The following is a 60948-nucleotide window of genomic DNA, read 5'->3' as shown; positions in this document are numbered from 1 at the left end:
TATTAGGAAGAATGACTGAGTCAAATATGCTAAAAGTTGCATATTAATCACCAGTTTCAAAACCAATGTGTGATAAAATCTTTTTTACTTTTTCCCACTGAAATATGCTATTACAATTTTTTGAGATTCCTCATTGTTATAATATACACGCCATTTATTAGCCTCCTAACAAGTACAAGATTTTAATTTGCAGCCTTCAAGCAAAATTGATAAAACTTAGCAAGTCCTGCTAGCTCAAAGCCACATAAATGAATCCCAACATAACACTAATCCAATGGAAGATGAAGGCTTAAAGTAGCCTAGTTTATATCCAGTTACCCTTCCTGCTGTAGTGAATAAACTTCAAGGTCTCAACAGAACTCCTAGAGTATTTTCCTGGCCACTGTTGCTTGTAGGGCCTTGAACTCAATGTTCAGCCCCACCATCTATGAATCTAACAAAAATTCTGCTTAGCTTCTCAGCTATCACCTCTGGAATTAGTAATTACCTGGAGGGAAAAAGTAGTCCCTTTTTGGCTTCCTTTCTCTCTCAGCTTGTAGTAATACAATTACTCACTACTTCAATGCCTTAAAATAAAACTTGTAAAGTGTATCTCTTTTCCCTCTTTTTCCTAGTGGTGTCAGTGGAAGATTTAGTTTGAAAATACTAGTGCAATATTGCCAACAATAGACACTCTAGATAGATATTTTTAGCCTAATTTCGAATGAGGTAACGGATGCTAGATAGAATAATTTGTTTCAGTTCAGTTCAGTTGCTCAGCTGTGTCCAACTCTTCGTGACTAAGTCCAGGCTGAAGAGAAGAGAGAGAGAAGAGAGAGTCCAGACTGAAGGAAGCCTGCAGAGTCCAAGCTTTCCTGCCCATCACCAACTCCTGGAGCTTGCTCAAACTCATGTCCATCAAGTCAGTGATGCCATCCAACCACATTATACTTTGTCGTCCCCTTCTACTGCCTTCAATATTTCCCAGCATCAGGGTCTTTTCCAATTAATTCAGTTCTTCGCATCAGGTGGCCAAAGTGTTGGAGCTTCAGCTTCGCATCAGTCCTTCCAATGAATATTCAGGGTTGACTGGTTTGATCTCCTTGCAGTCCAAGGGACGCTCAAGAGTGTTCTCCAACACCACAGTTCAAAAGCATCAATCCTTCAGTGTTCAGCTTTCTTTATGGTCCAGCTCTGACATCCATACATAACTGCTAGAAAAACAATAGCTTTGATGAGAGAGACTTTTGTCAGCAAAGTAAAATCTCTGCTTTTTAATATGCTGTCTAGGTTGGTCATAGCTTTTCTTCCAAGGATCAAGCATCTTTTAATTTCATGGCTGCAGTCACCATCTGCAGTGATTTTGGAGCCCAAGAAAATAAAATCTGTCACTGTTTGCATTGGTTCCCCATCTATTTGCCATGAAGTGATAGGACTGGATGCCATGATCTTAGTTTTCTGAATGCTGAGTTTTAGGTCAGCTTTTTCACTCTCCTATTTCACTTCCATCAAGAAGCTCTTTAGTTCCTCTTCACTTTCTGCCATAAGGGTGGTTCAGTTCAGTTCAGTTCAGTCGCTCAGTCATGTCTGACCCTTTGTGATCTCATGAACCGCAGCACGCCAGGCCTCCCTGTCCATCACCAACTCCTGGAGTCCACCCAAACCCATGTCCATTGAGTCAGTGATGCCATCCAGCCATCTCATCCTCTGTTGTCCCCTTCCTCTCCTGCCCTCAATCTTTCCCAGCATCAGAGTCTTTTCCAATGAGTCAGCTCTTTGCATGAGGTGGCCAAAGTATTGGAGTTTCAGCTTCAACGTCAGTCCTTCCAATGAACACCCAAGACTGATCTCCTTTAGGATGGACTGGTTGGATCTCCTTGCAGTCCAAGGGACTTTCAAGTGTCTTCTCCAACACCACAGTTCAAAAGCATCAATTCTTCTGCGCTCAGCTTTCTTTATAGTCCAACTCTCACATCCATACATGACCACTGGAAAAACCATAGCCTTGACTAGATGGACTTTTGTTGGCAAAGTAATGTCTCTGCTTTTTAATATGCTGTCTAGGTTGGTCAAAACTTTCCTTCCAAGGAGTAAGCATCTTTTAATTTCATGGCTGCAATCGCCATCAGCAGTGATTTTGGAGCTCAGAAAAATAAAGTTAGCCACTGTTCCCACTGTTTCCCCATCTATTTGCAATGAAGTGATGGGACTGGATATCCTCTGCATATCTGAGGTTATTGATATTTCTCCTGGCAATCTTGATTCCAGCTTGTGCTTATGCAGCCCAGAATTTCACATGATGTACTCTGCATGTAAGTTAAATAAGAAGGATGACAATATACAGCCTTGATGCACTCCTTTCCCAATTTGGAACCAGTCCATTGTTCCATATCTGGTTCTAACCGTTGCTTCTTGACTTGCATACAGATTTTTCAAGTCATTCATTAAGTAGAGAAACAGAATTTGAATCTAGAATTATCTGAAATGGAAATAGATTTATGTTTGTTTCACCCCCCAAACCTGTCTTACAGCAAGACTGAAAATAGAAGGACTTGCAGCTTCATCTCATACATAAAAAGAGATTGGAAGTCATCACTCCCATCCTCACAAGAAAAAACTGGGCAAACTGAGTTATCTAACAACTTTTCCTGGGCTCATCAGAAGAAGAATGTATAAAATAACTGACATCATAAAATCAGTCCATAAGTTAACAAAAGTTTTTCTGCCCAACATTCCAGGATGCTATAGACTCTGACACATCTTCTCCTCTAAAGGTGAATGGACTGCATTACACTGCGGAGGCAGAAGCTGGGTAACAGAAGAGGTGGCACCTGGGATCCTAGCCCCTTGGCGGCAATGGCTGCACCTGCAGCCCCAGAGAACATGGTTGAAGCAGGAGAGGTAATACCCACAACTCTGGCCTCCGGGCTACAGCAGGGCTCGCAGGGACGGCTCTCCAGCCGTGGAGTCACCTGCAACGTTGCCACCACCACTTGCAGTGGCAGCACCTGCAAACCCAGCAACCTCCGATGCAGCAGAAGCACCCCCTTCTCCTGACGTCCCTGCCCTACATGGAAGGAGAGCCCGAAACTCAACGACACTGGACATGGCAGACGTGCCCAGCTTCCCAGTGCCCGGGGACAATGCCAACAACAGCAGTAACACTGGCAGCAGCAAGGAACCAGCGACGCATAAAAAGTGACAAAGGCACACTGAGCAGTAATACCTCTGGCAGAGGCTGTGGAGGATGCCAAGTGCTGATTCTCCAAGACAGCCGGGTAAGAGAAGCCAAAACTTGTACTATAGCACCACCTACTGAAAAACAAAAGAAAGTAATTACTAACCTGTTGACTTGCAATTTTATTCCTGAGCTCATTGAACTTGTTTCTGAGTTTTCTTGTAGCTCACTGTTTCATTGTGACAGCTATTTTAAATTCTCTATCAGTTAGATCACAGTATTCTGCTACTTTAACCTTGGTTTCTGTATAGCCATCGTTTTCTTTTGTGATAATATGCTAACTTGTTTTTTTTTTTATTGTGCTCCATATGTTGTTTCATTGTTGGCACATCTGAAGTATTGACCCTTGTCTTCTGTAGGTAAAGCTTTTAAAACATGATTCTAACAATTCAGCAGGTCCATAATCAGCCTCCAGAAATGAATCAAATTTTATTTTTAATATGCTTACCCGTTTATGGCTCTAGCAGCTTCTGTTCCATGTAAATCAGCCCCAATTGCTATATTTCTCTAGATGAATGTGTCTCTCCAGATTTTATGAATGGAGGAATGCTTTACTAAAAAGATTGAAACTCTAAAAATGAACCAAACAGCTCCAGCCTTTCTGGAGCTGAAGAACTCAATAAATAAGATAAAGAATGCATTAGAAAGCATTAGAAATAGAAGAGACAATATGGAAGACAGAATATGTGAGCTCAAAGATAAGAATCTAGAAGTAATACAGGTAGAAGAGAAGAGAGAAATAAGATCTAAAAAAATGAAGAAGTTCTGCAAGGACTACCTAACTGCCTTAGGCAAGGCAACATAAGGATAATGGTTATCCCAGAGGACAAAAGAAGGAAACCGAGTTTATTTAAAGAAATAATAGCTGACAACTTCCCATATATGGGAAAGAAACTGGATATACAACTCCATGAAGCTAGGAGAACACCTAATTACCTTAATGCAAAAAGACCTTCTTTAACACATGTTGTATTAAAACTGTCAAAAAATCAATGACAAAGAAAGAATTTTAAATGCTGTCTGGGAAGAAAAAATGGTAACCTGCAAAGGACTCCCCCATCATTCTATCAGCAGATTTCCCTGCAGAAACTCTATCGGCCAGGAAAGAGTAGAATGACACATTCAAAAAAATTTGTTGACACATTCAAAATTTTGAAAAATGGAAACTGTCAGCCAAGAATCCAGCAATTATCCTTCGGATATGTAGATGAAATAAAGGCTTTTCCCTATTAAACAAAAGCAGAGGGAATTCATCACCAGTAGACCTGCCTTATAATAACTGTTAAAAAGCACTCTTCTATCTAAAGAAAAAGAAAATATACAGAATTTTGAGTAGGGTGACAAATAGAATCAGAAGATTGCACCTCTATATCAGAATAAGTTGTTAAATAATTAAAGCATAAAGGTTAAAGGGAAAAATTTATATAATAACTATAATAGTTCTAGCTACTTCAATTTGGTAATAAACTCACAGCATAAAAAGAGATTTCTGCTTCTTGCTATGAGGAGTCAATGAGAACAGACTTACTCTTTCACTGTAAAATAAACAAACAAACAAAACCCAGCAAACTGGGCAAAATAAATCAAACGATTGTTTTTAGTAGTTTCTTTGGAGGATCAAAAGTGCAGGACTGTGATCCCTTTGAAAGGACATGGTGTCTTGCAACCAACCTGTCTCTTTGTATGGAGGAACAGTGGAGAAATCCATAGAGCAGGCAGAGTGGTCTCATTGAGTTGGAAACCAGGATACAGAGATCAGAGATCAGCATGGCCAAGGTGGCTAACATTTGCTGATTAGTCTGTCCTATTTTCCCATACATTTTTAGAAAAAAAAAAACGAGACTTGTATTTTCGATGACCTCATTCACAGTACATGTTCAATGCTGAGCGCTCAAATTATTTGAGCTGATCCATATCAATATAGGCAAATTATATTTCATAATTATCAATAATTTTATCAAACAATAAATAAAATAATGTAACATGGAAATTTTCATTTACCTTGGACTAAAAAAGGTACGTGTTTTAAGGTATCTAAAACTGGCAAGTAAGTATATTAAGATTTTTCTCTTTAGGTTCCAAAGCACATAGACCAGACAAACAAACCCCTGACTCCTATATTCCTCATGTACAGTGGGTCTTAGAATGCAATGGCTTTTCTCTTAATCTGAAGGGATCAGTATCACCTGGAAAGTATAAATTAGCTGAGCCTCTGAGAAGCCTTATAATAACCTCAGTCATTTTGTTCAGCAGTTCTTGAAGAACAGGCCAGGGACTCACTAGTGAGCATGCTTGCAATACTGATGTTGGTACTGTGGAAAATTTTCAGAAGGGAATTCTATTTCCCTGAGCAAGTTCCCAAGCACTAAACTCTCTTTCAAATAATAAAAGAGGTTAGAGACTAACTTAGGGAACAGATTCAATTTTTCAATGTGGCATTAATAGGAACAAAGCAAAGAGACAGATTGCATTGATAAGGAAACAAAAATGGATAATGGATTTAATGGCTTGAGTTCTAATGGAAAAACTAACATTCATATTGTCATATTTTTAAAAAATGGAATTTTTTAATCAATCTGGATTGTCATATTTTTAAAAAATGTGGCTACCCATTAATAATTCCTATATGGACCAAAAAAAAAAAAGTTTATATGGCATTATATAAATCATTAAAATTTTTCAGCAAAATTAAGGTGAAAAATATTTCTCTTTCCTTTTTTATTGTTTTCATTATTTATATTCTCAGGTATTTCTTATATACTCAATATCATTGATAGTAAGATTTGTTGTATTGAATTTTCACTTGTGATTTTTAATTTTTTAAAATAAAAATACCAATAAGAAGGTAATTTCCATGTCAGAATAATAATTTGTGGAATAATTTTGGTAGGTGTATATGATGAAAACTGGTAGAATCAGTGGATGATCAGATGGCTAATCAAGGTACATTTCAGGTCAAAATTTTGTTATTTGTCCCAGAACAAGTTTCTAAGCACTAAACTCTCTTTCAAATAATAAAAGAGGTTAGAGACTAACATAGGGAACAGATTCAATTTTTCATTGTGGAGTTAATAGAAACAAAGCAAAGAGACAAATTGCAGACCACTTTCCCTGCCTCCTGAGAAGCCTGTATGCAGGTCAAGAAGCAAGAGTTAAAACTGGACATGGAACAACGAACTGGTTCCAGATTGGGAAAGGAGTGTGTCAAGGTTGTATATTGTCACCCTGCTTATTTAACTTATTTGCAGAGTACATCTTGTGAAATGCCAGGCTGGATGAAGCTTAAACTGGGATCAAGATTGCCGGGAGAAATGTCAATAACCTCAGATACCCAGATGATACCACCCTTAATGGCAGAAAGCAAAGAGGAACTAAATAGACTCTTGACAAAAGTGAAAGAGGAGAGTGAAAAAATTGGCTTAAATCTCAGCATTCAAAAAATGAAGATCAATACACCTGGTCCCATAACTTCACGGCAAATAGATGGGGAATCAATGGAAACAGTGACAGACTTTATTTTTTGGGGCTGCAAAATCACTGTAGATGGTGACTGCAGCTATGAAATTAAAAGATGCTTGTTCCTTGGAAGAAAAGCTATGACAAACTTAGACAGTATATTAAAAATCACAGACATTACTTTGCCGACAAAGGTCCATCTAGTCAAAGCTTTGGTTTTTCAAGGTTGAGCACTGAAGGATTGATGCTGCTGAACTGTGGTGTTGGAGAACAAGAGTCCTTTGAACTGCAAGGAGATCAAACCAGTCAATCCTAAAGACAATCAACCCTGAATATTCGTTGGAAGGACTGATACTGAAGCTGAAGCTCCAACACTTTGGCCACCTGATGTGAAGAACTGACTCATTGGAAAAGACCCTGATGCTGGGAAAGTTTGAAGGCAGGAGGAGAAGGGGACAACAGAGGATGAGATGATTGGATGACATCACTGACTCAATGGACATGAGTTTGAGCAAGCTCTGGGAGATGGTGAAGGACAGGGAAGCCTGGTGTGCTGCAGTTCATGGGGTTGCAAAGAGTCAGACATGACCTAGTGACCTAACAAGACAAGTCCCTGTTATATAAGATATTCATCAAAGACCATAAAATCTTTGAAAATCCTATGATTCATGGACTCATATTAATGTATATATGATCATAAGCCCAAATTTTGTCTATAACTTAGGTGATAAAAGGAAATTTGAAAATATTTGATAAAAACACTTGATTTAAGCTACCATGTGATAAAGTAAATAGAGGGAATGATAACAATGAAATTATAGGTACAATTAATATTTTATTTGATCAAAATGCAAAGAGAACACATCTTAAGTGTGGCAATTGATCCTAGCAGAGAAAAAAACATGAGAACTCAAAAGGCTAGGATATAATAATAATTTGATATTTTGAAATAAGGGCTTTCCAGGTGGCTCAGTGGTAAAGAATCTGCTTGCCGATACAGGATAGGCAGGCTTGATCCCTGGGTCAGGAAGATTCTCTTGAGATGAAATGGCAACTCACTCTATTATTCTTGCCTGGGAAATCCCATTAACAAAAGATCCTGGGGGGTTACAGTCCATGGGGTCACAAAAGAATCAGACATGACTTAGCAACTAAGCAACAACAGCAAATTTGTAAATAAATTCAGTTTTGTCAAGGTATAAATGGAATTATGATTATTGTATGAGAGAGAGAAAGAGAGAGTGTTTGCTAAAGGGAAGGGAAACAAAAAGGTAATGTTAGAATGCCTAATAAGAGGAGACAGACAATGGAAAATTATAAAATAGAAAATTATTTTCAATCCTACTTCTTTCCAATTCTATTTCAATATTTGTTCAAGTGCCTGATGAGCTGTGTATTAGCTCTGTAGAGTGGTCTATCAGCTGGTTTCAATGAGTTTGCCACAGTGTTGCTGTCCTTCAAAAACAATTAGGCAAATTAATGAGTATATCAATGAAAATAATTAAATGTGACAAGTCAAAGATAAGGAAGGAGAGAAAAAACATCTCAGGTGTTAACTCTGTCTCAGTCTTAATAGGTCCGTGTTACTGAATCTAATTTGAATTTTCCATTATAACGGTTTATGTCAGTTTGTGATCCTTAGATATTAAACATCCCCTGAAGAGCTACATGATGCAAAGCACTAATCAAAGAAATGTGTTAAATATTTATGATCTTATTTTTAGAATACCATTTGGGAAACAAATAACAAATAGTGGATCTTCCCAAACCAGGAATTGAACCGAGGTCTCCTGCATTGCAGGCAGGTTCTTTACCAGCTGAGTTACCATGGAAGCCAAAACAAAGAAAGAACATTCTAAATTAGTCATAGAAATCTCTTACATCCTAATGTAACATATACTTCAGAGACAGAGATTTTTCAGGGATCTTGGAAAGGCATATGCTGTTTTTGATAACAGCTTACTAAAATAGGTAACTGTCTCCCTAAATATACCTCATAGCTGTTTCCAAACTTTGCTGAAAAACACTTTTTTACATGAAAGCAAGCAATAGCTGCATCTCTATAGAGGAGTAAATGTGCTAAGACTATTAAATGACTTTTTGAGAGTATAACTAAAACTTGTGGCAAGAAGCAAAAAAAAAAAACAACAGTAAATAGTATATAGCATATATACTATAGTGGAATATATGTATGTATAAAAATATGTGATAAATAAATTTATACACACACACACACACACACATATATATATATGTATATGTATATATAGTCAATCTGATTTTGGTGTTCACCAACTGGTGATGTCCCTGTGTACAGTCTTCTCTTGTGTTGTTGGAAGAGGGTGTCTGCTATGACTATTGTGTTCTCTTGGCAAACTCTATTAGCCTCTGCCCTGCTTCATTCTTCTTGAGAATCCCTTGGACTGCAAGAAGATCCAACCAGTCCATTGTAAAGGAGATCAGTCCTCAGTGTTCATTGGAAGGACTGATGTCGAAGCTAAAACTCTAATACTTTGGCCACCTCATGCGAAGAGTTGACTCATTGGAAAAGACCTTGAAGCTGGGGAGGATTGGGGGCAGGAGGAGAAGGGGACGACAGAGAATGAGATGGCTGGATGGCATCACCGACTCAACGGACATGAGTTTGGGTGGACTCTGGGAGTTGGTGATGGACAGGGAGGCCTGGCGTGCTGCAGTTCATGGGGTCGCAGAGTCGGACATGACTGAGTGACTGAACTGAACTGAACTGCTTCATTCTGTACTCCAAGGCCAAATTTGCCTGTTACACTAGGTGTTTCTTGACTTCCTACTTTTGCATTTCAGTCCCTTATAATGAAAAGGACATCATTTTGGGGTGCTAGTTCTAAAAGGTCTTGTAGGTCTTCATAGAACCATTCAACTTCAGCTTCTTCAGCGTTACTGCTTGGGGCATAGGCTTGAATTACTGTGATATTGAATGGTTTGCCTTGGAAATGAACAGAGATCATTCTGTCGTTTTTGAGATTGCATCCAAGTACTGCATTTCGGACTCTGTTGATGACTATGAAGGCTACTCCATTTCTTCTAAGGGATTTTTGCCCACAGGAGTAGATACAATGGTCATCGGAGTTAAATTCACCCATTCCAGTCCATTTTAGTTCACTGATTCCTAGAATGTCGACATTCACTCTTGCCATCTCCTGTTTGACCACTTCCAATTTACCTTGATTCGTGGACCTAACATTCCAGGATCCTATGCAATATTGCTCTTTACAACATTGGACCTTGCTTCTATCACCAATCACATCCCCAACTGGGTTTTGTTTTTGCTTTGGCTCCATCCCTTCCTTCTTTCTGGAGTTATTTCTCCACTGATCTCCATTAGCATATTGGGCACCTACCGATCTGGGGAGTTCCTCTTTCAGTATTCTATCATTTTGCCTTTCATACTGTTCATGGGGTCTAAAGGCAAGAATACTGAAGTGGTTTGCCATTCCCTTCTCCAGTGGACCACATTCTGTCAGACCTCTCCACCATGACCCGTCCGTCTTGGGTGGCCCCACACGGCATGGCTTAGTTTCACTGAGTTAGACAAGGCGGTGGTTCATGTGATCAGATTGGCTAGTTTTCTGTGATTATGGTTTCGTGTGTCCGCCCTCTGATGCCCTCTCGCAACACCTACTGTCTTACTTGGGTTTCTCTTACCTTGGACGTGGAGTATCTCTTCATGGCTGCTCCAGTATAATCAGTATTGATTATATTCTTTGCAGCCAAAGATGGAGACGCTCTATACAGTCAGCAAAAACAAGACCAGGAGCTGACTGTGGCTCAGATCATGAACTTCTTATTGCCAAATTCAGACTAAAATTGAACAAATTAGGGAAAAACCACTAGACCATTCAGGTATGATCTAAATCAAATCCCTTATGATTATACAGTGGAAGTGAGACATAGATTTAAGGGACTAGATCTGATAGACAGAGTGCCTGATGAACTATGGACAGAGGTTCATGACATTGTACAGGAGACAGGGATCAAGATCATCCCCATAGAAAAGAAATGCAAAAAAGCAAAATGGCTGTCTGAGGAGGCCTTACAAATAGCTGTGAAAAGAAGAGAAGGGAAAAGCAAAGGAGAAAAGGAAAGATATACCCATTGGAATGCAGAGTTCCAAAGAATAGCAAGGAGAGATAAGAAAGACTTCCTCAGTGATCAATGCAAAGAAAGGAAAACAACAGAATTGGAAAGACTAGAGATCTCTTCAAGAAAATTAAAGGGAACATTTCATGCAAAGGTGGGCTCGATAAAGGACAGAAATGGTATGGACCTAACAGAAGCAGAAGATATTAAGAAGAGGTGGCAAGAATACACAGAAGAACTGTACAAAAAAGATATTCATGATGCCAGATAATCATGATGGTGTGATCACTCACATAGAGCCAGACATCCTGGAATGTAAAGTCAAGTGGTCCTTAGGAAGCATCACTAAGAACAAAGCTAATGGAGGTGATGGAATTCCAGTTGAGCTATTTCAAATCCTGAAAGATGATGCTGTAAAAGTGCTGCACTCAATATGCCAGCAAATTTGGAAAACTGAGCAGTGGGCACAGGACTGGAAAAGGTCAGTTTTCATGTCAATCCCAAAGAAAGGCAATGCCAAAGAATGCTCAAACTACCACCCAATTGCACTCATCTCACACACTAGTAAAGTAATGCTCAAAATTCTCCAAGCCAGGCTTCAGCAATACGTGAAACCGTGAACTTCCAGATGTTCAAGCTGGTTTGAGAAAAGGCAGAGGAACCAGAGATCAAATTGCCAACATCCGCTGGATCATCGAAAAAGCACGAGAGTTCCAGAAAAACATCTATTTCTGCTTTATTGACTATGCCAAGCCTTTTTCTGTGTGGATCACAATAAACTGTGGAAAATTCTTCAGGAGAAGGAAATACCAGACCACCTGACCTGCCTATTGAGAAACCTTTATGTAGGTCAGGAAACAACAGCTAGAACTGGACATGGAACATCAGACTGGTTCCAAATAGGTAAAGGAGTACGTCAAGGCTGTGTATTGGCACCCTGCTTATTTAACTTATATGCAGAATGCATCATGAGGAATGCTGGGCTGGAAGAAGCACAAGCTGGAATCAAGAATGCCAGGAGAAATATCAATAACCTCAGATATGCAGATGACACCACCCTTATGGCAGAAAGTGAAGAAAAACTAAAAAGCCTCTTGATGAAAGTGAGGGAGGAGAGTGAAAAAGTTGGCTTAAAGCTAAACATTCAGAAAACTAAGATCATGGCATTTGGTCCCATCCCTTCATGGGAAATGGATGGGAAACAGCGGAAACTGTGTCAGACTTTATTTTTCTGGGCTCCAAAATCACTGCAGGTGGTGATTGCAGCCATGAAATTAAAAGACACTTACTCCTTGGAAGGAAAGTTAGACCAACATAGATAGCATATTAAAAAGCAGAGACGTTACTTTGCCAACAAAGGTCCATCTAGTCAAGGCTATGGTTTTTCCAGTGGTCATGTATGGATGTGAGAGTTGGACTGTGAAGAAAGCTGAGCGCTGAAGAATTGATGTAGTCCTACTAGTTTTTTCTTTTTCTTTTTTTTGCTTCCTGTGATTTTGCTGTTATATACAAAAATATAGTTGCCAAGACCAGTATTGAGGAGCCTCTTTTCTTTATTTTCTTCTAGGAGTTTTACAGTTTCAAGTCTTATGTTTAAACCTTTGATGCATTTCAAATTTATTTTTGATGGTGATATAAAAGTTCAGTTTTATTCTTTTGACAGTGCATATCCAGTTTTCCCAATACCATTTATTGAAGGCACTATTCTTTCCCTATTTTTCGTAGCACTTTTGTCAAAAATTTGTTGACCGTGTACATTTGAGTTTGTATCTGGGCTCTCTATTCTATTGGTCTATGTGTCTCTTTTTATGCCAGTCCCATACTGTTTTGGGTACTATAGATTTGTAATGTAGTTTGTATCCTGAAACTTTACTGAATTAATTTCTTAGTTTCAACAGTTTTGTGTGTGTGTGTGTGTGTGTGTGTGTGTGTGTGTGTGTGTGTGTGTGTGTTGAGGGGGGTCTTTGGTTTTTCTGTAAGATTATGTCATATGCAAACAGAGATAATTTTACTTCTTCCTTTCCAACTTGGATACCTTTTCTATTTCTTGCCTAACTTAGGAAAACTAAATAGACTTGCAGTACTATACTGAATATAAATGATGAAAGTGGGCATCTTTATTTTGTTCCTGATGTTAGTACAATGTTAGCTGTGGGCTTATTATATATGCCTTTATTATGTAGTGGAGAAGGGAAAGACTACCCACTCCAGTATTCTGGCCTGGAGAACTCCATGAACTGTATAGTCCTTGGGGTTGCAAAGAGTTGGACACAACTGAGTGACTTTCATTTTATTATATAGAGATACATTTCTTCTACACCCAATTTGAGAGTTTTTAAAATAAAATGATGCTGAATTCTATCAAATGTATTTCTGAATCCGTTGAGATAATCATGTGATTTTTGTTTTTTGTTCTATTAATGTGGTGTGCCTTATTCATTGATTTATATATATTAGCTGCCCTTGCATCTCAGGGATAAATCCTACTTGATAAATTTCACTTGATCATGGTGTATGATCATTTTACTATGCTGTCAAATTCTGTTTGCTAGCATTTAGTTACAGATATTTGTATCTGTGAATATATTCATTAGGGATATTGGCTTGTAATTTTAGTTTCTAGTAGTGTCTTTTTCTGACTTTGGTAAGGCTGGCTTCATAAAATGAATTTGGTATTATTTCCTTCTCTTCAAATTTTTGAAAACATTTAGAATGACTGGCTTTAATTCTTCTTTAAATGTTTGGTAGAATTTACCAGTAAGACATTCACATCCTAGACTTTTCTTTGTTGGGAAATTTGTGATTGCTGATTCAATCTCCTTATTCATTTTTGATCTGTTCAGGCTTTCTATTTTTTCATGATTCAGTCTTGGTAGATTTTAAGTTTCTAGCAGTTTATCCATTTCCTCCAAGTTATCCAATTTGTTCATAGTATTTTCTTATGATCCTTTGTGTTTTTGTTTTCAGTTATAATGTCTCCTCTTTAAAGTCTTATTTTATTCAGTCTTATTTTTATTAATTAGTCTAGTAAATGAGATTAATCTAGTAAAATTTTTTTTCAGTTTTTAAGAGGTATCTTCAGAAAGGCAGCTTTTAGTTTCACTGATCTTTTTTTTTCGGTTTTGTTTTTCTGGTCTCTATTTCATTTATTTCTATTCTGATATTTGTTATGTCCTTCCTTCTGCAATTGTTGGTCTTAGCTTCTTCTATTTTCCTCCTAGTTACTTCATATATAAAGTTAGGTTGTTTACTTGAGGTTTTTTTTTGTAATATGGATGTTTATTGCTATAAACTTCCTTTAGAACTGTTTTGCTGAGTCTCATTTAGTAGGTTTTAGTTTGTTGTGTTTTAATTTTCATTTGCATCAAGATGCTTTTAAATTTCTCTCATTTTTTTCTTTGACCCATTGGTTGTTCAGGAGGGTGTTATTTAATTTTTACCTATTTGTGAATTTTCCAATTTTTCTTCCGTTATTGATACGTGGTTTCCACATTATGTATATCATACATAACTTTTTGTGATATTAACCTTCCTAAATTTTCTAAGACTTGTTTGTGACCTAACATATAATCTTTCTTTAATGTTGTTCTGGGTGCACTTTAGAAGAATATGTATTCTGCTGGTGTTGAGTACAATGTTCTATACATTTCTGCTATGTCTGTTTGTACTAAAGTAGAGTTCAAGTCCAGTATTTTCTTACTGCTTTTTAGTCTCTATGATCTCTCCATTGTGATAAGTAGAATATTGACATCCCCTGTTACTATTGTATTACTGTCCATTTCTCCTGACATCTGTTAGTATTTAGTTGTTCCTGTGTTGAGTGCATACATATTTAAAATTGTTATGACCTCTGAATGGATTAACGTTCATCATTATGTATTGACTTTGTCTTTTGTTACAATTTTTGACCTAAAGCATTTTTTTTTGTCATATAACTATAGCTACTCCTGCTCTTTTTGTTTTGATTTGCATTAAATATCTTCTACCTTCCCTTCACTTTGAGCCAGTTTGCTTTAAGTCTCAAGTGGTTCTCTTACAGACAACGTTACTTGAGCCTTGTTTTTTTAAAATCCATTTCACTACTCTATGTCTTTTGATTGTAGAGTTTAACCTATTTATATTTAGAGTAACAAATTATTGATAGTGACTTCCTAATGCCACCTTGATTATTTTCTGGCTGTTTTTTAGTTTCTTTCTTCCTCTTTTGTTGTCTTCCCTTGTAAATTGATGATTTTCTGTGTGCTATGGCTTTGATTCCCTTTTTGTCCTTTTAATCTACTAAATCTTTCTTCTTTGTGGTTTCCATGATGCTTACATAAAGCATCTTACAGTAACAATAGTGTATTTTAAGCTGATAACTGAAATCACCTACAAAAATTCTACCCCTTTACTTCTTTGCCTATTTTTTTTGCTTTTGACATTATAACTTATATGTTTTTAGAATTGTTTACATTAGCAAATTATTTATAGCTATAGTTATGCTTTAATACATTTATCCTTTAAGATTTATATTAAACAATTAACATACCATCGTATTAAAATGAGAGAGTATTCTGAGTGAGACTACATCCTTAACCTTTGTCAGTATGTTTTATGTTTACATAAGCCTTTATGTTACTAAGTAGCTTCATTTCTTTTCAGCTTGGTGAATCACTTTCAGCATTTCTATTAATATGGATATAGTGGGGATGAACTCCTTCAGCTTTGCTTGTCTGGGAAAGTTGGTATCTCTTCTTCATTTCTGAATGACAGCCATGCTAATATATTCTTAGTTAACCTTTTTTCCCTTCAGCCTTTTGAATATGTCATCCTATTTTCTCCTGCCCTGGAGGATTAATAAACAATTACATGCTGGTAGTATGAGTGCATGACAAACCATACAGAATTGGGAATCAGGATAACTGTGGCTATAATGCTATAGGCACAAGTAATAGCAAGCATAGGATAATTACCTCTGTTGTGCAGTTTGCTCATATCTGTAAAATGGGAAGAATATGCCATTCAGTCTCTAAAACACACTTCAAAATTTTAATCAAATGTTTAGCCACATACATGGAAGTGTGGCTTGTTTTTTATTCATATCTAGATTATTCATAAATATAAATTACTTGAATTTCTAAGTGAAGTGAAGTGTGAAGTGTCAGTCTCTCAGTCATGTCTGACTATTTGTGACCCCATGGACTATATTCCACCAGGCTCCTCTGACCACAGAATTCTCTAGGCAAGAATACTGGAGTGGGTTGCCATGCCCTTCTCCAGGGAATCTTCCTGACCCAGGGATAAGGCCATTAATAATTGGTAGCTCCATAATGCCTCCATTTTGAACTGAATGTAAGAAACTATAAATAATGCCATGGAAATGAAATATGTCAAGAACGTGTAAAACAAAATTGCAACTGTCACTCATTTTTTTAAGAAAAAATCAAGTTCTAAAAGTTTCCTCTGTTTGGAAAAACTGCATCCTATTTATATAATCTGTAAACAATTTTTAGCATACATATTTTCATTTGAAACAAAATTTTTAAATTTAACATAAAATTAAACCTCATCCTTCACTTATCTGTACTCAGTTGTACCAAGAACTCTCCAGAAATTGATTATTCTGAGCTAAGTCACAATTATATTCAAATGTTACATATATTCATGTGAGAGGTGAAAATTAGTGAACTGACATAATTCTGGTTGAGCCACATTTACATTCTACAAACAAGCTTTTCTTTCTAATGGAATAGCTTGACAATTCTTGAAAACACCAACTGTTTCAGTGAAAATTCAATAAGTGAGTTAAGAATACCAAATGGTAACCAGGCCTTGGGGAAGCTATAGAATTGAAACACAACTCTTTTTTTTTTTTTTGACAGTTTGTAGTATAGCTCTGGTGGTCTGTTTCAAAATCTGTCAAAAAGATGATAACTGACTTAAGAGTTCAGTTTGATTTTTAAACCAAATAATCGGACAGCCTGTCTGGTATTACTGCCTTTGGCCATTTAGAAAAACAATCTGAGTTTTGAAAGAGCACAGACATTAAAATCACCAAATTGTTGCTGTTTATTGGCATTTTCTAAGTTTCAGTGCATGAACATCTAGTCAGGGCAACCAGATAATGAAGGCATCTTCACTGATGTCAATAGGACTCAACAGCAAACACACCCTCAAAGAAATGGTCTTTAACAATTACGTCATCTAAAGTGATGGCAGGATCATCAACCTCCATTTGTTTCAACGATGATTTTAGTTTCACTTACTCAGTCAATAAGACAGTCACCCCCAAATTTATTTTATTGGATACTCAAGTAAAAACAAAATTAAGAAAACTGCCACTAGAATTGCTTTTAAGTTCTACCAGGTTGCTGTTTAAACATCTAAAAAGTAAAAAAGGGACAGCTGAAAAGTACATTGATGATATGTATTTTAGAATTATGTATTACTGAACACATTAAAAAGTATAATTCATAGTTGTATGAGTCAGTTCATTAGACCCCAGGGTATAAAGATACTTTAAATATAATATATAGACTCTGCTACTTATGTATTCTGTAATGTTTGCTGCTGCTGCTGCTGCTGCTGCTGCTAAGTTGCTTCAGTCGTGTCCGACTCTGTGCGACCCCATAGACAGCAGCCCACCAGGCTCCCCCGTCCCTGGGATTCTCCAGGCAAGAATACTGGAGTGGGGTGCCATTGCCTTCTCCGATATAAAATTAAGCCAGTAAACCAATAGGATCCTAATTATTTTAATGATTACTTGGATAAATAATACCAATAATAGCAGATAATATTATTCAGTTCAGTTCAGTTCAGTCGCTCAGCCGTGTCCGACTCTTTGTGACCCCATGAATCGCAGCACTCCAGGCCTCCCTGTTCATCACCAACTCCCAGAGTTTACCCAAATCCATGTCTATGGAGTCGGTGATGCCATCCAACCATCTCATCCTCTGTCGCCCCTTCTCCTCCTGCCCCCAATCCTTCCCAGCATCAGGGTCTTTTCCAATGAGTCCACTCTTCGCATGAGGTGGCAAAAGTATGAGTTTCAGCTTCAACATCAGTCCTTCCAATGAACACCCAGGACTGATTTCCTTTAGGATGGACTGGTTGGATCTCCTTGCGGTCCAAGGGACTCTCAAGAGTCTTCTCCAACACCACAGTTCAAAAGCATCAATTCTTTGGTGCTCAGCTTTCTTTGTAGTCCAACTCTCACATGCATACATGACCACTGGAAAAACTATAGCCTTGAGTAGACAGACCTTTGTTGACAAAGAAATGTCTCTGCTTTTTAATATGCTGTCTAGGTTGGTCATAACTTTCCTTCCAAGGAGTAAGCGTCTTTTAATTTCATGGCTGCAATCACCATCAGCAGTGATTTTGGAGCCCAAAAAAATAAAGTCTGACACTGTTTCCACTGTCTCCCCATCCATTTCCCATGAAGGGATGGGACCAGATGCCATGATCTTACTTTTCTGAATGCTGAGCTTTAAGCCAACTTTTTCACTCTCCTCTTTCACTTTCATCAAGAGGCTCTTTAGTTCTTCTTCACTTTCTGCCATAGTGGTGGTGTCATCTGCATATCAGGTTATTGATATCTCTCCCGGCAATCTTGATTCCAGCTTGTGCTTCCTCCAGCCCAGCGTTTCTCATGATGCACTCTGCATATGAGTTAAATAAGCAGGGTGCCAATACACAGCCTTGACGCACTCCTTTTCCTGTTGGAGAGAATAGCATCAGATGCCTCTGTTTCCCTCCCTCTGCACTGAGTACTTTATGTGCATGTTTCTCATTTGACTCTCAAACTCATGTTTGAATTAACATTAATAGATACAATTAATATCTCCATTTTATGGTGAGGAGACTGAGACTTAAAGTGTCATCATGACCTTCCCAGAGCAGTCAGTAAATGATGTTCGTGGGTGATTCTGAATCTTAATCTACCTGGATTTAAATAGAGATGTTTGAGCAGGTGTTTAGATTCATTACCTAAATAAATAATTAGCTAGAGTATTTTAAGTTACCTACCCAGCCTTATTTAAGGCTTTGAAATGGTCTACCCATTGGGAGGGAAAAAAACCTCACTGTTGGCCTAGTGTAAATTTATGTTAATTAATTCAATAATACAAATCACCAAGAAATCCATCTGTATCTCATTGTGTCATCATCCATCATATACATGGCTATTATTTAGAAGACGTGGCATCAAAACATGGGTTTCAGGGGAATACATAAGGCTGTGACAAATTCTAGCTGAAAGAATTAGCATGTGGAAATGAAGCCAGAGAAAGAAATTTTGATATGGGATTTTGTGTAAGGAACAAAAGGAAGATTTCTGAAAGAGAAATGAGGGAGTGAACGAATAAGGGAAGGAGGGAGAAATGGAAACCCTCTGATGAGTATACGAAGCTTTATTTCCCCTTCTGTTTAGAATTGTCCTACTTATATATCTCCTCAGTCTCTAATGAGACTTGCCCATTTGTTTTTAGACAAAGTAAAGACATTTAAAAAAACGTATCAAATCTATAATGCTTATGATACATAGAGGTAATAATTGTCTCAAAATTAGACAACTATGATAAAACTGAAAATATCAGAACTATTTTAAGGAGAACTGCTCAATGTCCTAGCCTAGATGGTTAAACACCTCCAACATCTCCAGAAATGTAAAAGGATGAAGAAGGCTGTGTTTCCTAAAACTGTCTTCACGGGAAGTTCTGTAAATAATTGGAAGATAGAATACTTCCCCGATCTTCCTTGTCATGTGAAACACTTGACTTAGGAGATAACTGTCTAGTCTTCTGCAAAGTGGAAAATACATGTATGTTTGTAACTTGGAGTTTGGATATGAATTCCTCAAGGCAGCATGATATGGCCATCTGCAATTCTTTGTTTTCCCTTCTCCCCCTTAATAGATCCCAGCATCTCCTTGATTTTAAAAAATGTTGAATAGTAGTTTGACAATATTTGTTTGAAGAGATATCAAATTATGAGCCTTATTAGGGTGCTCATGTGTCTCAGACTAGCTAGCCCTCCTTACTGTAGACTCTGGACAGACTTTGAAAGAATATGCTATAGTTTCAGATAATTACTTATAGTAAGACCAGGCAGACAATGAAGCCCCAAACCAAAAATACAAAATCAGCAAGAAAAATGTATACCATATTTCCCCTTTCTGATATATATCATTTTATCCATCATTTAGTACTGGATAATCATTCCCTAAATAAGCCACAACTGACTGCAGGATAAAACTATAAAAAAGTTTGTTATCCTTTTCCTAAAACTATAAAAAGGTTGTTATCCTTTGTAACCACATGGCTGCAAGCTCCTCTGTTCATGAGGATTCTCCAGGCAGGAATACTGGAGTGGGTAGCCATCCCCTCCTCCCAGGAATCTTCCCAACCCAGAGATCTAACCCAGGTCTCCTGCATTGCAGGCGGATTCTTTACCACCTGAGCCACCAAGGAAGCCCCGTTATCCTTTCAGAGACAACTAAATATCTAAAAGACTAACTGCTGTTCAATTCATATGTGACTCTTCTGATTTTTTCTGGATAACGGTGGGAATACTTATATAGTAGTCTGGGGAATGATTTAGTAATATTTTTGCTGAGCACTACAAAGTAAATTAATTTGTACATTCACAATGTTAAAGAGTTCAAACACAAACCTATAAGTGACATTTGAACTCTTTTACAGAATCATTGTAGTCACCGGAAAGAATGCTGGTGATGCAACACAGACTGTAACTAATGGATTTCCAAGAGTTGAAAAAAGGTTCTTCCACAAATATCGTATATTAATACATATATGTTCAATCTAGAAAAATGGTATAGATGTCCTATTTGCAAAACAGAAATGGGATACACTGTTAGAGAACAAGTGTATAGATACCAAGAGAGAAAGGAGGTAGGAGAAGTTGGAAGATTGAGTATGCACATAATACACTCTTGATATTATGTATAGAATGGACAACTAATGAGAACCTACTGTGTAACACAGGGAACACTACTTAATGCACTGTGGTGATCTGAATGGGAAGGAAGTCCAAAAGGGAATGGAAATATGTATATATATGGCCGATTCATGTTGCTGTACAGTAGAAGCTAACACAAAATTGTAAAGCAACTATACTCCAATAAAAATTATTTAAAAAATAAAAGTTTTTCCAAATGACACCGACTGTAGTTGTTTACAACCCACCAGGTTGCATGGGGACATAAAACCCCAGTCGCCTGCACTAGACATCCTGAAACTTTGAACCTCTCAGAGGTGTTCAGTAGTGAGCAGAAATAGAAATAGCTGAGTTTTAAAAATAAAAATATTGTTTATAACAAATATTTTACTATAAAATTATCTTTAGGCATTTATAAACTTAGGAAGTTATCCTCTGCAAATTTATTTTACTGCTATTGTTACCAGTGAGGCATGCAGAATCACATAGTAGATGACTGGAAGTTGGAACAGCAAAATGTGAGGACCCAGCCCAGAATCAGAAAAGAGACACTCACCAGAACTACAATTGACTGATACATTTATAAATTTTTATGAAAAACATTCAGCAGTTATCACCAGAGAACCAGATCAATTCCATAGTTCATACATATTTATATATGTATTGTATGCATATAAGTTGCTTTCTCTATGCTCAAATTGACATATATTGAGAGTGTTGTATGTTGTAGTCAAATTTTTCATTAAGGGCCCAAATTAAAAAAAAAAACAAACACCTTTACAAATAAGTAAGGGAACATTCAGGTATATGAAACAATTATTTAAATAATGGTTAAAATCCAAGAAATGCTTTTCAATATAATGTAAAGTGAAAAAAATCAGTTTGCAAATCATATATGTAGTAAGACAGACATTGTTAAATACGTCTAAAATATGAGAAGATATCATGATACTGTTTATTTTGGAACAATATTATGATTAATTTCTTTTAATATTTTTTTCCAGTTTTTAGGTGAGTATACATTAGTGGCTCACTTGGTAAAGAATTTGCCTGCAGGGAGGGGGCTAAGATGGCGGAGGAATAGGACGGGGAGACCACTCTCTCCTCCAAAAATTTAGCGAAAGAACATCTGAACGCTGAGCAAACTTCACAAAGCTACTTCTGAACGCTGGCAGAGGACGTCAGGCATCCAGAAAGACAGCGCATTATCTTCGAAAGCAGGTAGGAGAAATTATAAAAGATAAAAAGAGAGACAAAAGAGTTAGGGACGGAGACCCGTCCCGGGGAGGGAGTCGAAAAAGAGGAGAAATTTCCAAGCACGAGGAAACCCTCTCACTGGCGGGTTTGGGGGAAGATTTTGAATCTCGGAGGGCAACATAACTGGGAGAAAAAATAAATAAAACCCACAGATTACGTGCCTAAAGGCAACTCCCAGCAAAGAACCCCAGACGCTCGCATCCGCCACCAGCAAGTGGGGGCTGAACGGAGAGGAGCGGGCGGCACTGCTTAGGGTAAGGACTGGGCCCGAACGCCCTGAGGGCAATCTGAGGGAGCTAACGTGAGATAGTAACCTAAACTGTGGGACAGCCAGAGAGAGAAAACTATCCCTCGAAAAGCCCAAATCTAAGGCAAAGCTGGCCCGCTCACAGAACAAAGGACTGAGCGATACCAGAGGAGAGCTAGCCGGCTGCGGACCGCCCCATCCCCCGCCGGACACAGCAGGCAGGCGGGGCCAGCCAGAGCCGGAAAGGGGCAAACTCGGCCCCAGAGAGGGCACCCCCTACCAAACTGCAAACAGGCTCCCAGTTTCTAAGCAAAGACTGCCTGAGATCCCGGAGGGTCGACAGCTGCCGGGAGGGTCGCAGCCAGAGACCAGCTCCCCAGAACAGACGCAAAGCACACTGGAGCCGGGCGCGCCTGTAAACTGAGGCAGGGACCACGGAGGTGATAAGCCGCACCGCCCCAACAGGGGAGAGTGCGCTTGCCAAACTCCTGGCTGCCTGAGCTGCTCCGACCGGGAACGGCACAAACCGTGGGCTCAACCGAGTCTGTGCCTTTGTGGAGTACCTGGGAACCTGAACCTGAGCGGCTTAGACCTGGTAAGTGCACGCATCTCAGGGCCCACTCCTCGGCCGAGTAACCTGAAGCCTGAGCAGGGTAGACGGGGAAAGCACACACGCCGTGAACGGGGGCAAACCCAGTGCGGCCGAGACACTGCGAGCTCACCACACACACGCCAGTGATACAGGTTTGCAGTGTTCCTTCCTCCCCACAGCACGACTGAACAAGCGAACCTAAAGAGACCGCCTCCGCCCCTTTGTGGCAGGGCGGAAATTAGATAGTGAAGAGACCTCCAAACAGAAGCCAAATATACAGAGGGAAGCGCGTTGGAAGTGACAGGCCAACAGATTAAAATCCCTGTAGTTAACACCGACTGCATTGAAAGGGGCCTACAGATCTTGAAAAGTATAAGCAGGAACAAGGATCTATCTGAAACTGAACAGACCCCACACTGCTCACAACAGCTCCAGAGAAAGTCCGGGATATATATTTTTACTATTATCATTTTTTTAAAAATTTTTTTTCTTTCTTTTTTCTTTAAGTCCTCTATTACACCTTTAATTTTCATTTTCATAACCCACTATTACCTTGCAAAAAAAAAAAAGCCCTATTTTTAAAGCAAACTGCATACATATATCTTATACCTTTTGTGTTTTCTTTTTTTACTGTTTTTTTCCTGTTTTACTTTTTTTTACTGTTTCTTTTTTTACTGTTTTACTGGTTTTTTTCTTTTTACACTGTTTTCTTTTTTTTTTATGTTGTATGTTTTATAAGAGTCTAACCTCTACTCTAGATTTTTAATCTTTGTTTTACATATTTGATATCAATTTTGTGCATTTAAGAACCCAATCTTTAGTACCCATTTTTACTCAGGAGTGTGATTACTGGCTTGATTACTCTCTCCCCCTATTGACGCTCTTTCTTCTCCCCCAGGGAACCTCTATCTCCCACCCTCCTCCTTCTCTTCTCAACCCAATTCTGTGAATCTCTGAGGGTGTTCTGGGTGCCGGAGAACACTTTGGGAAGAGAATACTGCCCAGATCTCTCTCTCCCCTCTTGATTCCTCCCTTTCTACTCATGCTCACCTCTGTTACCTTCCACCTCCCCCCTATGTATCTCTGTGAACCGCTCTGAGGGTTCCAGACTGTAGAAAGCACAAAGGGAAGTGCTTACTGGTTAGACTGCTCTCTCCACGTTTGAGTCCCCCTCTTCTCCTCCTGGTCACCTCAAACTGCCCCCCCCACTTCATCTCTCCATCTAACTCAGTGAACCTTTCTGGGTATCCCTCACTGTGGAGAATCTTTTCACCATTAACCTAAAAGTTTTATTATTGATGCTGTATGGATGGAGAAGTCTTGAGGCTACCACAAGAATAAGACTGAAAGACAGGGGAAACATTAATTAATAAGAGATCATCCAATAGCCTCCACATATACACTGAAACCAAGCTCCACCCAAGAGCCAATAAGTTCCAGAGCAAGACATACCACACAAATTCTCCAGCAACGCAGGAACATAGCCCTGAGCATCAATATACAGGCTGCCCAGAAGCACACCAAATCCATAGACATCTCAAAACTCAATACGGAACACTCCATTGCACTCTAGAGAGAAGAAATCCAGCTCCACCCACCAGAACACCGACACAAGCTCCCCCAATCAGGAAACCTTGACAAGCCACCTGTCCAACCCCACCCACAGTGAGGAACCCCCACAATAAAGAGGAAGTTCATACTACCAGAATACAGAAAGGCCACGCCTAACACAGCAATCTAAACAAGATGAAAAGGCAGAGAAATACTCAGCAAGTAAAGGAAAATGAGAAATGCCCACCAAACCAAACAAAAGAGGATGAGATAGGGAATCTATCTGAAAAAGAATTTAGAATAATGATAATAAAAATGATCCAAAATCTTGAAAGCAAAATGGAGTTACAGATAAATAGCCTGGAGACAAGGATTGAGAAGATGCAAGAAATGTTTATCAAGGACCTAGAAGAAATAAAAAGGAGTCAATATAGAATGAATAATGAAATAAAGGAGATAAAAGACACTCTGGAGGGAACCAACAGTAGAATAACGGAGGCAGAAGATAGGATAAGTGAGGTAGAAGATAGAATGATGGAAATAAACGAAGCAGAGAGGAAAAAAGAAAAAAGAATCAAAAGAAATAAGGAAAACCTCAGGGATCTCTGGGACAATATGAAACGCCCCAACATTCGAATCATAGGAGTCCCAGAAGAAGAAGATAAAAGGAAAGGCCATGAAAAAATACTTGAGGAGATAATAGTTGAAAATTTCCCTAAAATGAGGAAGGAAATAGTCACAGAAGTCCAAGAAACCCAGAGAGTCCCAAACAGGATAAACCCAAGGCGAAACACCCCAAGACACATATTAATCAAATTAACAAAGATCAAACACAAAGAACAAATATTAAAAGCAGCAAGGGAAAAACAACAAATAACACACAAGGGGATCCCCATAAGGATAACAGTTGATCTTTCAATAGAAACTCTTCAGGCTAGAAGGGAATGGCAGGACATACTTAAAGTAATGAAAGAGAATAATCTACAACCCAGATTACTGTACCCAGCAAGGATCTCATTCACATATGAAGGAGAATTCAAAAGCTTTACAGACAAGCAAGAGCTGAGGGAATTCAGCACCACCAAACCAGCTCTCCAACAAACGCTAAAGGATCTTCTCTAAACAGGAAACACAGAAAGGATGTTTCAACACGAACTCAAAACAACAAAGTAAATGGCAACGGGATCATACTTATCAATAATTACCTTAAATGTAAATTGGTTGAATGCCCCAACCAAAAGACAAAGGCTGGCTGAATGGATACAAAAACAAGACCCCTATATATGCTGTCTACAAGAGACCCACCTCAAAACTAGGGACACATACAGACTGAAAGTGAAGGGATGGAAAAACATATTTCATGCAAACGGAGACCAAAAGAAAGCAGGAGTGGCAATACTCATTTCAGATAAAATAGACTTTAAAATAAAGGCTGTGAAAAGGGACAAAGAAGGACACTACATAATGATCAAAGGGTCAATCCAGGAAGAAGATGTAACAATTATAAATATATATGCACCCAACATAGGAGCACCACAATATATAAGGCAAATACTAACAAGTATGAAAGGGGAAATTAACAATAACACAATAATAGTGGGAGACTTTAATACTCCACTCACACATATGGATAGATCAACTAAACAGAAAATTAACAAGGAAACACAAACTTTAAATGATACAATAGACAAATTAGATTTAATTGATATTTACAGGACTTTCCACCCCAAAACAACCAATTTCACCTTTTGCTCAAGTGCACACGGAACTTTCTCCAGGATAGATCACATCCTGGGCCATAAATCTAGCCTTGGTAAATTCCAAAAAATTGAAATCATCCCAGCCATCTTCTCTGACCACAATGCAGTAAGATTAGACCTCAATTACAGAAGAAAAACTATTAAATATTCCAACATATGGAGGCTAAACAACACGCTTCTGAATAACCAACAAATCACAGAAGAAATCAAAAAAGAAATCAAATTATGCATAGAAACGAATGAAAATGAAAACACAACAACCCAAAACCTATGGGACACTGTAAAAGCAATGCTAAGGGGAAGGTTCATAGCAATACAGGCGTACCTCAAGAAACAAGAAAAAAATCAAATAAATAACCTAACTCTACACCTAAAGCAACTAGAGAAGGAAGAAATGAAGAACCCCAGGGTCAGTAGAAGGAAAGAAATCTTAAAAATTAGGGTAGAAATAAATGCAAAAGAAACAAAAGAGACCATAGCAAAAATCAATAAAACTAAAAGCTGTTTTTTCAAGAAGGTAAATAAAATTGACAAGCCATTAGCCAGACTCATCAAGAAACAAAGGGAGAAGAATCAGATCAACAAAATTAGAAATGAAAATGGAGAGATCACAACAGACTACACAGACATACAAAGGATCATAAGAGACTACTACCAACAGCTATATGCCAATAAAATGGAAAACTTGGAAGAAATGGACAAATTCTTAGAAGAGTATAACTTTCCAAAACTGAACCAGGAAGAAATAGAAGATCTTAACAGACCCATCACAAGCACGGAAATCGAAACTGTAATCAGAAATCTTCCAGCAAACAAAAGCCCAGGACAAGACGGCTTCATAGCAGAATTCTACCAAAAATTTAGAGCAGAGCTAACACCTATCCTACTCAAACTCTTCCAGAAAATTGCAGAAGATGGTAAACTTCCAAACTCATTCTATGAGACCACCATCACCTTAATTCCAAAAACAGACAAAGATGCCACAAAAAAAGAAAACTACCGGCCAATATCACTGATGAACACAGATGCAAAAATCCTTAATAAAATTCTAGCAAACAGAATCCAACATCATATTAAAAAGATCATACATCATGACCAAGTGGGCTTTATCCCAGGAATGCAAGGTTTCTTTAACATCCGCAAATCAATCAATGTAATATACCACATTAACAAATTGAAAGATAAAAACCATATGATTATCTCAATAGATGCAGAAAAAGCCTTTGACAAAATTCAGCATCCATTTATGATAAAAACCCTCCAGAAAGCAGGAATAGAAGGAACATACCTCAAGATAATAAAAGCTATATATGACAAACCCACAGCAAACATTATCCTCAATGGTGAAAAATTGAAAGCATTTCCCCTAAAGTCAGGAACAAGGCAAGGATGCCCACTTTCACCACTACTATTCAACATAGTTTTGGAAGTTTTGTCCACAGCAATCAGAGCGGAAAAAGAAATAAAAGGAATCCAGATAGGAAAAGAAGAAATAAAACTCTCACTGTTTGCAGATGACATGATCCTCTACATAGAAAACCCTAAAGATTCTACCAGAAAATTACTAGAGCTAATCAATGAATATAGTAAAGTTGCAGGATATAAAATTAACACACAGAAATCCCTTGCATTCCTATACTCCAATAATGAGAAAACAGAAAGAGAAATGAAGGAAACAATACCATTCACCATTGCAACAAAAAGAATAAAATACTTAGGAATATATCTACATAAAGAAACAAAAGACTTATATATAGAAAACTATAAAACACTGATGAAAGAAATCAAAGAGAACACAAACAGATAGAGAAATATACCATGTTCCTGGATTGGAAGAATTAATATAGTGAAAATGAGTATACTACCCAAAGCAATCTATAGATTCAATGCAATCCCTATCAAGCTACCAACGGTATTTTTCACAGAACTAGAACAAATCATTTCACAATTTGTATGGAAATATAAGAAACGTCGAAGAGCCAAAGCAATCTTGAGAAAGAAAAATGGAACTGAAGGAATCAACCTGCCTGACTTCAGGCTCTACTACAAAGCCACAGTCATCAAGACAGTATGGTACTGGCACAAAGATAGAAATATAGATCAATGGAACAAAATAGAAAGCCCAGAGATAAACCCACGCGCCTGTGGACACCTTATCTTCAACAAAGGAGGCAAGAATATACAATGGAGAAAAGACAATCTCTTTAACAAGTGGTGCTGGGAAAACTGGTCAACCACTTGTAAAAGAATGAAACTAGAACACTTCCTAACACCATACACAAAAATAAACTCAAAATGGATTAAAGATCTAAACATAAGACCAGAAACTATAAAACTCCTTGAGGAAAACATAGGCAAAACACTCTCTGACATAAATCACAGCAGGATCCTCCATGACCCACCTCCCAGAATGTTGGAAATAAGGGCAAAAATAAACAAATGGGACCTAATTAAAATTAAAAGCTTTTGCACAACAAAGGAAACTATAAGCAAGGTGAAAAGACAGCCTTCAGAATGGGAGAAAATAATAGCAAACGAAGCAACAGACAAACAATTAATCTCAAAAATATACAAGCAACTCCTGCAGCTGAATTCCAGAAAAATAAACGACCCAATCAAAAAATGGGCCAAAGACCTAAACAGACATTTCTCCAAAGAAGACATACAGATGGCTAACAAACACATGAAAAGATGCTCAACATCGCTCATTATTAGAGAAACGCAAATCAAAACCACAATGAGGTATCATTTCACACCAGTCAGAATGGCTGCTATCCAAAAGTCTACAAGCAATAAATGCTGGAGAGGGTGTGGAGAAAAGGGAACCCTCTTACACTGCTGGTGGGCATGCAAACTAGTACAGCCACTATGGAGAACAGTGTGGAGATTCCTTAAAAAACTGGGAATAGAACTGCCATATGACCCAGCAATCCCACTGCTGGGCATACACACTGAGGAAACCAGAATTGAAAGAGACGCGTGTACCCCAATGTTCATCGCAGCACTGTTTACAATAGCCAGGACATGGAAGCAACCTAGATGTCCATCAGCAGACGAATGGATAAGGACGCTGTGGTGCATGTACACAATGGAATATTACTCAGCCATTAAAAAAATACATTTAATCGGTTCTATTGAGATGGATGAAACTGGAGCCCATTATACAGAGTGAAGTAAGCCAGAAAGAAAAACACCAATACAGTATACTAATACATATATATGGAATTTGAAAAATGGCAATGATAACCCTATATGTGAGACAGAATGAGAGACACAAATGCATAGAATAGTCTTATGGACTCTGAGGGAGAAGGTGAGGATGGGACGTTCTGGGAGAATAGCATTGAAACATGTATATTATCATATGTGAAACAGAACACCATTCCATGTTCGATGCATGAGACAAATGCTCAGGGCTGGGGCAATGGGATGACCCAGAGGGATAGGATGGGGAAGGAGGTAGGAGGGGGGTCCAGGAGGGGGAACACATGTAAACCTATGGCTGATTCATGTCAATGTATGGCAAAAACCACTACAATATTGTAAAGTAATTAGCCCCCAACTAAAATAAATAAATTTATTAAAAAAAAAAAAAAAAGAATCTGCCTGCAACGCAGGAGACCCAGGTTCGATCCCTGGGTCAGGAAGGTCCCCTGGAGACAGAGATGGCTGGGTATCCTCTCCAGTGTGTTTGCTTGGGAAAGCCTAGGGGCAGAGGAGTCTGGAAGGCTACAGTCCATGGGGTCACAAGAGTCGAACTTGACTTAGCAACTAAATCATCAATTAAATGTTTAAAAAAGGTTTTCACTTCTTTGAGAAACTAGTTTAGATACTAAGTTAGCAAGAGTGAGAGGATCAAACAATTTCAATCACTGTAATTGAAACGAGGTCAACAACATCATGTGCAGAAAGGTGTCAAAATGGGATCTGCTGAATTTGAGGTGTATGTATCCTTTGATTTAAAAACTACAGGAATGACAAGAACAAGTTTTGTTGCACTTAAATATAATGTATTTTGCTTCTTATTGTTATAGAAAAAAATGGTGCTGATAGTGATTGCTTGCTGAATTATGAGATTGCTCTTATCCTTTCCTTCTACATCTCACTGTATCAGCTTACTTTCAGTTCACAATGGCATGTGAAATTGTACTTGCTAAAGACAATTTATTCCAGCCAGATACTGTATTTATATATAAATAACTGTGAGGTGTTATTATGTTGGTTCAAGGGGTACTGTACAAGTAAAAAGCACTGAATATAAATAACTAGATGGATATAATTGGCTGAGTGTTGAAAATACAAACTTCTTAAAATAGAATTACTTTTAAGAGTGATTTCTATCATATATAAACATTACATTGTCTTTACCACTTTTTGGAAATATACCTCCTTCTATTCTGCACCAACCAAATTTCATTAAATTAATCCAAACAATTTAAGAGAAAATAATTTTATTTATTTATTTATTTATTTTTGGCTATGCTGGGTCTTCATTCCTGCACTGGCTTTTTCTCTAGCTGCAGTGAGTGGAAGCTAGTCTCTAGTTGCAATGCGTAGGCTTCTCACTGCAGTGGCTTCTCTTGTTGTGGAGCGCGGGCTTCAGTAGTTGTAGCAAATGCGCTCAGTAGTTGTGGCTTCCAGGCTCTAGAGCATGGGATCAGTAGTTGTGGTGCATGGGCTTAGTTGCTCCACGGCATGTGGGATCTTCCTGGACCAGGGATTGAACCTATGTGTCCTGCTTTGGCAAGCGGATTCTTCACCACTAAGCCACCAGGAAGCCCAAGCAATTTTTAAAAGAAAAATATACTTCTTACACCAACTCTCCAGTCTTTATATTTCTTAACCTCACTTTTTCTCACTCTTCAGAGTTGTAAGTGTATATCTATGCACACACACACACACACACACACACACACACACACACACACACACATACACACGAACATATACATGTTCATGGTCACATGTACACCTACCTACAACAAAATTCTTTTCATCTATTTATCTATATCTATACTCCATTGGGTAACTGAGTCATCACTTTAAAAAATCTGCTTCCTACTTCTCTCAGTCTTAATCAGCTTAATCTTGTCCTTTTAAAAATCTACCTTTGACCAATTCCTTGCAAACCACTGCTCCTTCTACTCTATGCATTCTTTAACATACTGCTGTCAGTCTCTCCTGTCACCTCTGAAATAAAATATTAATAATTGTTCCTTCCATCTTTTTGTCCCTCAGTGCTAATTTGCAGTTCTTCTGACTCTAAGACTTCCCTTTAATATTGTAGTCTTTGCTTCTTCAATTCCCCTGGATCCTCAGATTCAGGAAGAGAACACTCCTCACTCCCCGTTTCCACTTTTATTTCATTTAGAATGCACTGCCTGAAATGTGGAATCTTAGTCCCTGAAGTGGAAGTGAAATCCAGTCCCTTAACCACTGGACTGCCAGAGAGGTCTCCCATTCCCACTTCCAGAACTTTGGCTGCACCAGACCTCAGCAACTTAACTCTGTTGACATTTATCCCATCCGTTTAACATACATCCTCATAGCTACTTACTTTAATCCCTAAGACATTCTCCTGCACAGTGACTAGTACCTAGTAGAAGCTCAATAAGTGTTATTTAAATGAGTTTATTCCGAAAATTTAGAACCAGACCTATTTTATTTTCTTAACTCTATTCCCTCTCAATAATCTCTGTGATTTTAATATCTATGTTAATGCTTTATTATTAATACTTTTCCATTTTCCAAAATCTTTATATTCCAGTGAATTTTCTCAACTACTTCGATCATCTGTCAGCACATACATAACTGAGACCTTATTATCGGGCAGAAAGTGTCATCTCCACTCTCTTTTCCTAGGTACATTTCCCACACATTCATTTCTATGTAAATACGTTTTCATTCCTCTTTTGATCATTGGTTTCTTGGCTCCTATAAAAAGTTTATAAATTTACAAGTAAATTCTCACACTTTCTCTTAATTTATCATTCTTACATTCTCTTTAAAAGTCATATATGTGGGTAGAGTAAAAGTTACTCATTTGGATTATTTTATGCTTTTAAGTTGTTGTTTTTTTCAAAATAGTTACACTGCTCTTGCAAGTCAGTATATATTCTTCAGATTGTGTACTTTCTATTAGTTTGTTTCAAAGTTATTGACTTTTTACTCTGTCATCTCCATTCTGCTATTAAGCCCTGCTGCAGCTGCTGCTAAGTCGCCTCAGTCGTGTCTGACTCTGTGCGACCCCATAGACGGCAGCCCACTAGGCTCCCCCATCCCTGGGATTCTCCAGGCAAGAACACTGGAGTGGGTTGCCATTGCCTTCTCCAGTGCATGAAAGTGAAAAGTGAAAGTGAAGTCGCTCAGTCGTGTCCAACTCTTAGCGACCCAATGGACTGCAGCCTACCAGGCTCCTCTGTCCATGGAATTTTCCAGGCAAGAGTACTCCATCTAGTGTATTTTGAAACTTTCTATATTGTATTTAAAATTTTTTTCTCTTTTATTTTTCATCTTTTATTGGAATATAATTGCTTTACAATGTTGTGTTAGTTTCTGCTGCACATCAAAGTGAATCAGCTATATGTATACACACATCCCTTTGCTCTTGGACCTCCTTCCCTCCTCTCAATCCCACTTATCCCGGTCTTCACAGAACACCGAGCTGAGCTTCTTGTGAATAGCAGATTCCCACTAGCTGTCTATTTCACACATGGTAGTGTATGCATGTAAATTGTATTTTTAAATTGAGATTAAAATTTTTCCATTTGATTATTGCATTTGTTTTTCAGGGTTGCTATAACTAATTACCCCAAACTGGGTGACTTAAAACAATAGAAATGTCTTCTTTCCAAGTTCTGGAGGCTGGAAGTCTGGAATTAAGGTGTCATCAGGGCCATGCTCCATCTAAGAACTTTGGAAAGAGTTTTTTCTCACCTCTTCTGGCAATCCCTAGCATTCCTTTGCTTGTGGCAGCAAAACTCCAAGCTCGACCTCCGCCTTTGCAAGGCATCCTGCTGACTGTCTCTTCTGAGTCTGAGTCTATTTTTATATAAAAATCTAATGACTGAATATACAGCTCAAGGGTGAGGACTTCATGTTTACTAGCTACATCAACAAATGGACATCAGTTTGAGCAAGCTCCAGGAGATAGTGAAGGACAGGGAAGCCCGGTGTGCTGCAGTCCATGGAGTCGCAGAGTCAAACTCGATTTGGCAAGTGAACAACAACACATCAACAAAAGCCCTATTTCCAAATGAGGAAGCACCAGTGATTAGGACTCCAACATACTTGATGGGAGAGAGGCATGATTCAATTCAATCTACAATGCTTTTTGTATTTTCTATTTCTGACTGAAGGTTTGCTATCTTTTCTTTGATTACAAAAATATTTTCCTTCACTCTTTGAGCATAACTATAATAGCGTCTTTAAAATCCTTGTCTCATACCAACGCCTGTGTCCTCTCATAGCTGGTGATGTTGATGATCTTTGTTCAACAATAAAGTTTGCACTGTATTACACAATAAGTGCAAATAAGTTTGCACAATATTACATTGTGGAGTCTCTGGATTCTGTTAGCTTCCTCCAACAATTATGATGCTTTTTGATCTAGCATTGAATCCACGTGGTGATGAGGCAAACTACAAACTTTTTGCAGTGGGCAGTTCAGTTTGAGGGTTTTTATTAGCTAGACTGTTTACAGACTGCTGCTTGCATTTGTTGGTGTTAGCTTGGTGTCGGTGTCTATGATGTGGTAGATGTTACACAAGGGACTGGGCTGCCCTTTTCTGTCTCTTTTGTGCAAGGGTTGCCCTCACATTCTGACTCCCTGGTTGTCCTGTCTTGCTAGTTTTTTAGACCTGAAAGAGAGTAGGTTTTCTAAAGGAGCTTGGGTCCACCAGTGCTCTGTTGCAAACCGAGCCTGCCCTGAGGCTAAAGCCACAGGATATCACCTCTTTAGAGTTTATCTTTCCAATCATCTGGTCTCATTCAAAATAGGCCTCCTTTTGTTGACTCTTCAAACCCAAAAGTTCGCTGTTTGATGGTATTTTGCCCAGAGTTTAAAACAATAAATACCTGTAAGAAGGTCAGTCCATTGCAAACTTATTCCATTGTATCAAAAGTGAGACTTAACATCTATTAGATATATTTAAGTGTCTTTGCCTTCTAGCTTTGAAATTTCAAAGTCAGCTTCATATTTTTCTCTTTCTGTATTGCATTCAGGTAAATTCATTAAATCTATCTTCTAATTTATTAAATATCTATTCTTATTGCAAGTTTAAGGAATTCTTTTTTTACTTTCCATTTACATTAACTAGCAGCAAATAAACAAGAAATTGATGGAACAATAATAATTAAGTCAATTGATGATAATAATTCTTTAAGGAGAGTAGTAATGCAGTCACCTACATTTTGTCTAATTTCATTCATTATGTCCCTTTTGCTAATGTTCTCTCTCTTTTTATTCTGAAAGGATTTTTTTTTAACTTTTCCTGTACTCTCTTCTTGACTTCCTGTATCCATATCTATGTCCAAAACAGGGCAAGATAGCATACTTTATCTTTGTAAATTGCTTTCAAAAATCATTATCATCTTACTAATTTTATTGTCTGCAAAATTTGCATTGACTATAGTCACATTTGCCACAGATATAACTCCATTTCCTGGATCCCTGACCAAACACCAGTTTCAGCCAAAGTCGTCTGCATATGTCCGTATAAATCACTTCATAAATTAGAGTCTACATTCCTCACAGAACATGGACTCATTTTGAAACCAGACAAAATAAATCATAAAGGAGCATCATGAAGTTAGAATTACAGCCTGATTTTCATTAAGGGCCTTCAATTAATGTAGCTTAAAGCTTCAAATTCACAATCAAAATATTAAGCAATTATGTTTACCTTAGTTGTTTTTTCTTCCTCTTATCTAAATACACAATTCAATCAGACAGTATTTATTCTTTTTTTTCTTTTCAGGGTCTTCATGCTTTTATCTGCTGGTTAACTTCACCTATGACTTTCAGAGTCCTTTATGGGATTATGGAGAAAGTCAAAAACTATTGCTTTTCAATATTTTGATGTTAAAGAGGATGGAGTCTGGATTTGGTGACATAATATCAACATTTCAACTGTCATCATATTTATTCATTCCTTTAATATTAATTAATCGATTAATCCATTTAACATTGATTGAATGCCTACCATGAGTGAAACATTTGATGGTGACAAATGTTATGTTTTCTGCTTTTAATCTCATAGTTAAGTGATGGAGACTGATGTATTTGAGATAAGTGCTACGAAGTATGGGCATAGGAAAAACGTTTTCACCAGTTATTGCCAGCTAAATGTCTAGTGCAAACCTAAATTAGATGGAATGCTGTCAGGAATCATTGTTCATATTATTGAAGTTATCACTTCTCTAGCTGCTCAAATTCTTTGTTTCTTTATCGGCTAGGGATTATGTAAATTGTTTTCTCTACATGTTAAAAATGTAAGGATGATTGTTTTCTGTATAAATTTTTAAACTTGTCCAAGCATTGTAAGTAGCGTAAAAGGTGAAAAGTGGGAATGTCACATGTCACAGTGTATCAGGGTAATGAGATGTCTAACAAAGACTCATAGACACACAGCCTGCAAAGCACTTCTTTGTATTCACGTTCTTGGTAATTTCACGTTTATAATATAACATAAGCAAAAAGCCTATTTCTTTCAATAGAACCGTGGGTCAACTCGAGGTAAACCATTATTCTATAAAAACATTGTTCAGAAATAACCTAATTAGGTCTCATAACCACATTTCTAAGGGCTACTGTTCTGTTATTATGTGTAAAATATAGGGACACTTCCCAATAAAGTGAAAATGAGGCAAACTGATATGAAATCTACAGGAGCAAGCTGACAAGTTTCCAGACGACAGAGTTATATGTTTTGCATTATTGTTCTGAAGACCTATAGGCTTTGATTACTTGGCACTGCTCTTTTGTTTCCCCATTCTTCCTGGCAGAGCTGCAGATTTAATTTTATCAGTATGAGAAATATGAAGCTAGGGAATTTAATAATTGTTTCACTAGGTAAGGGATGAAGTAAATTCCATTGCCTTTCCTTTGATTACAATCTTCCCTGCTGGTTTAATTAAAAACATCCATGTGAGGAAGAGGAAACATGGTAGAGATCTAATTGTTTTATTGTATTGGATGTAGAGTAGGAACAATGAAATAGAGAGGTTTATAGTTGTAAAACTTAAATGCTTCATGTAAATCTAAAATGCAGACCCAGGTCAGCTACAGACAAATGTCAGTAGACTAGATTCAAAATGCACTGCAGGCAGAAAAGATGACATTTATCAGTCATCCATACATCAGTAAGTAAAACAATTTTAGGGTTGTCTAGACAGGCATCTATTATTTCTTAAATTTAAATCTTTAGTAGAAGGAAAACAGCAGGCATAGGATCTATATTTAGTCTCACAAGAAATGAGACAAAGGCCTGGGAAAAATTTCAAAAACATTTGCAGGGATATATCTGTAGAAAAGAGTCTCATTTCTGTTATTATATGCTGGAAGCAGCCATATTAGTAAATTAGCTTTCTCAGTCACCATGATACAGACTTAAAATATTACACCAAATACTGATATACATAATTCAATTTCTGATCTTTGGATCAGAAACATGCCAGTCAAATTTTAAAGAGAGAATCTTTATGAAATTTTTTATAAGTTTTTGTTCTTTTACTTGTTACTAAATTAGAAAATTGTTTGTAATACCAGTTTTGAAAATGGTAGAGTTAGGTAGCAGGATATTAAATGTGCTAGCATTGTGAAAATGTTATCCAAAAAGTGTTCCAATACTTAGAATTACATGATATTTCAGATCTGAAAACTTAAAAGCAAAAGCAAAGGAGAAATATAGAGAAACAACAAGCAAAAAACAGCACAAATGAAATCAATCTTAGCATATCAGTTGAGGGACTATTTTGAAATTTTATTTTTCCTGCTGCTATTTTATTTTACTTTTTAACTGCAACTACAATTTTTAGTGGTATAACTTTATTGTTGGATAATTTTTTTCTAGGATTAATAATATCCTTTCTAGATATGTAGAATATCTAATCCATAAATTACAAGTCTTCATCCCTGTCTACTATGGAGAATATATAAGCTCTACTACTTTTTACTGTTTAATTCTAAACAATTCTTTTTTCCTTACTTTCTTTTTTTAAAAGTAAATTTATGATTTTTAAAAGTCATCCCTAGTTTGGATCCAACAATTTATTTAAAACTATCAATGACCTTGGTTTACTAGCAATGATGTATTTTAATGTACTTTTTGAATGTTGAGAAATCATGGCATTTTACTGCCATCTATTCACTGGCTTTCCAGTAAGTGCATTTTCACCCTCCCCTCAAAACATACACCAGATATACGTCTTTGTGATGAACATTATTGTGCTAAACATATTACATAGTGAAGATTATTTCAGTCCACTGCTTTTAGATCTTATAGCTGTAAATCACAGCTTTTAAATATTTATAACATTCCCTTGAACACTTAAGGGAGAGAGACAAAATAAAATTTTTCATTGGGTCCTACAGTAAAAATGTTTGTGCTGGTTAAAAAATGCTACAGCTTTTTTTTTTTAAAGAAATTAAATTTCACCAAATGACTTCTCTGTAAAGCTTTAGTTTTGAATGAATTTGTCTGAACTTTCCCTCGTTAACGTCAAAATAATTGCTAATAAGCAGGTCCTTAATATAATGCAAAGATCTCTTTGTAATTTTAATTTTTGCTTTATCTGGAATATCCTTTGGTTTCTAGTGATAATCATCAAGCTCATTGTTCTTCAGACAAAAATTTAAGAGGCAATATATACTGCCAAAACACATAAAATCAAACAAATTAATCTTCATTTCCATTTAAAGTACACATTTCTCTAAGACCAGCTTCAATGCATGGTTCAAATGCATAACATAAAGTTGACTTAATGCTGCTCAGTGAAGACACCTTGCCTATGAAAGAGAAGCGGACACCGTTTTCTGAAATCCAGAGAGACAGAATAACGCTGTTCTAGACAAAACATTGAAAACAGGAGTACCCTAGTATTCCTAAAATCCACCAAGACATCATAAATTAATTTGGGGTTCATATTCGAGATTTTTATAACAAGCCTGATTTGCTGCTTTTAATTATGTGGTGAGAATTTTTTAGCTTTTACTTCTTACACCTGCTTTGCCAGTGGTATCCACTAGGTGGCGATATAATTATATTTTTTTTTCTTTAGGTTGAGGACAACTCGAGCATTTATGATGTTCTGTGAAAGGAATATTCATCGTCGCAATTAGAACATGCATCTTTTAATTGGTGTTTCATAAATACTGTTACGTCAATCTATATTTGCCTGAATAGTATTTGTGTGTCAATCTACATTTCCTTTTTGGTTGTTGTTGTTTCTATGTTTTATTATAGATTCTAAAATATAAACTATTGATTGAATTGGTTTCATTTTTATAACGTCTTCTCTATATGGAAATACACAATTGAATGGGTATTCTCAATTTCAGAGTACAGTTCAGCGTAATCCCCCGAATTATGTAGAGATGCTTTGAGACTAAGTACAGGTTGTTGGCAGGGATTTAACTGGAGGGGTTAGAGAAAAAGAGGCAAGAAATTTTCCTTTTTTCTCTAAGCCTGGTGAGAATACTCCACTCAGGTCTATAGCTGCTAAGAAGCAAAGGGTATGAAAGCAAATGAAGTGGTTCTCAGATCCTGCAAGATTCCCTCTTCATAAAAATCTGTCTCTCTCTCTCTCCTCCCCCCCCCACTTCGTTCTTGCTCTTTCCTTCCCTTCTCTTTCCGTTCTTTTGTTCTCTTTCTTCTCTTTATGTATATTTATATTTAAATCATTATCTATCCATCTAAGTGGATATATATTTGTATCTATCCATATGGATATCCAAATCTATCTAGATGGATATAAATACATGTATGTATATACATTTATATGAAGTTTTTAATAATGCAATTTATGCCACTTGTACATCACCTGCAAAAATACACAGTTAAGGATTTCATTTTAAAAACCAAGAAACGAGGAGTATCCTTTTTTTAAGAGGACTCCATTTGTTTCTGTATTTCATGTTCTATTTGTTTGCTTTATGGAGAATGGTTTGCTAATTATATATTGCTAGAAATAAAGCACTGCATTTTCTCCTAGTTGCTTGTTTTGCAAGAGGACGCAGTGTTTCCTGTGAGCCTTGTTCAATTACCTTTCTGGTAGCTGGTGAGTTTAGACTCTTCGGGCAGAAGACTAAAGGATATTCTTCCCCACTTAAGAACAAACTAGACGTAAAACAAAGGACCTATATTAACTGTTTTAAATCTGTGGGGCGGGGTGGTGGTGGGAAATTTCAAAAGTTAGTTTAAAGTGATGTTCTGAGTTAGCAAGCACAGTAACTAATGCTTAGAGAATAGCCTCCCTCACTCTCTTCCCGGGAAATACAATCCTCATATTTAAGGATCTTTCTGCCAATACCTCTTCACAACTATTGTGACATGTACACACAAAGGTGCATTTGTAAAGGACAGCATCTGTACCAAAGACATGTTGAAATACACACACAGACAGACACACACACACAAAGGGAAGTGGATTCATCAAGCCCATATATTTGATAGTATGTAAATGTACCCACTGTTTTAGATTTGATGAAACATTATTCTCTCATTCTCTGGGATTGTCTGTGCTTCTGATCCTTTAATTCTATATTACCTTGCTCACTGTAACTTTAATTCTATGCTACCATGCTCACTGTAACTTTAGCTAGCCAGATTTCAAGCAACTTTATTTTTTTTTAAATAAAATAACATTTCATCTATGGAAAGTAAATAAATCATGCTCAGAGCAATACCACCTTTTCCAATTTGAGTCAATGACCTATTCACATTGTTAAAATCAGTGATATAATTGCTCTTAGATTCTAAAAACTTTTTAAGTCCAAAGCATTTAAAGCAAGTTACTGTCTCAAAATCTCCAGTTGCTTTCATTTGGTAGTATTGTTGCAATGATAACGGTTTTGTGGTTTTAGACTTTTCATTTAGTTTCTAATTGAAATAGAGACAAATGTTACTGATTATGAACTTGTTACATTTTATAATTAAACATAGTAAATCATCAAAACACAAATAGAGTCAATCTTCACACTTATGTAAAGAAGTGAAAAATAATAACAGTGTAAGTATTGTTGCTTCAAAGGGCAGACACATGTTAAGAATTCATATTTTTTTTTACCACTCCATCTCAATGTTATGGCAATATTTTTAAGAAATGCAAGAAAAAGCAAAGAAAAGAATTGGATGGTGCATTTTTGTTTATAGTTTTGATGATCAGAAATATTTTTGTGTGTACTAATGCTAACCTGTTTTGATACTGATACCATTATAGGTGGTATTGATACTGGTTTTCAAACATCAGTTAATATCAGTGTTCATCTTCTACAGAAATGATAAATGCAAGAGAGTGGCTAATTTACCTGAAAGAAACAAAAATTATCATGAACTTGTAAATGATCTTTCTCACCTCCTTTTGCTGCATACAGACCTCTTGTCTCATACAGACTCTCCATTCTTTCCAAACTATATTTAAAAATGCAAGAATACTAAACAAGTTTTAGTACTAAATTTTATTTCTATGACTCTTTAGGATATCCGAGTGGGGAGTAATTTTTACTACTAAGCTAGATTTTGTTGTTGTTGTTATTCAACACCTTTTCTGAGCCAAGAACAATCATAATCTCTGATGGTGACCTGAATTGTGTGAATTGGTGAAATGGTGACTAGGTTGCCTAGTAATCTGACTTTGACCAAATTATTTAAAGTATTCCCCAATTAAGCTCATGTATAAAATTAAAATGATTAATTTTTCATTTTGAAATTAATTGAATTAATGCATGTGAAGTCCTTAAAAACTGTCTGAAACTTAAACGTAAAATGTTACCTACTATTAGAAATACAGGGAGTCTAGAAATGTTTAAGCACTTCTTGATATTACTTAGCTTATTTTCAAATATTCCTGCAGGGCATTTGACACTCTTCTTTTATATTAACATTTATTCCTTTATCTAAAAAGAATCCAAAGATATTTTGTTTCCCAGGGGTATTGAAAGCTTGTGGCTAAAAGATATAACTTGACTTTCCCAGAGTTTTGAACCTTATAAAAAAAAACAGAGCTTAGGTTATGGAGACAGTGTTCCATGCCATGCTTTATTCACCAAACATGCTACCTAATAAAACACTGTGCAAGAAAAATGAGAATTGTCTCCATTCATAATTAAGACAGAAATAACAATACTATTTTAATAACTACTATTTGCATGCAGTGACTTTGGAATCTGCAATTCTTTTTCCTGACTTTGTTTTATTTGCACCCCTCAATAACTGTAAAGTAGGCATCATTAGCCCCAAATGAAAAAAAAGACAGCAATGGAGGCACAGAGACTTAAATAACTTGCCAAGACTCACTTAGCACGAAATAGTGGAACTGTATCTGGGAGGCAGGTTTTCTATCTCCAGAGCTCTACTCCTAAATAGATCATTAGGACTTAAATGGACCTTCAAATTTTCTAGTCTAAATCGTTATTTATTCAATGAGAAGATGGAGGACAGAGAGGTAACAGACTGGACAATATGACAGAGGCAGAGTTAGGACCAGAGTCCTTCTTGTCATTTCTAATGTAGTTTTAAAAATATTACGATATCCTATTATCTACATTTTTAAACAGTTTTTTTAACTACAAAATTTGAGAACGTCTAAAATTAAAAAAAATACTTACAACAGTTAAACATTTGACCCAATTTATTGCCTTAGTCTGTCTTATTGAGAAGTACGGAGTTTCATCCCACAAAATCTCCAATTCTATTATTTGTATAGTGAGTGGTGGCAAATGTGGTTAGCGATGCCTTATGATAGTAATTCTCACAATTGTGTATCTCTCACACAACTAATCAGAAGCACTGTAGTTTGCTTTACATGAGGTCTAGGTTTTTTCCTCAAACCTCAGTAGAATCTAGACTCTAAAAGAAAATAAGAGAGGCAAGCAGGGAAGGTAAAACTTCCTCAAACGATGAATAGAAGAGATTCTTCTTCATGAACTATGCATTTGTTCTCTATTAGTAATAGGGGTTAATATCTAACCCTGTATATACAACTAGAATAGAAAAATATTTTCTTAATGGCATCTTCGTTTGGATGTCAAATGTGTGGGGGTAATGCTGAACCTGAAGGGATTGCAATTTATCTCAATCTGGAAGGGATTCAAAGTACTGTAAGATTTTATTCATCTAACAGTGGCCTTGAAAATAAAAATTATCAGGTAGATACAAAGGAAAAATTCCAGAAGGTTATACATAGCCTTCTTAGACTGAATTGTGATTCTTTGCAAAACTTAGATTTCTTTCACTTGTTTGTTTATTCATTTTCATTAATTTATTTAATAATATACTCATGCAGCAAACATTTACTAATATACAGGTCTGTGCTAAGTGCAACTAAGGAAGAAACAAACAAAAAAGATATGCACTGCCTCCTAAGACACTAGATGGGAACTAAAGTACTAACGCAACTGGCTAAATTACCAAGTTGAGAGTAGTAAGTGTCATGAGAGTTAATTGTAAACAAGATTTAATGGCAGTGTTAAGAAACAGGGGTGTGTCCTTGCCAAGTGAAGAATTAGAGGATGGTTCATGAAGGAGAAGGATTTTTGTTCATTGAAAAGAAGGTAACAAGTTTGTGGAAAGAGTGGCAAGGACTTTTAAAGAGAAGTGCCCAAAATGGACATGAAAAGCAGTAGAAAGGCAGGCAAGTAACTAGGTAGTGAGGATTATTGAGTTATTTTGACTAGAATGTAGACTAATTCAGAGAGAAAATGTTAAACAATTTTTTCAATTCTGTTTTTAAGTGAGCAATTTCATCCCTAGAAATGTATCTTATGCATGTGTGTGTTGCGCTCAGTTGCTCTGTTGTGGCCGACTCTGCGACCCCATGGACTGTTGCCCACCAGGCTCCTCTGTCCATGGAATTCTTCAGGGAGAATACTGGAGTGGGTTGTCATTTCCTACTATAGGGAATCTTCTGGACTTAGGGATCGAGCCCTCATCTCTTGTGCCTCCTGCATTACAGACAGTCTTTAACCACTGCACCACCAGGGAAGCCCACCTTAAACTTGCCAAATGAATCATGTAGAGGGTATTCGTGGCAGTATTACTGAAATATCAAATTTTGAGACACTTATGTGCTAATTTACAGGTAAATAAATGATAGTAGTCACATGCAAAGACTCCTGAGCAGCTCTTAAAACTAACAAACAAACAAATAAAATAAACAAAAAAATAAACCTAAGTGTTTTGATATGTACAGATATTCTCCAGCCTCCAAGGTATATTAACATCAGGTAAAAAAAAAAAAGCAACACATGGAACAAGATGCATCGCAATTAATTAGTTGTGTAAAAAACAAACAGGACATAAACATATGCTTAAACATGTTTAGGCCACCTTCAGAAGAACACACAGTGATAAAAATGATTGCCTCTGGGAAAGAGAGCTGGGTGCTAGTAGAAGCTGGGAAGAAGAGTGATTTTTCACTATTTAATACATTTCAACTTCTATAGATATTCAAGTATTTATAATATGTATTGTTTAAAGTTTATCTAGAGGGAGGCTGTGGAAAGTTAAAGCTTTAAAAAATGCAATGGGAGGAAAAATAAAATAAATACTAGTTGGAAGCTACAGTGTTGAATTTTTTTTTTCTTTTAATAGCAAATGTCCTGGGTGTGCTTGAAGGCAGAAGTGAGGAGATGGATGGATGGAGAGGAAATGAAATAGAAGGTAAGTGAAAATTACAGGATTTAGGGCAGAAGTGGAAAGGCTGGTGTCTGAAAAGACAAATGTCCTTTCTGTGAGGTGTCTAAACAGAGCCACTGAATCACAATTTTTGGACAAAAGCCAATAGGTCATTCTTTTGTTTGTATTTATATCAATAGAAGTGATTGGGGAAATGTATGAGCTCAGTGTTTTACCTGGTGAAGGTACAAGATGAAGGCATGGATACTTGCTTTAAGGTAAACATTGGATGGTTGAGATATATGAGTTCATAATCCCTTCTCTAGCTGCTGAAGTGAAAGTGAGTTAGTCGCTCAGTAGTGTCTGATTCTTTGTGACTCCATGGAATGTAGCCCACCAGGCTCCTCTGTCCATGGGATTCTCTGGCAAGAATACTGGAGTGGGTAGCCATGCCCTTCTCCAGGGGGTCTTCCAGCGCAGGGATTGAACCTGGGTCTCCTGCAATGCAGACAGATTCTTTACCGTTTGAGGCACCAGGGAAGCCCTAGCCACTTCTTTGTTCATTATAGACCCGTTTGTTCATGGCCAACCAGGAGATGGGTGTGTAATCAAAGCGGGAGGGATTGGAATGGAGACAGAAATAAGTGTCTTTGTCATTCTTAAGGGGTCACATGTTTCTCTCATCTGTCTATGACCTCACTGATGAATCTGGTGTGATGCCATAACTTCTCAGTTGATTTGTTTGTTAGGAATATATGGACAATATTTTTTAAGTATAAAATATTGTTCAAAGACAAGATAATAACAAATACAGGTGGAGACAAATTCATTTTTTGTAGTCTCTTTTTTGCAATAAGTTGCACTGATGGTAAAGTTTGACATTAGGCCGCAGCCTATTCAGTCAGTGTTAGATAAGTATTTTAATATTTAGTATAAATATGGGTACTTTATTGCATTCACTCTGAAGATGGGCAAGTAAAAAATATAATTTAATTTTGTTGCACATCAAGACTTATTTTGTCTTCATTTATGTTAATCTAAGCATAATGTTCAATCCATATTTAGTGAAAGAAAGACTGCTGATATCCAGAGGCATTCTGGAAAGTTGCTATAACTTTCATCTTCTCCTGTCCCCAATTTTGGGGACCAATCTAAATGTAATTGATAAAGTTTCCAGAGCTGTTAAATAATGCAATTCTACTATAGTAGCATGAAGATCAGTTTTAGTCATGCACTTTTAAATTTGGGGAGGAGCAAAGAACAAGAATTTTGGATTGAACAACCATGGAATAAATAAAAGCTTCTTTGAGGTAGTAATTAGCCTGGAATTTATTCTCTTTATTTCAAATTCACAGTAGTCTAGAAAAACTGACTCACTCTGGGAGAACATAGAAGACTAACATGTTGAGAAGGGAATATTAAAGGGAAGCCAGCAAAAGAGCATCATGGTTGAAAATACGACTACCTATACTTATAACTTTACCTCTATCATCTATCTATGTATGTATCTATCTTCTGCTATGTATGTGTGTGCAAAAATGCGTGAAGTATTAAATAAGACAATTAGAGCAATATCACTTTTCTTAACAGGGTCAGCATTCAGATCGGAACACTTGGTACAGTGGAAAGTCACAATGAATTTATATCAGTGTATCAGATCTGGTAAAATAACTTGAACAGTCCAATTGAGAGTAGCATATATTTTCCAAAAATATATAAAAATTTGAGACAAATAAAACAGGACCTGAATCATAACAAACAGTCTCCCAGCCATTTGTTTATTAAACACATCACCATTACTCTAGGGAAATATTTCACAAATTTCATTTATTCAGTCAAACACAACCTTTGTAATTCTTGGTAGGACAACTGGCCATGTCAGAAGTATTTTCTTTACAATATTTTTATTTCTATTGATTTTAATTTGAATTAGATTTTATGATAGTAGTTTCTTCTTATATGATGGATTTCTTTGAAACTTCGAGTTTGATATTATAGTTTTATTGCTCCTAATTCACATAAAATAAATTTATAACTAATAAGCAATGTTCACCTGTTTATCTCATAGCACTGAATTGAACTCTATAATTTTTACCACTTTTATTAACTCTGGCAAAGTGAGAGGGTCAGTAATTACAAAAACCGTTACTGTGGAGGTTGCTAACATAATTAGAAAAAGAAACTGTTAGCAGTATATGTATAAAGTAAAAAGTAAAAATATAAAGAAGTGCCACCAAAGTACTACTTAGAGGGGGAAAAATAACTTGCAGTGACTTTAGGGGAAATAGTGAAGTTTTCAGTGTCTGAGCAACAATTTTTTTCTCAAAGAGGGGGATGAAAAAGAGGAGAAATAAAGATGGATTGCAGCAGGACAGACAGCATGCCTCAGGGAATGGGTTTAGGTAAAGCTGGAATGGAATCAGTTATCATGCAGAAATATTTTATATCCCAGAGAATATAGTAGCCAGGCAATACTTTGACAAAGGATTGCCTAATGCTCTGGGGAAGAACAATAACTTCTCCTCGTCCCAAGTAAACTCTCACCTTCCACCCGCCCCAGTTTTCACCAGTTACTATACTTACTGCTAATTGGTGTGAGTGGGAATTTTATATAAATTAAACAGCCTTGCACAGAAGCATGGTCCAAGAGGCAAGTGTGACTGTGAGCCTTTGCATTCCTCTCTGGGCTCAGATGGTAGAGTCCGCCTGCTGTGCAGGAGACCCGGATTTGATCCCTGGGTCTGGAAGATCCCCTGGAGAAGGGAATGGCAACCCACTCCAGTGTTCTTGCCTGGAGAATTCCCTGGACAGAGGAGCCTGGTGGGCTACAGTCCATGGGGTCGCAAAGAGTCAGATACGACTGGGCGACTAATATTTAACTTACTTTTATTGGTAATTTCAGAAAATTCCAGAAGGACTTTTGGACTCTCTCAATGTGGAATACAGAGATATGAGATGGCTCCGACTCAAGTGTCAACTGCAATGCTGTATGAGTTAAAGCTTCGATTATAAGTGTGGATTCAGTTCTCAGTTTTTGTTTATGTTAGTTTTCATAGTGTTCACAGCAAAGGCAATGGGATCAGTTGGGGCTCATAATTGCCATCACAAGCCTAGACTTCAGGGCACTTCTGAAGAAGCTGTTTACATGCAGGTTCATCACAGCCCACATGAACTTCCTCCTTTCTACTCTAAAGAGTCACAGTTATCTTAGGTTGAGTTTTCCTATAAGCAGATTTTTGAGACAAAGCTTCAAGGGCAAATAGTTCATTTGCAACTTGCATATGTGTGTGTGTGTGTATGTGTGTGTGTGTGCTAGTTACTCAATTGTGTTGACTCTTTGTGACCTCGTGGACTACAGTCTGCCAGGCTCCGCTGTCCATGGAATTCTCCAAGCAAGAATACTGGAGTGGGTTGCCATTTCCTTCTCCAGGAGATCTTCCTGACCCAGGGATCCAACTCTCCTGCATTGCAGGTAGATTTGTTACTGTGAACCACGGACAGGAAACATCAAAAAGAAAGTAAAGATTTAACTTAATCCAAATCTGAGAAATGCACTCAGAATGATGCCACGCAACAGCAAGTGAACTGGAAGGTTTATACCCAACTCTCAAGAGTTTCTTAAAGAATGGGGGGTAGGGTTGGTATGGATTTCCCCATCCACCTTGCTTCACATGGGCCAACTGGCCAGATCACAGCCCTCTCAGGCATCCAACACTCACAGGCAGCAGGCTGGCAACTGGAAGTTGGCAGGAGCACACCAAACAAGTAAGTTTCAAAAATGTAGCAAAGGAACTGATAGCATCTGCCACAGTAATTGAATGGGCAGGATTTTCCCTCTCAGTCTGCCATAGGGCTGTGGCTGATTTTTTTATTGACTATGCCAAAGCTTTTGACTGCGTGGATCACAACAAATCATGGAAAATTCTTAAAGAGATGGGAATACCAGATCACCTTACCTGCCTCCTGAGAAATCTATATGCAGGTTAAGAAGCAACAGTTAGAAACAGACATGGAACAACTGACTGGTTCCATACTGGGAAAGGAGTATGTCAAGGCTGTATATTGTCACCCTCCTTATTTAACTTATATGCAGAGTACATCATTGAAAATCCCAGGCTCTATGTAGCACAAGCTGGAATCAAGATTGACAGGAGAAACATCAATAACCTCAGATATGCAGCGGACACCACTCTTATGGCAGAAAGCAAAGAGGAACTAAAGAGCCTCTTGATGAAAGTAAAAGAAGAGAGTGAAAAAGCTGGCTTAAAATTCAACATTCAAAGACTAAAATCATGGCATTCAGTCCCATCACTTCATGACAAATAGATGGGGAATCAACGGAAGCAGTGAAAGACTATTGGGCTCCCAGATCCCTGGAGATGGTGACTGCAGCCATGAAATAAAAGATGCTTGCTTCTGGGAAGAAAAGCTATGATCGACCTAGACAGTATATTAAAAAGCAGAGACATTACTTTGCCAACAAATGTCCATCTAATCAAAGCTATGGTTTTCCCAGTAGTCATGTATGGATGTAAGAGTTGGACCATAAAGAAATCTGAGCACCAAAGAATTGATGCTTTTGAACTGTGGTGCTGAGAGTTCCTTGGACTGCAAGATCAAACAAGTCAATCCTAAAGGAAATCAGTCATGAGTATTCATTGGAAGAACTGATGATGAAGCTGAAGCTCCGATACTTTCACCACCTGATGCAAAGAACTGACTTAGAAAAGACTCTGATGCTGGGAAAGATTGAAGGCAGGAGGAGAAGGTGATGACAGAGGATAAGATGGTTGGATGGCATCACTGGCTCAATGGACATGAATTTGAGTAAGCTCTGGGAGTTGTTGATGGACAGGGAAGCCTGGTGTGCTGTAGTCCTTGGGGTTGCAAAGAGTCAGCCTTGACTGAGTGACTGAACCGAACTGATACTCAATCTGCCATAGGGCTAAAATGGAAAGAGATCAGAAAGTCCGCACACTTCTTTCCTAAGGCTACCTACTATGTCATGATGTTGCAAAGTTGTTTTTTGTTTTGTGTTGTTTTAATTTTTATTGGAGTAGGAAATGGAAACCTGCTTCAGTATTCTTGCCTGGAAAATTCCATGGACTGAGGAGCCTGGTTGGCTATAAACCATAGATTGCAAATAGACTGAGCGACAGGGCACACACATGCACATATTTGCTTTACAATGTTGTGTTATTTTCTACTGTACAGCATAGTGAATCAGCCATATATATATATATCCCCTCTTTATTTGGATGGTACAGGTGAACCTGTTTGCAAAGTTTTTTTGATATCATTATAGCATATGCGTGCATACCAACAGAAGTCCAGTAGTCTTGGTTTTTAGATTTTCTTTAATAATGATCATAATGATGTCTTGCTGCAAACTAATTGTCTACCAACTGCACCAGTTGTTTTAAAATTTTATATGAGGTGACCTATTTAATCTTTATGTCACTTTAGTTGTGTAATGTTACTAATACTGTTTTGGGTGAGTAGACTAATTACTCCAGGATAGATAGCAGCAAAACCTGGGTATAAAGGCAAATGGCAAGGCCATTGTCCTTTCCATGTTAAAACACCTCTGCCTTTTAAAAGATTGTGATGCACATCCCTATGCAAGTTAAGGACCAAGGACATTTTGTGATTCAAGGATATGATAAAGTAAGATATGATAAAAAATGGAAAGTGGCAAAGTGATTGTCTTAGTCTGTTCAGGCTGCTATGACAACATACCATAAGAGTTTAAACAAGAGACATTTATTTTCTGTCAGCTCTGTAGACTGGAAGTCCAAGATCAGGGTGCTAGCATGGGTTGGGTTCTGATGAAGACCTTTCTGGCATGCAGTAGACCAACTTCTAATGTGTCCTCACATGACGTTTCCTGGATGCATGTGCACATAGGAAGGGAACTCTGGGGTCCTTCCTGTTCTTGTAAGGGCACGAACTGCATCACAGGGCCTCCTCTCTAAGGCTTCTTTACCTTAACCACTCAGTCATGTCCATCTTTGTGACCCCATGGACTGTAGCCCACCAGGCTCCTCTGTCCATGGAATTCTCCAGGCAAGAATACTGAAGTGGGTAGCCATTCTCTTCTCCAGGGAATCTTCCTGACCCAGTGATCGAACCCAGGTCTCCCGCGTTGCAGGCAGATTCTTTAATGTCCGAGCCTTACCTTATTTCCTCCCAAAGTCTCACCTCCCAATACCACCACATTGGGGGTTAGGGTGTCAGCACATGAATTTTGGAAGGGCGCAAACATTCAGTCCTTTATAACAATATATGGAGAAGGAAATGACAACCCACTCCAGTATTCTTGCCTGGAAAATCCCATGGATGGAGGAGCCTGGTGGCCTGCAGCCCATGGGGTCGCAAAGAGTTGGACACGACTGAGTGACTTCACCCATCTAACAATATAAGGAACAATTTCCATAAGTGTATTTTCAAGATAGGTGTTATATGGAAGAGGAGAGACTGTAGAAGTTGAATTTGGAACTGTGAGATTAAAAAATGTTATTTTGGTTCATTTATACTTTGAAAAATTTAATTTGTTTTTCAGAAGGCTATTTTAGATTTTTAATGTGTTAAATCATATTGTGAATAGCGAAGAAGAAGATAGAGCTTCTCTGGTGGCTCAGACAGTAAAGAATCTGCCTTCAGTGCAAGTAGACCTGAGTTCGATCCCTGGCTTGGGAAGATCCCTTCAAGAAGAGAATGGCCAAGAAGAAGATAGAGTATATATTTTCCCCAAGATTGCTTGAAGTAGACTCCTACTTTTCATGGAACATAGTCTGGGTAGAGAGAGCAGATTCTGAAATATATTTATACTTGCAATCTTCCCCACAGATAAATATCATTCAAGTGAATTTATTAATGAAGATGCCGTTTTAAAGTTCTTAAGCAGTGATAGGTTAAGCATTAGAAGCATTTATGTTTTGTTTTTCAGAGATTAGGTCAGATGTACACATTGCAAAACGTAATTGTAAATGTCAGATATGGGTTCATATGAGGTTCTACTTAGTGATTAAGGTCACACACTGCCCCCTATCATTTTAGCGCTTGCAATTATTCATAATTTCAGACTTGTCTCAGCCAGATCAACTAAATTTCCCTTGAAAAATGAAGAAGGAAGCCAGCCTCACTCAGTCACAGTCCAGAAGGAATTCCCTGATTTCAAGGACTCATATGACATGATTTCCTTTTAGTTCCGCACTTTATTTATCTCTTGGTAAATCACCTTCTCCGATCCTTTATTTTAAAATTCAAATGAATAAAGTTCCACAGTGAATTCTTTTTCAATTTCCTCAAAATTTTCTTCAATGACAGAGACGTCTTCAAAATCACAATAAAATATATTTGAGACCTTTCTTCTCTCTCCTAAAGTGACACTATGAAGTTTCACATAATTTCTAGTCTGCATCTCATAAAATACTGGCAAAATTTATTCAATTCAAATTAAATAGATGTAGCACAGCGTAATCTTTCTCTATTAAATATGTCACTTTTTGCAATTGTTTCTTAATATCCCTCACAGCTTCAATCTAAGATTAGCACTTTCTTTGCTGCCAGAGTTTCACTAACCTACTGAATTATTCACTGAAGCATAACCTTCAGATATCAGGTTAGAAAGACCTTGATTATGGCAGGAAGTGAACTGTATAAACCATTTTTCTTTAAAAGAAAATTTCTCAGTATAGCCAAGTCTGAAATGAGATAAGTATTAAATGTGTGTAAAAATTAAGTTCATAATTGATAGGAGTTTAGCCAACTGTGACATTCCTGCATTTTGTTTATTATAATGTATAATACCATCCTCAGCCCTGCAAAGCAGCATAAAAACATGTGCATTGCCATAGGGTTTATTTCACCTAAGAAGACACCAGCCTGGCTTCAGATTTCAGGAACACAATTGTTATATGTTAAACCACATAATGTTTTTACACAGTCTCTGAATATTCAGATTAATTTTTTTAAAAAAATTGTACTTTTTTCCTATGCTCCATTCACTGTTCTTTCCTGCACCGTAGCTTTGTTTTCGTGTCCTATAGCACTAGAGTTCATGGTGAAGTCAGCAATTCACCATGAGCCTCCCTGCAGCAAATTCTATTAGTGGCATCCATTCCTTTATCTCAATTCAGTGCTGAAAGGTCATTAGAATACCGAGGAGGAGACAACACTCTTGGAACACCTTTGCTGGTGTTGAAATCAGGAAACTCAGCACTCACAGATCAGACACTCATGACCAATCCACTGGGTACCCAACAGCTAAAGTGCAAACGTGATACCCAGCAGCGTGATTCTACTAGATGAGAAGAAAATGCAGAGACGAGTACTGGTCTACATTTAGCTACATTTTTATCCCTCAGCTATTGGGAGAGATTTTTTTTGTTTTCCCACAATATATTTGACCTAAGACAGCATTCAAATGACTTTCCAAAGACTCAGGTGGAACATATATATTTTAAATATCAGTTCATTTATTAATGTTAGTCTTCTCTCACCATTACCAGTGTTGTAAAAGTCAACACAACTTAAGAATGTCAATAGTAAGACATGATGCATTATTAAAGAGGGTGCTTTGATCAGATTTTCTACATAGATTTGCTGTTCAGATGAAGGCAATAAACTAAGACACATTTTTCACCATGAATCAATGTAAGTAGTATAGACAACATTAACAATTTTCTTTTAATGCTGCCCACCCTATGCCCGGCAAAAGTACCAACCTCATTCTCTTCTAAAAGTTTAATCTGGTTGAATGATTATTTGAATGGCTTTTTATAAGCCCTTAGGGAAGGGCCAAATAAGCATGTGAAATGACAAGTTACGCAGCACAAATAGTGCACCGGGATGGGGGGGGGAGGGGGGAAGACGTAAGAAACGCACTAGTAAAGAGAAAACTGTGAAAACATCTTTTCCTTAAGAAACAGGAAAATATTATTAGAACAAACGTCACAACAATTTGCCATTTTGTGCAGGTGAAAAATTCAATTATTATAGGTACATATTAATGATTTTAGTGAAGGACACAGAATTTGAGAGTTTTTCTGGGCTTCCCTGGTGACCGAGACAGTAAAGAATCTGCCCGTAATGCAGGAGACCCAGGCTGGATCTCTGGGTTGGGAAGATCCCCTGGAGAAGGGAATGGATACCCACTCCAGTATTCTTGCCTGGAGGATTCCATGGACAGAGGATCCTGGCAGTCTACACTCCATAGGGTCGCAAAGAGCTGGACATGACTGAGACACAAACATTTTCATAAGGAGTTACACAGGATACTTAATAGGATACTAATGTATTTTTTAACTCTTTTTTCTTCATTCTATGAAGTTTCATCCTGTAAGTAGTTGAGTTGTTGAATAAACACAGTGAAAAGTAGAGAAAAATGTCCCCTTTTTGTGATTTGCATGTCGTACCTTGCTAATTTGGTATAATTTTTTTTTTTTTTTTACATTTGGCACTTTCATCTTTTCTGGGTGAAGTACGAATTTAGAAAATAATAACATCAGCATATGAATGTGAAAGACACTATATGAATTAGAAAGGCAGAATTTGATAGCCTGTAATAAAGAATAGAAATGGGTCATTTTCCAAGAAAATTCCTTACATATCCTCTTCCAACTGATTAAAAAATGTTATATAGAGTTAAATTACAAAAAATTTTTCTAGCTGATAATTTTCAGTGGAGAGGAGGTGATATGAAATTCCTGTCTCATTTATAATGACTCAGCCCCTAAATAAGTGTAGAAATTCCAGCCCTCAGGGAATTCAGCTTTATGGAGGAGGTCTCAGTCTAGTCAAAGCGGCTGCTAGGTGCACTCAGTCTAGCACAGAGATGGCAAATGGAGCCATGCCTCCTCTTCTTATTTTCATGTCCCAGGTGTTTTCATTAGTCCTTTTTCTTGCGGATCTCAAATGTGACGCCAGAATCTTTCTCAACGCAGTGTACATCATCATTTGTGTTGAAACCACTTCACTATCTCTGATTTAGTGGATGGTCTTTATTCTATGATATTTCTACTGTGTCTGAGGTTTTGTATTTAGGACTTACATGGATGTGAAACACAAAATGCATATGTTAATATATCAGGAAAATACCTTAGTAAATTGTTTTGAAGACAAAGACTTCAGTGGTACTAATCATATGAAAGTCAGGAAATATCCCTGTGAATCAGAATTCAGGAGACAGTTTAGGGTCATTTTTCCTAGAGGTTTACTACAGATTAAAATAGGACATGATTTGTATGATACTCTGGGTTGTAGCTGTCATGAGCTACAAAACAGCTCTGTACAGAAGTCATCAAATTTTATTGTAATTTTTAATAGAATGCCTGCTTCCATATGAGATCATCTGTTGTATGAGGGCATAGAACATGTCTATCTTGATCACTGCTTTGTATCTAGTATGTCATAAAGGGATCTCTATGTAAATGTTCAATAAATATTTAATAAATTAATTGGTTAACTATCTGAAAGTGCTTGATATGTGAAAGTTCAGAAAAAATTAAACAAAAATATAAATGCAAATAAACAATATACTATACTCATCAGCCTAAATCCAGGTATTATCTTTGTTTTTCAGAAGTTCCACTGGTTAACAGATGTAAAGTTTGGTGTACCACAAAAACCCAATTCTTGAGTCAGGAGGAGGGATAAACTGGGATACTGCGGTTGACATATACACTCAACTATGTATAAAATAGATAACAAGTAAGGACCTACCTTATAGTACAGGGAACTGTACTCAATACTCTGTAATGACCTATATGGGAAAACAATCTAAAAAAGAGTGGATGTACCTGTGTGTTCAGTTCAGTTCAGTTCAGTCACTCAGTAGTGTCCGACTCTTTGCAACCCCATGAACCGCAGGATGCCAGGCCTCCCTGTCCATCAACAACTCCCAGAGTTTACCCAAACTCATGTCCATCGAGTCGGTGATGCCATCCAGCCATCTCATTCTCTGTCGTCCCCTTCTCGTACCGCCCCCCAATTCTTCCCAGCATCAGGGTCTTTTCCAATGAGTCAACTATTCGCATGAGGTGGCCAAAGTATTGTAGTTTCAGCTTCAACATCAGTCCTTTCAGTGAGCACCCAGGACTGATCTCCTTTAGGATGGACTGGTTGGATCTCCTTACAGTCCAATGGACTCTCAAGAGTCTTCTCCAGCACCACAGTTCAAAAGCATCAATTCTTCGGTGCTCAGCTTTCTTCACAGTCCAACTCTCTCATCCATACATAACTACTGGAGAAACCATAGCCTTGACTAGACGGACCTTTGTTGGCAAAGTAATGTCTCTGCTTTTGAATATGCTATCCAGGTTGGTTATAACTTTCCTACCAAAGAGTAAGTGTCTTTTAATTTCATGGCTGCAATCACCATCTGCAGTGATTTTGGAGCCCCCAAAAATAAAGTCTGACACTGTTTCCACTGTTTCTCCATCTATTTACCATGAAGTGATGGGACCAGATGCCATAATCTTAGTTTTCTGAATGTTGAGCTTTAAGCCAGCTTTTTCACTCTCTTCTCTCATTTTCATCAAGAGGCTCTTTAGTTGTTCTTCACTTTCTGCCTTAAAGGTGGTGTCATCTGCATATCTGAGGTTATTGATATTTCTCCTGGCAATCTTGATTCCAGCTTGTGCTTCTTCCAGCCCAGTGTTTCTCATGATGTACTCTGCATATAAGTTAAATAAGCAGGGTGACAATATACAGCCTTGATGTACTCCTTTTCCTATTTGGAACCAGTCTGTTGTTCCATGTACAGTTCTAAATGTTGCTTCCTGACCTGCATACAGGTTTCTCAAGAGGCAGGTCAGGTGGTCTGGTATTCCTATCTCTTGAAGAATTTTCCACAGTTTATTGTGATCCACACAGTCAAAGGCTTTGGCATAGTCAATAAAGCAGAAATAGATGTTTTTCTGGAACTCATTTGCATTTTTGATGATCCAGCTGATGTTGGCAATTTGATCTCTGGTTCCTCTGTCTTTTCTAAAACCAGCTTGAACATCTGGAAGTTCACAGTTCGTGTATTGCTGAAGCCTGGCTTGGTGAATTTTAAGCATTACTTTACTAGTGTGTGAGATGAATGCAATCGTGCAGTAGTTTGAGCATTCTTTAGCATTGCCTTCTTTGGGATTGGGATGAAAACTGACCTTTTCCAGTCCCGTGGCCACTGCTGAGTTTTCCAAATTTGCTGGTAGATTGAGTGCAACACTTTAACAGTATCATCTCTCAGGATTTGAAATAGCTCAACTGGAATTCCATCACCTCCACTAGCTTTGTTCGTAGTGATGCTTTCTAAGGCCCACTTGACTTCACATTCCAGGATGTCTAGCTCTAGGTGAGTGATCACACCATCATGATTATCTGGGTCATGAAGATCTTTTTTGTACAGTTCTTCTGTGTATTCTTGCCACCTCTTCTTAATATCTTCTGCTTCTGTTAGGTCCATACCATTTCTGTCCTTTATTGAGCCCATCTTTGCATGAAATGTTCCCTTGATATCTCTTATTTTCTTGAAGAGATCTCTAGTCTTTCCCATTCTGTTATTTTCCTCTATTTCTTTGCATTGATCGCTGAGGAAGGCTTTCTTATCTCTCCTTGCTATTCTTTGGAACTCTGCATTCAAATGGGAATATCTTTCCTTTTCTCCTTTGCTTTTCTCTTCTCTTCTTTTCACAGCCTCTTCAGACAGCCATTTTTCTTTTTTGCATTTCTTTTACATGGGGATGGTCTTGATCCCTGTTTACTGTACAATGTCACAAACCTCCGTCCATAGTTCATCAGGCACTCTGTCTATGAGATCTTGTCCTTTAAATCTATGTCTCACTTCCACTGTATAATCATAAGGGATTTGATTTAGGTTATACCTGGATGGTCTAGTGGTTTTCCCTACTTTCTTCAATTTCAGTCTGAATTTGGCAATAAGGAGTTCATGATATGAGCCACAGTCAGCTCCTGGTCTTGTTTTTGCTGACTGTATAGAGCTTCTCCATCTTTGGCTGCAAAGAATATAATCAATCTGATTTCGGTATTGACCATTTGGTGCAGTCCATGTGTAGAGTCTTCTCTTGTGTTGTTGGAAGAGGGTGTTTGCTGTGACTAGTGTATTCTCTTGGCAAAACTCTATTAGCCTTTGCCCTGCTCCATTCTGTACCCCAAGGCCAAATTTGCCTGTTATTACTCCAGGTGTTTCTTGACTTCCTACTTTTGCATTCTAGTCCCCTATAATGAAAAGGACATCTTTTTGGGGTGTTAGTTCTAAAAGGTCTTGTAGGTCTTCATAGAACCATTCAACTTCAGCTTCTTCAGCGTTACTGGTTGGGGCATAGGCTTGGATTACCGTGATATTGAATGGTTTGCCTTGGAAAGGAACAGAGATCATTCTGTCGTTTTTGAGATTGCATCCAAGTACTGCATTTCGGACTCTTTTGTTGACTATGAGGGCTACTCCATTTCTTCTAAGGGATTCCTGCCCACAGTAGTAGATATAATGGTTGTCTGAGTTAAATTCATCCATTCTAGTCCATGTTAGTTTGCTGATTCCTAGAATGTTGACGTTCACTCTTGCCATCTCCTGTTTAACCACTTCTAATTTGCCTTGATTCATGGATCTAACATTCCAGGTTCCTATGCAATATTGCTCTTTACAGCATCGGACCTTGTTTCTATCACCAGTCACATCCACGACTGGTATTGTTTTTGCTTTGGCTCCATCTCTTCCTTCTTTCTGGAGTTATTTCTCCACTGATCTCCAATAGCATATTGGGCACCTACCGACCTGGGGAGTTCATCTTTCAGTGTCCTATCATTTTGCCTTTTCATACTGTTCATGGGGTCTCAAGGCAAGGATACTGAAGTGGTTTGCCATTCCCTTCTCCAGTGGACCACATTCTGTCAGACCTCTCCATCATGACCCATCTGTCTTGGGTGGCCCCACACGGCATGATTTAGTTTCAATGAGTTAGACAAGGCTGTGGTCCGTGTGAACATATTGGCTAGTTTTCTGTGGTTATGGTTCAGTGTGTCTGCCCTCTGATGCCGTCTCGCAACACCTACCATCTTACTTGGGTTTCTCTTACCTTAGACGTGGGTTATCTCTTCACGGCTGCTCCAGCAAAGCGCAGCCACTGCTCCTTACCTTGGACAAGTGGTATCTCCTCATAGTAACCCCTCCTGACCTTGAACGTGGAGTAACTCCTCTTGGCCCTCCTGCGCTCGCACAGCCGCACTCCTTAGATGTGAGGTTGCTGCTCTCGGCCGCTGTCCCTGATCTCGAACATGGGATAGCTCCTCTCGGCTGCTCCTGCACCGTCACACTCCCTACATTCCTTATATGTATGTGTAGGGCTTCCCAATTGGCACAGTGGTAAAGAATCCGCCTGCCATTGCAGGAGATGCAAGAGGTGCAGTTTTGACCCCTGGGTCAGGAAGATCCCTTAGAGTAGGAAATGGCAACCTGCTGCAGTGTTCTTGCCTGGCGAATTCCATGGACAGAGGAAGCTGATGCGCTACAGTTCATGGGATCACAAAGAGTCAGACACAACTAAATCAGTGTGCTTGCACGCATGTGCGTGCACACACCCACACCCATATATATGTATAACTGATACACTTTGCTATACACCTGAAACTAACACAACATTGCAAATCAACTATACTCTAACAAAAATTAAAATAAAAAAAACACCCAGTGCTTAACCAGCTTAATTCATGCTGAAAAAAAAAAAAAAAAAAAAGAAGTGAACATAGACTGCTGGAGAAAGAAATGTATAACTGGGAAATGAAAGAACTTGATAGATCTAATAGAAAGTTAATAATTAAGTAAATTAGGCATGTGTTGGGACCAGAGAAGCTTTTTAGAAGGGACAGTGAATACAAGGATCCTCAGTTTTGCATCCAGCTGAGAGCCGTTAAATCCTAGAGCTGAGACTTCATGTAAGGAATCATCTCCCCCTTTATTCTCTTTCACTCCTCTTCAGATTTATAGTAGCAACTGCATTTTGCACAATGATCCAGTGTAAGCAATACTTATTCTGTGACCCTAAGATAGCTCATGAGTAATCAAACCAGTGCATATTGATTCTGTTCGTCTTCTTTCACTGTGTATACGTATGAGATTTTGTAGTTACATCAAGGAATTTACCAAAACAAATTAGGTGACTAATTTTTCCTTCTAAAACAATTCTTTCTCACTAAGATATATCCTGAGATTGCTAATTAGGACTACGATACAGGCATTTTATTTACTATCTTCCTCTAGTTTGCCTGGATACCGTGTTCACAGTACTAAATAGAAGTCTGTGGCTGGCATTCTGGAATTCAACAGAGGTTTTTCAAGAGCTAAATATCATTGTTTCATGGAGACATCTTTTGCTCCCATCCCTAAAGCCTCTTTTGTTACTGTTAAAAACTATATCTGTGCTACCTGGTGAGCAATGGTGGTGGTTTGCCTGTGAAAATAGGCCATGAAGATGGCAAATGGAACTTCTGTTGCTGGTCATTTCAGAGTACTTGCTTCAAAACACATACAGGAAATTTGAGTGATGTCCCCAAGCCATAGAACAAACTAGGTCAGATCACTCTTGGAACAATTACTCATTTCTGTGGCCCCCTTATCACTTCCTTGACTAGCCAAGTGAATATTTCACTAGTGGGCTATTCATGGAAATCCAATCAAGATTTGTGGCAGGGTGATAATTTATTTCAAATTTATGATTGTATTCCTAGTATATATTAAAGGAAGTAGTTTGCTCTTACTTTCTCTATATAGAGTCATATAATGAGGATTCTCTGAGTTAGCTATTTCATAATTAAATCAGGGTTTCAGATAGAATAAGCAACTACATAAGCTGTATGATTTATAGATTTTTTCAAAGCGCCCTCTTCCTGATTTTATTTCTCCCAATGGTTTATCACTATACCCAAATATTTCACTAGAATCACTCCTTATGGATCCCCTCAAGACAAAGCTATTAGCAACTTTGAGTCATCCCCTTTGAGAAGGAATAAGAGATAGAGGAATTAAGTCTCAGAATTATCAAACACTGGAATATTCCAGGATTTTATTCTCAGATGACTCCTGTTCTCTGCCTAGCCTCTCTTCCAAAGTGATCTTAACCAATATAGTGCCTTAAATATTTGCTTAAAATATTTCCAAATTTTGTCTCAACTTTTTTACACTGTACCCCAGTACTTTATATCTAATTTTCTTTTAAACACTTCTGCTTGGAGATGTAATTGGAATCAAAAATCCCACCTGGAAGAAAATGCTCCTACCAGCCTCTTCATATTAGCAAAAATCATTGCTACACACCCCATTGCACAAGTCTAGATTCTAGGAGCTGTTATTGGTCTCCTCATTTCTTTACTTTGCAAATCTAATTTATTAGTGAGTCTAGTCAGTTCTACATTAAAATATGTCTGTTTTCTCACTATGCCTAGATTTAACTTATGAAAATGTAAACACCATTAAAATACTTTCCTACTTAAATTTCCGCAATATTTTCTCATAAATTTAGAATAAAATTTTAAATCCTTCCTATGGATTGAATATGCGTTATATCACTCTTGACCCATATAATATTACTCTCTCCAGGTTTACTGTGATATTCTCTTGGATTTCTTTCTTTTCCTTATACATTAAGAATATTTAAACCCAAGTTCTTTTCTCTGAAATATTTGGCCTAGCTCTTTTATTTCATTCATGTCTTTAATTCTAAGACAGAGAGGTCTTCCTGAATTATGCAATTAAATAGTCCGCCAGTCACCTGTCTATCACAATATTAGTATCAACTTTAACAGTGATTATTAACCTCTGAATTTCTTAATTTGTTCATTTACTTAATTTTGGTCTGACCCCCTTTATCTGAGAACAGGGATCTTATCTGTTTTATTTACTATTCTCAAGGCATATCTAAAATAATGATTATAATACTGTAGAAACTCCACACATTGTTTGAAGGAATGTAGAATGA

The 60948-nt window shown here is 37.6% G+C and overlaps 1 long non-coding RNA gene across 1 annotated transcript; it reads left to right on the top strand.

Annotated features, from left to right (window-relative positions):
- The first annotated feature begins 8575 nt into the window (after positions 1-8575).
- LOC145510422 (uncharacterized) lies at positions 8576-37028 on the top strand. The gene is made up of 4 exons (XR_014057007.1): positions 8576-8644; positions 15434-15512; positions 21740-21949; positions 35114-37028. It is a non-coding gene; the product is annotated as an uncharacterized LOC145510422 (long non-coding RNA).
- The last annotated feature ends 23920 nt before the right edge of the window (positions 37029-60948 follow it).

The sequence above is a fragment of the Giraffa tippelskirchi genome, chromosome 6 (genome assembly GCF_054371585.1).
Source record: "Giraffa tippelskirchi isolate mGirTip1 chromosome 6, T2T-mGirTip1v1.2.pri, whole genome shotgun sequence".
Taxonomy (NCBI): Eukaryota; Metazoa; Chordata; class Mammalia; order Artiodactyla; family Giraffidae; genus Giraffa; species Giraffa tippelskirchi.
Note: the sequence above shows the minus strand (reverse complement) of the source record. Positions and strands in the feature narration are given on the sequence as shown.